Here is a 72,089-nt window from a genome sequence, read left to right as displayed (position 1 = left end):
TTTTTAGGGGAAAAGAGGGAGGTGGTTGCCACCCAGCTCACCCAGGCGAGCTGGGTTGCTTCCACCAGAGGGCACCGCCTTTTGTTGGAACCCCCTGGAAGGCCCAAGTGGGCCTGGTTTCTATTTGCACACCCTTTTTACTAATTACACCCCCCTTTTGCTTTTTTTGCTGATTCCTTTTCCGTAATGTTACGAAACTTTACGGATTACGTAGCGACACTTATTTTCTTTCCGGAATGTCGCGAAACTTTACGGATTACGCAACAATGCCCTTTTTGACTTCTGGAATGTTGTGGAACTTTACGGATTGCCTAACGATGGGTGTTAAGTACCTCGAAGTGGTCAGGAGAAGGTTGCATGCCATCAAACAATGGTTCCCGGACGAAATTAGGGTATGACAGTTGCCCCTCTTTACTTATCTTTTATTGGAGATAAAAGCGAAGTAAAGATAAGACACTAATTTTGTTCGAGCAGAACATCATTCGGCTGGTCAATATCCCCACCAGTGGAACCTGTCATTCAGAAAGAAAAGAAAAGGCATCAGAAGCGTCAACAAACTTCTGTGTCTTGAAAACAACAAAGTTGGACAACCATGACACTTCCCTACGCCATTGCACTCAATCATCCCTACCCAGGAGAGAAGAATCTCGTGCGTCGTTGGGCTTGAATGTTTTCGGACGACGAGAGTAAAACCTGCGAAAATTTTGAAAATAATCAGAACCGAATGACCAACATCATCCTGACACCGTCGAATTCGTTCCCCTCGGTTGACAAAAGGTACAGATGACCATAAGGTATCTTCGACTGCCACCTGACTCGCTGTCCCAGGATGGCAAAAGGTGCAGAAGATGATGTTACTCTCCGTGCGTCAATGGGCTCGTTTTCCCTTGGTTGACGAAAGGTGCGGGTAACCATAAGGTAACCCCGCATGTCACCTGACTTCACGGGTCAGGACGACAAAAGGTGCAGAAGACGATGTTAGTCTCTGCGTGCTATCGTGCTTTGAGTCTGATGCATAGCGAAAGAATGTTTATACGGATAACCAATTGGGTATTTCCGCCTGCCCCCTAACTTCACGGGTTAGTATTGACAGAAATTGACTGTGCGGAGGAATTACTTGAGTATCTCCGCACATCACCTGACTTCAGGGTTAGTATGACAAACAGCGCGGAACACGATGTAAATCTTCGAGTGTCAACGGGCTCGTTGGCCGTGATTGACAAAGGGTGCAGAAGACGACGTTAGTCTTTGCATGCTATTGTGCTTTGAGTCTGATGGATAGCGAAAGAATGTTTATACGAATAACCACATGGGTATTTCCACCTGCCCCCTAACTTCACGGGTTGGTATTGACAGAAATTGACTATGCAGGGAAATTACTTGTGTATCTCCGCATGTCACCTGACTTCAGGATCAGTGTGACAGAAATTGTCTGTGCGGAGAAATTACTTGTGTATCTCTGCACATCACCTGACTTCAAAGTTTGTATGACAGACAGGGCAGAAGACGACATAAATCTCCGCGTGTCAACGGGCTCGTTGGTCGCGATTGACAAAGGGTGCAGAACACGACGTTAGTCTCTGCATGCTATCGTGATTTGAGTCTGATAGATAGCGAAAGAATGTTTATACGGATAACCACTTGGGTATTTCCGCCTGCCCCCTAACTTCACGGGTTAGTATTGACAGAAATTGACTGTGTGGAGAAATTACTTGTGTATCTCCGCACGTCACCTGACTTTAGGGTCAGTGTGACAGAACTTGTCTGTGCGTACTTGTGTATCTCCGAACGTCACCTGACTTCAGGGTTAGTATGACAGACAAAGCATAAGACGATGTAAATCTCCACGTGTCAACGGGCTCGTTGGCCGCGATTGACAAAGGGTGGAGAAGACGACGCTAGTCTCTTCATGCTATCGTGCTTTGAGTCTGATGGATAGCGAAAGAATGTTTATACGAATAACCACTTGGGTATTTCCGCCTGCCCCCTAACTTCATGGGTTAGTATTGACAGAAATTGACTATGCGAAGAAATTACTTGTGTATCTCCGCACGTCACCCGACTTCAGGGTTAGTATGACAGACAGGGCAGAAGATGACGTAAATCTCCACGTGTCAACGGGCTCGTTGGCCGCGATTGACAAAGGGTGCAGAAGACGACGTTAGTCTCTTCATGCTATCGTGCTTTGAGTCTGATGGATAGCGAAAGAATGTTTATACGAATAACCACTTGGGTATTTCCGCCTGCCCCCTAACTTCACGGGTTAGTATTGACAGAAATTGACTATGCGGAGAAATTACTTGTGTATCTCCGCACGTCACCCGACTTCAGGGTCAGTGTGACAGAACTTGTCTGTGCGGAGAAATTACTTGTGTATCTCCGCACGTCACCTGACTTCAGGGTTAGTATGGTAGACAACGTGGAAGATGACGTAAATCTCCGCATGTCAACAGTCTCATTGGCCGCGATTGACAAAGGGTGCAGAAGACGACGTTTGTCTCTGCATGCTATCGTGCTTTGAGTCGGATGGATAGCGAAAAAATATTTATATGGATAGCCACTTGGGTATTTCCACCTGCCCCCTTACTTCACGGGTTAGTATTGACAGAAATTGACTGTGCGGAGAAATTACTTGTGTATCTCTGCACGTCACCTGACGTCAGGGTCAGTGTGACAGAACTTGTCTGTGCGGAAAAATTACTCGTGTATCTCCGTACGTCACTTGAGTTCAGGGTCAATATGACAGACAGCGCGGAAGACGACGTAAATCTCCGCGTCTCAACGGGCTCGTTGGCTGCGATTAACAAAAAGTGTTGTCATATCCTAATTTCGTCCGGGGACCATCTGTTTGTTGGGATGCGACCTTCGCTTGACCGCTACGAGGAACTTGACACCCATCATTAGGCAATACATTAAGTTTTGCGACATGTCGGGAGTCGAAAGGAAACATTATTGCGCAATCCGTAAAGTTTCGTAACATTCCAGAAGCCGAAGAGGGGATGGTTGCGTAATCCGTAAAGTTTCATGACATTACGGAAAGAAAAAAAGTACTGTTATGTAATTCGTGAAGTTCCGTAATGTTACGGAAAAAGAATCAGCAAAAAAGGGCAAAGGGGGTGTATTTAATAAAATGGGGGTGCAAATAGAAATTATCAAATCTGGTCCCTTCTAGAGGATTCTAGGCATTTCCTTGCTTAAGGTGGAAGCAACCCAACTCGCCTGGGCGAGCTAGGCGGCAACCACCTCCCCCGTTTTGTTAAAAAATGGCTTCTGGGGCTTTCAGGACTTCCGTAATGCTTCTGTAAAATTCCCATATCCCTAAATAAGCATATTTCACTTAATATGGGTGAGAAGGAAGAGAAAAAAGAATAAAGTTAAGTCCTATAGGCTTCCGTAACTTTTCTGTAAATTACGAAATAAAGGGTGAACTTATCAAAATGGGGGGTGCAAATAGAAATTTTTGAAATTTTGAATTTGGGCTTTCCAGAGTATTTTCGAAGCAGGATTGCTTCTGGAAGAAGCAACCCAGGGCGAGCTGGGCGGCAACCTCCTCCCCCTTTTTCCTATAAATAGGCGAAAGAGGGTTGTTCTATGGGTCCCTGATCACTCTGGCTATGCATTTAAGCTGTTTTGGGTGAAAAAAATGGTTTCCATGAAGAAAATCCAAGCCGAGATGCTTCCGTAACGCTTCATAGACGTTTCCGTGAGCAAATCCGTTCTTTGTTCTTCAACGGGTAAGTTTTCGAATTTGAGACTTTCAATTCATTTCTTGTTTTTTAGCTTTCATCTTCATTTCGTTCATTTCCGGTTTTCTTTTCTTCCGTTTTTAACGAGCTTTAACCGATCATTTAAGCCGTTTTCTCACCTAATAAATGCTAAATTGAATTTCAACCGGTCATTTGTGTTGTAATCTCGTTTAATCACTGTTAAAACAAAATCCAACCGATCGTTCACACTGTAACCTCGGTTAAACCAAAAAAAGCAAAATAATAATAAAATAATCAAAATATCTTTAAATAAAATAATAAAAAAATCGATCGAACGTTTTTCTTTGGAAGTTTCCTTGAATGAATTGACTAATAACCAAAGTGAAACTAAGGCTAAAATCAACTCACAAATCAAGCTTGTCCACAAAAAATCACTAAAAATTGTTTTAAGGTCCAACGCCTTAAACGGTCCTCTTTGCTTTTATCGGTTAACATGGACCGTTCAAAAGCATAAAATCAACACATCACTTTACTACCTTTCGCGAGAACTACGTAGGTCTGATTTCCTCTTCGATGGAGGATACATAGGAGCAAAAGTCCCGCTTTTGTCGACCTTGTGAGATGGTTAGAGGTCCAATGCCTTAGCTTTTTTCACCAAGTAAAATGGATCATTTTAAGGTCCAATGCCTTAAATGACCACCTTCCAAGTAAAAAGAATCACTTGATTCGCCCCTTTTGCAAGAACTACGTAGGTCTGATTTCCTCATCGCAATTGAGGATACGTAGGAGCAAAAGCCCCGCTTTTGTCGACCACCCCAAGAGATCGTTAATGGTCCAACGCCTTAACGTTTCTCTCCTTTCAAAAACAAAGAGATCGTTAATGGTCCAACGCCTTAACGTTCTCTCCTTTCAAAAACAAGAGATCGTTAATGGTCCAACGCCTTAACGTTTCTCTCCTTTCAAAATCAAAAGATCGTTTAATGGTCTAACGCCTTAAATGACCTTTGTTCAATTAAAATCTATCATGCGAAAAAGATAAAAAAACAACTTAACCAACATTTAGTTCTTAAAGAACTACGTAGGTCTGATTTCCTTATCACAATTAAGGAATACCTAGGAGCAAGGGAAACACCCCTTGTCGACCACAAAAAGATAAAAAATACAAAAGGTATAAAAAGACATAAAAAATGTAAAAGGAAAAATAAAACAAATTGAAGTCATGTTTGCACGTTTGATTAAAGGCTGTCGTCCCTTGTGACGGACGCGTGGGGTGCTAATACCTTCCCCATGTGTAAATACAACTCCCGTTGTATTCCACATCTTTCCAATTTTTCTGACGTTTTCCTCAAATAAACGTTGGTGGCGACTCCACACATTTTCCTCCCATGCAAGACGCACCCGTGAGTCCCACGTCGTCCTCCCGCCGAAGGGTAGGTTGCGACAGGTGCAGAAGACGATGTTAGTCTCTGCATGCTATTGTGCTTTGAGTCTGATGGATAGCGAAAGAATGTTTATATGGATAACCACTTGGGTATTTTTGCTTGCCCCCTAACTTCACGGGTTAGCATTGACAGAAATTGACTGTGCGGAGAAATTACTTGTGTATCTCCGCACGTCACCTGACTTCAGGCGCAGTGTGACAGAAATTATCTGTGCGGAGAAATTACTTGTGTATCTCCGCACTTCACCTGACTTTAGGGTCAGTATGAAAGACAGCGCGGAAGACGACGTAAATCTCCGCGTGTCAATGGGCTCGTTGGCCGCGATTGACAAAGGGTGCAGAAGACGACGTTAGTCTCTACATGCTATCATGCTTTGAGTCGGATGGATAGCGAAAGAATGTTTATATGGATAACCACTTGGGTATTTCTGCCTGTCCGCTAACTTCACGGGTTAGTATTGATAGAAATTGACTGTGCGGAGAAATTACTTGTGTATCTCCGCACGTCACCTAACTTCAGGGTCAGTGTGACAGAAATTGTGGGGCGGCCGACAAAAGTGAGGATCTTGCTCCTACGTATCCTCAATTTGTGATGAGGAACTGAGACCTACGTAGTTCTTGATAACTGTGAGACTAAAATAGTCTTGGTGTTTTTTTCACTAAAATGCGAACATGCTTTAGTAATGAGACAAAACTTCTAACTGATCAGAGCAACATATAATTTTTTGATGAAAAACAATGTGTCTATTGGGGAAGGAGAGTTTGCTGATGAAATTTTCTCATAACCATAAATGAGATTTTGGATGTTAGCATTTCGTTTCTAAATGACCATTTAGAGGAAACACTGGGTCCAACAAAAATAGAAGAAAATCACTCAAAGTGTATCAATCTCACACAGGTAAGTGTTTCATCCTAATTCCGAACCATAGATATGTCATGACTTGATTTTGCAAATCATTTCCTATCAAATCAAAGATTACATGCGTGATCATGGATCAATAGGACTTCTTCTTGGGAATGGGTTTTTTTGGTGGGAAATTTGGCTGAGTGTTTTTGGCCTTTTCCTTTTCTGTTTTTGTTTAGTGTGAGGCGAACAAGTCACCGACGCACAGGATTTTGGTTGGCAATCAAAGGGAAAGGACCACTTTAGGTCATGGTTTCCTTTCTTTTCTTGTTTACTTGGTGACAATTCTGTATAGTTCTGATATTGTCTGGTCCAAAGACCTTTCAGCATATTTCTTCTGTTTTCTTCCGATCCTTGATCGGGAATTTTCTTTCTTTTTTGCTTTCTCCCACTCTTTGATTGAGAATTTTCTCCTTTTGCTTTCTTCCGATTTTTTGATCGGGAATTTTCTTTCTTTTTTGCTTTCTCTCAGTCTTTGATTGAGAATTTTCTCCTTTTGCTTTCTTCCGATTTTTTGATCGGGAATTTTCTCCTTTTGATTTGTTTTCTTTTGAGGGAAAGGTTTATGGTGAGTTGGGACCTTGGCTCAAGGCTTGTAGAACGGGTGGACATGATACATGTTAGAGTGTTGGTTTGGCTAGCGGTTCAGGTATAAAGGGGATGTCCCACATTATTTCCACGACACACATGCAACAATGATGATTAGGAAATTTTATGCAAAACGGGTCATGCATGCACCCATGTGGACACTCAAGCATCAAGTTTTTATGGTCATGTGACACTAGGGCTCAGGATTCATTTTCCCTATTTAAGTCAACCCAGTGTTTCCAAAATATGTTCTTTTATCCATTCATGCATTCATCCGAGTCCATTTTGGGCGTTCGGGAAAATTTTCACTACATTCAGCCTTCAGGTGTATAAACTTTGTTTTGATCGGTGAATCTTATTTTTTCATAGAAAAGATGGAAGTTATTTCTTTTCAAAAGCGTGCTGGCTTTTCAGCCGAAAGATATATTTTTTGTTCTTGTTTGTTTTCGTTTTTTTTAGGTATTTTGCTACCTAAACATATGTATATTTTTGTGAGGTATTTTTGCTACATACATGCATATTTAAGGTATTTTCACTACCTAAAAACACATACATATATTTTGTGAGGTATGACTACCTTCCGAGCTTGTGCTTGTTTTATTTAAATTCCTAGGATCATGAGCAACTACGTGTGTCCTACTATGACTTGAGAAACAAAAATGATCAAATAACAAGCAGAGATTTAAAAGGTACTAGGTTGCCTCCTAGTAGCGCTTCTTTAACGTCTTGAGCTGGACGCATGATGACTTGTCGGTCATGGACCTAGTACTTTTGCTTACCTTTGGCTTTGGACTTGGTCGCCTGCTGGTCGGCCATGTGTCATAGGCAACGCTCTAACCTTTTTTGTGGATGAGCTGAGGTGAACTACCATGATGCCTTGCCCTGCACTTGCCTGGGGTGCAGTACTTCTCGATGAAAGTCTGGTTAATAGGGGGCCTGATGACCTTGTTAGGGGCGACAGGCACTCCGTAGAACTGACAAAGGCCCGTAATCAGAACTGGAAACCCCAGGACCCTGTTGGACATCTCCGGGTCCAATGGGTGTCTTGCGGGTACGATCCCTGCAAACAATAGATGACATCAGAAATCAGTTGAGAGAAGTGCATACTTATCTATGTCATGATGGCATGACCTTGTTGGGGGGGACGAGCACCCTGTAGGATTGACAGAGGCCCATAACCAAAGCTGGAAACCCCAGGGCCATGTTGGGCTCCTCTGGGTCCACTGGGTGTCTTGTAGGCGTGATCCCTACAAATAGTATATGACATTAGAAATCAGTTGAACCATATGCATACTTACCTATGTCGGGACAGCACAGACCAACTGATACTTCCGCAGGGGGAGATCGGCATTGCGGTCGTTGGGCAGAATGTTGCTAAGTAGCAACGTCATCCATATCTGTGTAAGAGTGGTCATGTTGGTGCGCATGATCCGCACTCGTCTCTTTGCAGTGGCACGGGTGAAATCTTGCCCCAGTATGCATAGTTGTTGCACGATAGCCTCTTCCTCTGGTTGTGCCCGCACAGTTGGCACTCCTCTAGATCAGAGGGTGGCCCAGGAATTGATAAAAGGAAACAACTGGCCCCTTAACCGGGAGCGCAAGTCTTGGTTAAGCATTAAGGGCAGAGGACCTTAAATTCTCTTAAGGTGCAAATGTGGAGCCCACTGAAAGTGAGGACACGTAGCCCTCTAAAGGCGAGGGCGTGCAGCCCTCTAATGTCGAGGACGTGTCGCCCTTTGATGGCGAGGGCGTGTAGTCCTCTAAAGGCGAAGGCGTGTAGCCCTCCAAAGGAGAGGACGTGCAGCCCTCTGAAGGTGAGGACATGTAGCCCTCCAAAGGGGAGGACGTGCAGCCCTCTGAAGGTGAGGACGTGTAATCCTCTGAAGGTGAGGGCGTGTAGCCCTCTGAAGGTAAGGACGTGTAGTCCTCTAAAGGCGAGGGCGTGCCGCCTTCTGATGGCGAGGATGTGTAGTTCTCTGAAGGTGAGGGCGTGTAGCCCTCTGAAGGTAAGGACGTGTAGTCCTCTAAAGGTGAGGGCGTGCCGCCTTCTGATGGCGAGGACGTGTAGTTCTCTAAAGGTTAGGGCGTGCAACCCTCTGATGGCGAGGACGTGTAGTCCTCTGAAGGTGAGGGCGTGCAGCCCTCTGATGGCAAGGACGTGTAGTCCTCTGAAGGTAAGGGCGTGCAGCCCTCTGATGGCAAGGACGTGTAGTCCTCTGAAGGTGAGGGCGTGCAGCCCTCTGATGGCCAGGACGTGTAGTCCTCTGAAGGTGAGGGCGTGTAGCCTTCTGATGGCGAGGACGAGTAGTCCTCTGAAGGTGAGGGCATGCATCCCTTTGATGGCGAGGACGTGTAGTCCTCTAAAGGCGAGGATGTCTAGTCCTCTGATGGCAAGGACGTGTAGTCCTTTGAAGGTGAGGGTGTGCAGCCCTCCGAAGGTGAGGGCGTGTAGCCCTCTGAAGGTGAGGACGTGTAGTCCTCTGAAGTCGAAGGTGTGCAGCCCTCTGAAGGTGAGGGTACTAGTACGCAAGCCGAGGGCGTGTAGCCCTCTGAAGGCAAGGGCGTGCAGCCCTCTGAAGGTGAGGGTTCTAGTACCCAAGGCGAGGGCGTGTAGCCCTCTCAAGGCGAGGACGTGTAGTCCTCTAAAGGCAAAGGCATACAGCCCTTTGATGGCGAGGACGTGTAGTCCTCTAAAGGCGAGGGTGTGCAGCCCTCTAAAGGCGAGGATGTGTAGTCCTCTGAAGGTGCGGGCGTGCAGCCCTCCAATGGCGAGGACGTGTAGTCCTCTGAAGGTGAAGGTACTAGTACCCAAGGGTCCACCCTTATGAGAAAGCAAGAGATTGACTCATTGAGAGGGCCGGTCATCCCAAATTCAAACAGATGGGACATTAGATGTTGGAAATCTATGCAGTTAACATGATTTTTAGGGATGCAGATGTATGCAACCTTTATCATGAAATGCGATAAATGCGGACTTTGTATGCAACAATGCAATGTAATGGAAAGTTATACAATGTTCATGACATTCTTTCCCTATTTTGTGATTTTGATTTTGATTTGAGTTTTTTTGGAAAACACAGATTGACTGTCCTTTTGAAAGAGGTGATAATTCATGCAACCTCATCCTATCTTTTGCAAATCTCTCCGAGAAACCCCTCAGAGTGTATGTTCTGTTTGATTTAAACACTTGATAATTTTGGAGTGACGGTGATGGAGCCGTTTAATCAATCCACTAAAATCCTAGGGTTTGTCCCCCCCTTTTTTTTGTTTAAAAACATCGAAGGGTGAGAGCTTTTGATCTGCCCCTAGGTTCGCTTGAGGCTCATGTACGGTGCCCCTCATTGCCCCAGTGTAAGGCTTTGAGGTACCAATCGTTGTCTTTCATCATGACCTTGTAGCAGGGAACCTATTGGGTGAGAACATCTAATCTGCCCCTAGGTTCGCTTGAGGTTTATGCATGGTGCCTTTCATTGCCCCAGTGTAAGGCTCTAAGGTATCCATCGTTGCTTTGTTTTCACAACCTTGTAGAAAGGAAGAATGAAAAAAGCGGTTGATTCTCGCAAAAAGAATTTTTCAAGGATGAGAAATAGTTGAAGGATTTTTTCAGTTGACGGGTTAAGTCAAATGACTCCTATTATTGATAACTCACTTCTCTCTAGAAAAGACAAACTTTCCGGAATGATAAAATGAGGTCACATGAACGTCTATATTTTTACTTGAAAACACAGTCAATCAAATGTTTTTTTCCTTTTTCTTTTTGAACTTTTCTGCTTTACTCGTTGTTTTACGGCATCCTCACCAAATGTGTAGCATGAGTAATTTTTGACTGAACGGTCTTGGAAGTCCAAACTCAAGAGTGCATGTCGCTTGAGCAAACAAACCAATGGCTTGCACCCACATTCCAGTGGAAGCAAAGATGTAATTACGAGAGGATGAGGGACAAAGATGTCAAATTTATCCATTTTATTTAGCATTGTAACTGTGGTTTACAATAATGGCATAAACTTGAAAATCCTGATGAGTCATTAGAGACATCTAACAAGAGCTTCCAAAATTGCCCTATGTGTGGTGTTGCTTGTCAATGTTAGGATTCTCAAGCGATTCTCCTCAAATTTCAGCCATCCTGCATTAATTAGACTTTGCACCTTACGCTTTGAGGTCATACAGTGCTCAATGGAATGTCCCGGAACTCCTCCATGATATGCACATGTTGCGTTCAAGTCGTATCCTCAGCAAAATGGAGGTTGAGGAAACCTAGCAGGGGTTATGGCTACCATTGTATTATCAAGTAGATATGGGCGCAAGTTAGCATAGGACACCAGAATTGGGGTGAATTCTACAGGCTTTTTTGCTGCAAAATTCCTTCCTTGGTTGGTGTTTGGGTTCGTGCTAAAGGTGGTGTTTAGCATTGGTTGTGTGGTAGGTGGGTTTTGTGGTTGATTTAGGGATGGCCTTTGCGGATAATTGGGTGGTGGGTAATGAGAAGGGTTGTTATTGGTTGAGTAATGACATTGTTGGGTTGGTGGGAAACTTGGCCGTATAGGAATGGCAGTCACAACATGGGTTTCTCCCTCATTCTCACCCTTTTCATTTGCCCCAGTTTTTGCATTTATCAAAGCATGATGATCAGATTTTCCTCTTTTAGACCCACTTCTATCATTTCGCCAGCGAAGACCAAATACGCAAAGCTTGAAGGTGTGTAACCCACCATTTTTCATAGTAAAACACTGGTAATGTGGCTACTATTATTGTGATCATCTCTTTCTCTGTCATTGGAGGTGCCCTTGAGCTGCCAGGTCTCTCCATTTTTGGGCGTATTCTTTGAAAGATTCATGCCCCTTTTTGCACATGTTCTATAGTTGCATCCTATCCGGAGCCATATCAGAATTGTACTGATACTGCCCAACGAAGGCAACCATTAGGTATTTCCAAGAATGGACTCGTGAAGGTTCCAAGTTAGTGTACCAGGTAATAGCTACCCCAGTAAGACTTTCTTGGAAGAAATGTATCAGCAGTTTCTCATCTTTTGCATATGCCCCCATCTTCCGACAATACATCTTTAGATGGTTCTTGGGGCAAGTAGTCCCCTTGTACTTGTCAAAGTCCGGTACCTTGAACTTGGGAATGACCATGTTTGGGTACAAGGAACAACTCTTCTAGGTTAACAAAGGCATAATCTTTGCCTCCTTCAATGGCCCTGAGCCTTTCCTCTAGATGATCCAACTCTCCCATTTTTGCCATAGCATGAGGGTTTTTAACCGCTGTGGAATGTGAGGGGTGTGGTTGTGGGTGATACTGAGGGCCCTCCAGAGTGTTTTGTAGGGGTATACCACCAACTGCTTGCCCTTCAATGGCATATCTGAGGCAAGGCTCAAAGTCTGCTAGATTGTGGTGGGGCATTTCATGTGTCTCCCCCATGGGTTGAGAGACATGCGCATGATCAGATTGAGGTTGTTGGCTCTCAATGAGTATAAAAGTGGAGTTATTGACATTCTCATTGGGAGTGAATGCCACATTGGGTGGTGTAAGTTGGGAGGCAAGCCATATGGCGGGAAGGCGTGCTCGTTTTGAATTTGCACATCATGGGGCCATCTGTACTTCCCAAATCTTTGCCCACCATATCTGAGGTTGGATGATTCATTTGGTTGAGATCAGATAGGGGCATCGGGTTCACCTTAGCAACAGCGCTGGTAGCGGCAACAGCAACGGCATTGGCTTCATTATCTTCTTCATACTCATCATGGCCTCCATCATTGTGGCCATTTGCTCTTTCATGGCCTCCGTGTCGGCCTTCACATTCTCTTGCACCACCTCTGCTTCACCCATTACTCTAGCTCTAGCACGAGTGATGTGCCATCATTTTCTTCTATTTTCTAAACCCTTTTTACACCATTTTAATTACTGATTGGTCTTAATTGTCAATTAATTAGACAGTTTTATTATTTGGGCTCATTTATCTAATTTGATGTTTTTAATCTAATTTTAGGAATTAATGAAACATTGGGCTTAATCCGAATTTTGGTTGTGGACTTTAAGAGGGCAAATAAAGCAGCGCTTACCTTAGTTAATTTCTAATTAGGAAATTTCGCAATTTTATTTTATGTGGTTCAGTGTTTATTTCATTTTGGGCCAGAGTATTGTAATAGGGCCCAGTGACTTTGAGTGACTCTTTTTAAATAGTAGCCTTGGGATTCGTGCAGGGCATTCTGTTAGACTATTATTCAGAGCTTAGGGTTTATGGTTTTGAAGTTTTTCTGTTCTAATGCTACTGTTTCGTTCTTAATGCAATTTTCGATTTCCTGCTTCTAATTACAATTTCGTTCTTGTTTCTTCTTCTACTTTCATTTACGTTTCTGTTTTCATTTTCGTTTTTGTCTCATTTACGTTTCTGTTTATTTACGTTTCTGCTTCATGTTTCATTTACATTTTCTGTTTGAATCTATGGAAGGCTAATTATTCTGGTGTTGTTTCCTTCTGAGGAAGAAGCCCAACTCTCTTTGAGGTTTCGTTTATAATGTGGTTCCCTGGCAGTTTTCCCTTCACCAGTTAACCCAAATTCGTGAACATTAATCAATGCACGCTTCGTGTTCGATTAATTTCCTCTGAGCCTAACTTGCGTTCATGCTTAATGGACGAAGGGCTAACTGGTGTATGTGGTGCCTAATCACGTATTGACAACCCTAGGTTGATTTTCGCTTAGTAAATTGAAATAGGGTTGGATAAGTGGTTAATTGTTAGGGACGAATTCTCCATAACCCAGGATAAGAGAATGACTTCTGAATTAGAGGAAACAACCCATTTTTAATATTGTTAGTTTCGTATTCCAGTTTACTTGTTCTGCTCCTTAAATCACAAAACAAACAACCCCCCCCCCCAATCGTTACTGTTACTGTAAGTATATTATGAACAATTGGTTTATCATTGCTCGTTGGGAAACAACCTAGGATCACTTCCTAGTTACTGCATTTTCATGTTTATTTGATTCGGGTACGGCCTCGATCAACGAGTTCGGTAAGAGCATCGTAAGGTGTGTTCTTTTCTTTTTTATAACAATGATTAAGTTCATTTTTTTTCAAGGAAAGAATGCAATGAGCAATGCAACCAATGAAAAGCATGGATGTATGCGAATGATGCATAGTTGAAGTATTGTGAATTTTTACGCATGATATGGGGTTGAATCAATTTAGATTGTCATGGTGAAACAGGAAGTAACAACGACATCAACAGTTCTAAATGTGTTTGGCAATAGACGAAGCAGCGATGTAACTCAATCCATCTTTCGCCCCAATTTTTTGAAAGATGGTTACTTCCATACTTCAACTTGACTTGATGAACCTTTTCGTAAAAGCATGAACTTGGTTCAACCCGGTAATCCAAGGAATGGCAATTCTGATCGCCAATACTTCAACAACATTTCATAGAGATGAATGACTCAAGCATACTTAAGCTATGCATGGCAAATGTAATTATGAGATTGAGATGCCTGAAGAAACATCTTTTCTTAGTTAACCATGCATTAGGTACCCTGTTCAATCATTTTGTTTTTAAGTGAAATGGGTTTATGATCCCAACATGGTTGGCTCATGTGATGGAAGCTTGCTTGTGGGGCTTCTATGGAGGCTGGATCTTTGAGCTTCAATGGGGTCCTTTAATGGTGATTTTCCACCATGGAGATGCAGCGGAAGAAAATGGAAAAGAGGTGAGAGGAGGCGCCATCCATTATGGAATAAGCCATGGAAGAAGGAGCTTCACCACCAAGATGAGCCTTGGATAAGAAGCTTAGAGAGGATGCTTCAATGGAGGAAAAGAAAAAGGGAGAGAAAGAGAGAGGGGGGAGCACGAAATTGAAGGAAGAAAAAGGGAGAGAAGTTGAACTTTGAGTTGTGTCTCACAAGACTCTCATTCATCAAAGTTACAAGTGTTACACATGCTTCTATTTATAGACTAGGTAGCTTCCTTGAGAAGCTTTCTTGAGAAAACTTCCTTGAGAAGCTTCTTTGAGAAAACTTCCTTGAGAAGATAGAGCTTAGCTACACACACCCCTCTCATAACTAAGCTCACCTCCTTGAGAAGCTTCCTTAAGAAGATTCCTAAAGAAGCTAGAGCTTAGCTACACATACCTCTCTAATAGCTAAGCTCACCTCCTTGAGATGACAAGCTAGAACTTAGCTACACACCCCCTATAATAGCTAAGCTCACCCCCATGACAAAAATCATGAAAATACAAAAAAAAAGTCCTTACTACAAAGACTACTCAAAATGCCCCGAAATACAAGGCTAAAACCCTATACTACTAGAATGGCCAAAATACAAGGCCCAAACGAAGGAAAAACCTATTCTAATATTTACAAAGATAAGCGGGCTCATACTTAGCCCATGGGCTCAAAATCTACCCTAAAGCTCATGAGAACCCTAGGGTCTTCCCTTGGATCTCTGGCCCAATCTACTTGGAGTCTTCTATCCAATGCCCTTTTGGGGTAGGATTGCATCATTCCCTCCACCTTGGAAAGGATTTGACCTCAAATCCCGAGGTTCTTCATACTCTGGGCTCCTTCCCTCAACACCTGTAAAAAGAACAAAAACATATGTATTAGTGGTGTTTGGTATGTTGAAGTAAGGTAAGGTCTAAAAACCCATTTCCTGGGCATCTTCCCATGAAGGAACATGGTTTCTCACCAACTCAATGAGTGGTGCTACAAGTATAGAAAAATATGGGACAAACCTTTTGTAAAAGTTTGTTAAGTCATGGAAGCCCCAAATTTTTCTTATACTTGGTGGTGTGGGCCACTCAGGAATGACCTTTATTCTCTTAACGCAATAAAACATACCTTTTTCTGTATTTTCATATTGATTATTCCTACCAAAAAGTATGACAAACCTAAGGTGTCCCATATGAGTACCTAAGTTTGCATTGAAACTAAAAATAAGAACAAACCTACCTAATGGATCCCTATGTACACACACCATGAAGATGTTAGGTGTACAAGTGATTTTATAAAAGAGGGTTGCACCACTCAAAACATTCATCATACCACCCATTTTAGGGACTTGGTGCCTAATAATACCTATTTTGGGCACCAACAAAGCACAAGGATTTAAGCTCTTGCGAACCAAACCCTCATCCAACAACTTCTTTACCTGAGGAATAAACTCAAGCCCAAGAGGTGTGACAATGCTAGCAAGTGTCTTTTTACAAAAGAGAAAATGTGGAGGTTGTCTAAGAGGGAAAGTTTCTTTAATGTTTGTCTTTATTGTAAAATGAGTTTCCTTCTTAGCTAACCTCTTGGAGGAGACACTTACCTCCTTACACTTCTCTTTAACCACTAATGGTTGTCCATCTTCTTGGGGGTAGATTTCTTCACTACATTCTTCCCCCTTTTGCTTCTTCACTTTCACTAGAGGAAGGTGAAGTAGTAGCCTCATCTTGGCTACTATAAATGTCTTAGCCCCTCATAATCATGGTTTTTGTGGTGGGGCATTGAGAAGTAATGTGTCCTCTTCCAAGACATTTAAAGCACTTTATAGAGCTAGTTTTCTCTTGCATACTAGCCTTAGGGGCTTGCTTTTCTATTGTCTTCCCCTTATCATCTTTGGGCTTAGAAGGTGTCACCCGTAAGATGCCTTGACCTTGGTCTTTCTTTGGATAAGAGTGAGAGCCATAAGATTTTGAAGTAGACTTCTTTTTAAGTTGTTGCTCTACCCTTATTTCCCAATCTAAGTTAGCCTCTTCATTGTCCTTCCCATGGAAGTATGAGAGGTTAATGTTAGACTCTTGAGGCTTTCTTTCCTTTTCTCTTCTATGGGAGTGAGGTCTAAGATGTGACCTATGCCTTCCTTCGTAATAGTCACGAAGTTCTTTACTAAGGCTCTTGCAAGAGTTATGACTACTATAGGAGGCATGCTTTTCTCTTTTCATTTCTTTCATTATTTTTCTTCTTTCTTCCTCTCTTATTTTCTTTCTTTCACCTTGACTTATTTCTTCAACTCTTTTTTTTCCTTTTTCTTTTCTCTCTTGTTTTTCTTTCCATAACTTGAGGGAACTTAACTCATCTAAGATTCTAGATAAAGGGTCTTTATGACTAGTACCCTCGCCATTAACACTAGATGAATGATGACTCATGTTGGTTCCTAAGTTATGGTTCTTTCTTGTTGGAGGTTTGAAAACAAAAGGTAAAAGAAACTATGGTTGAAACTAGCCAAAATAAACACTAAAAGAGGTGTGAAAGATAAGGTAAACAACTAATTGGTAAAAGGAAAGCTATCTAGACGGTTTGGCAAGAAATGAAAACTAGGCGAATCCTAAGAGTGTTTGGATGACCACATTCAAGGTTCCCAACAAAACACTCACTATCCTAAGGAAAAATTGCCTAAAATTATTACACACAAATGGAAGTTTGGTAACCTATTGGAGGCTCCCAACACACTTTCAATGAAAGACCTTTTTGTTACAAAACTTGAAAGCAATGAAGGTAAGTAAATTACAAATTACAAAATTACAAAACGGTCCTCAATTTTGGTGGGTGTTCTATCTTTGGTGATTCACTCAATTTGGAATTCTTCTTAGTCCAATACTTCTTAAGGTGGTTGGCCCTTTTTTCTTGACTCAAATTCTTCAAGGGATGGCACCAATCCTCCTTCGAATTCCCTATATGGCAACCCTCAAACAAGGAAACAAAGAAAAAAGCAATAACCAAAGACCAAAACAAAATTGAAATGAAAGCTAAACCAATGGAGTTTTAACAAGACAATTTTTCATGGATTATTTAACAATTAAAGCAATGAAAAGGACATAGAAGCAAGCTAGGACTCAAAGAGAAACTTAGAATGGCTCTAGAGTAGAGTAAAAAACTGAAAAAAAAAAAAAGACTAAAAAAAAACCTCTAGCTTTGGCACTTGTCTTCACACTAATTTTCAACTGAAATTTCGGAACTAAGATTGGTATAACATAGGCACCAATTATAGAATAAATTTTGAGCCAAAACAATAAGCACACTTCCCTTTCATTTTTTTTCCTGGATACTAATTTTCCTGCCAACTTGTGTGATTTTTCGTATTTTTTCCTTTTATCCAAATCACTTGTTTCTTTTTTTCTAACTTTTTTCCAGTTTGTATGTCCAAGCTGCCAGCACCAGCGATTTTTTTTAAGCATGGTATATTGATTGCCTTCGGCTTACTTTCAACCTTCCTATGCATGTTGAACTCACTAGTATTGTTTACCACAGTTTTAGGAGTTCAATATTCACTTAGGATCAACATTTCAGCCAGCAATTCAATCACCAAAACTCAAATTCACAATACACACAATCATAAGGAAACCTAAAAGTTCAAGAAAAGGTTCACAATCAAAGACTCTCTAAGAATTTTGCATGAACATGTTAAGGACTAATTAACATGAAAGATTTGACTCAAATCAAATAATAGGCTAAAAGAATTTCATACACTCATGAGCAAATGAGTTAGACAAAGAAACAAGAAAATAAAATTCAGCACAACATAAGAAATCTTATGTGACAAGTTTCATGACTAGACATGACTTCTATGACAAAACTACAATAGGTGAACAAGTCACTCTAGATTTTTGAGGTTTTCTTCTACTTTAATATTTTTGTAAGAATTTTATGATTTAGGTTTCAGCCACAAAAAATAACAAGACAAAACTCAAAGGAACCTAAACTCAACACAATTCATGGTTCAAGAACAAGAACATGAAATTTGAACCATAGAAAATCAAATCTAGCTTCTATAGCAAGTTTAATCGGTGGAAACTCTAAAGAATCATGTTAACAACATTTAGCACAATACATGTGAGGAGATACATGGAGAAAAAAATGATGAAATAACAATGGAAGAGAAGGTAAAGCAAAAAAAATTAATGGAGGTTTAAGGAGCACCTACTTGAAGCTCTTGTGCTCTGATTACCACTTGATGGAAGCTGGCTTGTGGGGCTTCTATGGAGGCTGGATCTTTGAGCTTCAATGGGGTCCTTTAATGGTGATTTTCCACCATGGAGATGCAGTGGAAGAGAAAGGAAAAGAGGTGAGAGGAGGCGTCATCCATTAAGGAATAAGCCATGGAAGAAGGAGCTTCACCACCAAGATCAGCCTTGGATAAGAAGCTTAGAGAGGATGCTTCAATGGAGGAAAAGAAAGGGGGAGAGAAAGAGAGAGGGGGGAGCACGAAAATGAAGGAATAAAAAGGGAGAGAAGTTGAACTTTGAGTTGTGTCTCACAAGACTCTCATTCATCAAAGTTACAACAAGTGTTACACATGCTTCTATTTATAGACTAGGTAGCTTCCTTGAGAAGCTTTCTTGAGAAAACTTCCTTGAGAAGCTTCTTTGAGAAAACTTCCTTGAGAAGATAGAGCTTAGCTACACACACCCCTCTCATAACTAAGCTCACCTCCTTGAGAAGCTTCCTTAAGAAGATTCCTAAAGAAGCTAGAGCTTAGCTACAGATACCTCTCTAATAGCTAAGCTCACCTCCTTGAGATGAGAAACTAGAACTTAGCTACACACCCCCTATAATAGCTAAGCTCACTCCCATGATAAAAACATGAAAATACAAAAAAAAGTCCTTACTACAAAGACTACTCAAAATGCCCCGAAATACAAGGCTAAAACCCTATACTACTAGAATGGCCAAAATACAAGGCCCAAACGAAGGAAAAACCTATTCTAATATTTACAAAGATAAGCGGGCTCATACTTTGCCCATGGGCTCAAAATCTACCCTAAGGCTCAAGAGAACCCTAGGGTCTTCCCTTGGATCTCTGGCCCAATCTACTTGGAGTCTTCTATCCAATGCCCTTGCAGGGTAGGATTACATCATCATGGTACCGAACATATGCAACTAAGATTGCAGTGTGAATTTTCACGCTTCCTTTTTTGTTTTTGTTTTGCAGAGGAAAACGCAAGGATCATGCATGAGTAAACATGAAAATGAAAGGTATGCAGTTTGTAGAACAAAAAGTATGTTGAACGCATATGCATGATGATGCAATGACTCATGCAAAATGTGATGCTGGAATATGATAACGGACAAATGCAGGAACAATATGTTCATTATGATGCCATGAAGAGATGCTTATGCGATGCATGATATGAATGTATTTACGGACACGAGAGCCCGAAAAATCATCTCTTCTTGCTTGCACATTTCGGGGTGCAGTGCCCCATGTGTGCAGTTAAGAAGGTGATATGGACCTTCGGACTTCCCATGACAAAAGATGAGACCAATATACAACGCATGCATGGCCACATGATGCAGATGCGAAAAAGTGCAATAGGGGGATGTACACAACATGGCAATATCATAATCATACAGCAAAGGCGTACATGACATTTAGGTTATATGCATGGCAGTGTTTAAAAGGCACGTAGTGTGTTCACTTCCTGCCCCTATTTTAGGAACCTAAACGGGAGGAACTAAAAGGCTTTTAGTGATAATTCCCAAGGCGGTCGTATATCTCTTGATGGTTTCTAGAGGTATCATCCCCTTCGAAAAACATATTGCGGCAGCAGGGACTACCAGCAACAATATGTAATCAAAGAGAAAAACTCTAGATGAGGGTTCACTGTTATCAAGCAAGTCGGAGACCCAGCATGACCACAGATTCACCTCCACTCCTTATGTTCCCATGGACCCGGGTATAGGGCCCCTTTTCAACTCACCGTGTGTACAACTAGTGTTGGTGTTTGTGTGCATCAAATGAATAAACATCTATCTCATGCATACATTTTTAAAAAAACATACTAAAAGCATCAAAGGGTTATATACAAGAATGTAATGGAAATAAAAGGAAACCGACAAAAGAGGAAGTCATGATATTGCACGAGATTAGAAGGCCTAACTCTCTAAAATAGTCTCCAGTGGAGTCGCCAACTGTCGCAACCTACCCTTTGGCGAGAGGGCGACGCGAGACTCATGGGTGCGTCTTCCAAGAAAGGAAAATGCGCGGAGTCGCCACCAACGTTTATTCGAGGAAAATGTCGGAAAAACCAGAAAGTTGTGGTCTACGAATTTTAAGTGTGAAAGGTTTGGGAGTTGTATTTACGCACGGGGAAGGTATTATCACCCCACGCGTCCGTCACAAGGGACGGCAGCCTTTAATCAAGTGTGCAAATATGACTTCAATTTGTTTTATTTTCCCTTTTACGTTTTTTATGTCTTTTTATGCCTTTTATATTTTTTATCTTTTTGTGATTGACAAAGGTGTTTCCCTTGCTCCTACGTATTCCTCGATTGTGATAAGGAAATCAGACCTACGTAATTCTTCGAGAACTGAACGTTGGTTAAGTTGTTTTAATCCTTTTTTTGCAAGATATATTTTGACCAAACAAAAGTTGTTTAAGGCGTTGGACCATTTGAACGACCTTTTGATTCTTTTGAAGGGAGAGAAACATTAAGGCATTGGACCATTAATGATCTCTTGGTTTTTGAAAGTAGTGACAAAGTTACATGTTGACTCTAGGCTTTCAAAAGTCCACGTTAACCAATAAAAGCAAAGAGGACCGTTTAAGGCGTTGGACCTTAAAATGGCTTTTAGGTGATTTTTATGGACAAAGCTTGATTTGTGAGTTGATTTTAGCCTTAGTTTCACTTGGGTTATTAGTCAATTCAATTAAGAAAAATCCCAAAGAAAAGCGTCCGATTGATTTTTTTTATCATTTTATTCAAAGATATTTTGATTATTTTACTATTATTTTGCCTCTTTTGGTTTTAAACGTGGTTACGGCGTGAAAGATTGGTTGGATTTTATTTTAACAGATATTAAACGATATTACAACTCAAATGATCAGTGGAAATTCATTTTATTATTTGATTAGGTGAGAAAACGGCTTAAATAATGGTTAAAGCACGTCAAAAGGGGGTACAAAAAACAAATGAAATGAAAATAAAAGCACGTGAAACAAGTGGGGACCACTAAGGGCACATAGAATGAATTGAAAGGTTCGATTTCGGGAACTTACCGGTTGAAGACCAAAGAACGATGAAGAATGAACGAAGAACGATGAAGAACGGTGAAGAATCTTCACGATATCGCTCACATAAACATCTCGGAAGCGTTACGGAAGCGCCTCGGCGTAGATTTTCTTCACGGAAACAATTTTTCTCACTAATTTCAAGAGAATCCTAAATATCAGAAGGGCTGAACGAAATTACTTTGCCCTCTTTCCCCTATTTATAGGGGAAAAGAGGGAGGTGGTTGCCACCCAGCTTGCCCAGGCGAGCTGGGTTGCTTCCACCAGAAGGCACCGCCTTTTGTTGGAACCCCCTGGAAGGCCCAAGTGGGTCTGGTTGCTATTTGCACACCCTTTTTACTAAATACACCCCCGTTTGCTTTTTTTGCTGATTCCTTTTCCGTAATGTTACGGAACTTTACAGATTATGTAACGACACTTATTTTCTTTCCAGAATGTCGCAAAACTTTATGGATTACGCAACAATGCCCTTTTTGACTTTTGAAATGTTGCGGAACTTTACGGATTGCGCAACAATGCTTGCTTTCGACTTCCGGCATGTCGCGGAACTTCACGGATTGCCTAATGATGGTTGTTAAGTACCTCGAAGCGGTCAAGCGACGGTTGCATGCCATCAAACAATGGTCCCCGAACAAAATTAGGGTATGACAGTATGTTAAGAAAAAGAGAAAGAAAAGAATAAATTGTGCTATTAAAATAAGGTCAAAAGCAACTTAAGAGGAAAAGATAGTGAGAAAGCTACTTGTATAATACAAGACCACTGGGATAAGTCAAGGATTTTTTCTCTCTTAGAATCTAAGCCTTTGAATCCTAGAAAAACCAATGAATTTTGTAGCCAAGCCTCACTAAAAACCTAAGAAAGTCCTTTTGATTCTATTTATACATTTCTGACTTTATGGCATGAGATGAAATTCAAAGATTGAACCTCTTGCTAGTTGTTATTAATGAATAGCTTAAACATTTGAGTTTGAGTGAAACAGTAGCCGTGAGACTGTGGTTTAAGCTACTTTCCTTGATATCTGTCTTATGCCTAACTTCATCTATCTGTTTAGGTTACATTTTATTCTTCTCTTTGGATAACTGCATACCTTGTGAAAGACATGTGATGAGGACATTTTACTCCATTCTCATATCATGCAATCAGTCACTTTGTAGCATACACCTTTGTACATAGTCACTGCATGTCATTGTCACTTGAGGACAAGTGAGCTATTCTCTTTTTGCTTGAGGATAAGCGAAACTGTAAATTTGGGGGAGTTGTTAGTCAGTGAAAACAACTAACTTTTGTGTATAAAATTTGTATAAATTGTATTGAACTCTCCCAATTTATGGCTATTTTGTAATGTTATAAGTATTTTCTGTTAAGTATAGGTAATAAATACTTAGTATTTTCATTTTGTGTGTTTAATAATCATTTTCTCTCAATTTCAGGTTAATTAAGCAAGCTTTGGAAAAGGCTGTTTTCACCTTCTCGCTAAGCCAATCTGCTGGCTTAGCGAGCATCCGCTAAGTGCAACACTCCTGGGCTAAGCACGAGGAAGAATCCAGAAGAAGATGAGTTGTACAGGTTTGCTGAGCACACAGCTTCATCTCTCTAAGCGCACCGCTTCAGTTCATCCACTAAGCGAGAAAGGCGCGCCAAGCCAAAAATCACTAACGTGCAATAAGTTGTCCATACGTGCGCTTAGCGCACGAGCACGAACAAGGCCACCTATTTAAGCCTGAAATCAGATTTTGTGAAGAGAGTTTGGACTGGGATTTAGAGCTTTGAATGTCTAGGGTTTCTAGAGAGAGAAAGGTCCAAGTTCCGGAGAGTTTTGAGAGATTTTGTTGTGTGAAGATCTACAGAGACCAGAGCTTGAAGCAGGAGCCAGTTTGAGAGCTTGAGATGAGTTTGTGAGTGATTGTGAGATCCTAGAGGTGAAGGAGACATCCTCACCACTTGTATTTTTGCAATCTTTCATCTTGTTATTGTCTTTGTTGTTAAGAAGGCTTCCTAGTATGGAAAGCTAAATCCTCTGTTGGATCTTCCCTGTAGGCACCTGATGTAAATATGTTTCTATCTATTTAATGATGTTTTGTGTGTTCTCTGTGCTATCTGTTTTTCATTCTAGTAAGCCTTTACCTTGATCACGTAGATGCATGCTTTGTTAGGGTCATTCAACAGTGGAAACTGGTCTAACTCTAAAGTCCTTGATAGTGCAGGGTTGAGTTGTCGTGCTTTCACGAGGAATCAGGGTGCGATAAGTTAGTTGAGTATGTGTGTTTTAATGCGGTCCTGGTTGAGTTTAGTCTTACAAGAGGAATCTACGGACGATGCTTGATCAGGATTAGGCTAAACTATCATGAGGAATTGAGGTTTAGTATCTCAGGAAACACCATAAGAACACATGAGCATTGTTAGATAGAGAATATCTTTTTAGCATCAGGCACCTATTAGGAAGACCAACGTGTTCTCTACTTGTTTTTACACTTCATTTCTCTCGCGTGATTTTCTTTCTTTTTGCACAGATAGTTTATACACTTGTTCATATTCACACTTACTTTTACACACTAGATGCCTATTTGCTGAAATAGCTTACCAAATAACACAAGTTCCTCAAGTGTTCGATACTCGGTTCTTACCGTTTTATACTACTTGTGCGATCCGGTGCACTTGCCGGAAGCCAAACAGCTATGCATAATATCGCTTGATGATATCGGAGTTCACAGGCGAAGGCAACTCTTCGTCATCCATGTTTGTAAGCAACAATGCTCCTCCCGAAAAAGCCTTCTTCACAACAAATGGTCCTTCATAATTCGTGGCCCATTTCCCTCTGTGGTCCTTTTCAGCTTGTGATACTTTCTTTAGGACAAGATCTCCCTCGCTAAACTTGTGCGGGCGCACCCTCTTGTCAAAAGCATTCTTCACTCTACTTTGATACAATCGCCCATGACTCATGGAGGCCAATCTCTTATCCTCGATAAGATTCAACTGGTCAAAGCGAGCTTGGACCTATTTGGATTCTTCCAACCCCGACTCGGCTAGGATTCTCAAAGAAGGAACCTCCACCTCAAATGGAAGCACAACCTCCATCTCATACACCAAAGAGAAAGGGGTTGCCCCAGTAGACGTGCACACCGAAGTTTGATAACCATGCAATGCAAAGGGGAGCATCTCGTGCCAATCCTTATATGACACGGTCATCTTCTGAACTATCTTCTTCATATTTTTCTTAGCGGCCTCAACTGCCCCATTCATCTTAGGCCTGTAAGGCGTGGAATTATGGTGTTGGATCTTGAAATCCTCACACATCTCCTTCATCATCTTGTTGTTCAGATTGGTGGCATTATCGGTGATAATTTTCCTGGGCAACCCATATCGGCAAATTATCTCCTTTTTGATGAATCTAATCACCACACTCCTAGTCACACTAGCGTATGAAGCTGCTTTGACCCATTTGGTGAAGTAGTCAATGGCGACTAAGATGAAGCGATGTCCGTTCGAAGCCTTAGGCTCAATGGCTCTGATCACATCTATGCCCCAAATAGAGAATGGCCAAGGTGCTGCCAAGACATTCAAAGGTATGGGTGGAGCATTAACATTATCGGTGAAGGCCTGACACTTATGGCATTTTCTCACATGGATGCAACAATCACTCTCTATAGTGAGCCAATAATACCTCGCTCTCAGAATTTTCCGGGACATGGCATGTGTTCCAAATGATCCTTCATGCACCTCTACCAGCATTTGCTTAGCCTCTTCGACGTCCATACATCGAAATAGCACCATGTCATGGTTCCTCTTGTATAGGATATTCCCACTTAGGAAGAAGCCAACCGCCAACCGCCAACCTTCGCAATGTTCTCTTGTCATTGCCAGAGGCCTCCCGCGGGTATTCCTTGTTTTTGCTATATCATTTGATATCGAAGTACCAAGGCTTACCATCCTTCTCTTCTTTTATTAAGCAGCAATGCATAAGCTTGCCACGACATTTGAATTCGATGTATGGAAAATCTTCGTGTGGGCTTAGCTGGAACATGGATGCTAGTGTGGCAAGAGCGTCAACCATTTGATTTTCTTCTCTAGGAATGTGATGAAAAGATATGTCATCAAAGAATTCTATCAACTTCCTGATGTAAGCCCGGTAAGGCACCAATTTATGGTCTCTGGTCTCCTATTCACCCTTCAGCTGGTGAATTACCAAGGCCGAGTCCCCGTATACCTTGAGCAACTTGAACTTCAAGTCGATTGCCGCTTGGATCCCAAGGGCACACGCCTCATACTCCATGGCCCAGTGCATTAGATGCACCGTCAAACCACATGATTCATTTGTCCCTGTCTTGATCCTCTACTTCCTCCTCAAACAAGGTCATGATGTCCTCATCAGGGAATTCTGGATGCATAGGCTGATAGTCATTGATGGGATGTTAAGCCAAGTAATCTGCCAAGGCATTCCCCTTTATCGCCTTCTGAGTGACATAAACAACATCAAACTCGGACAACAGAACCTGCCATCGAGCGATCCGTCTAGTGAAAGCAGGCTTTTCAAATATGTACTTGACTGGATCCATTTTGGATACCAACCAAGTGGTGTAATTCAGCATGTATTGCCTCGGACGATGAGTTGCCCGCAATAAGGCACAACACGTCCTTTCTAGCAAAGAGTAGTTCATTTCGCACGCAGTGAACTTCTTGCTCAAGTAATAGACATCTCGTTCCCTTTTTCCAAACTCATCATGTTATCCCAGTACACACCTCATTGACTTGTCTAACATAGTCATATACAGGATAAGGGGTCTTCTGGGCACCAGTGGCACGAACACAGGAGGATTCATGAGGCACCGTTTAATCCTTTCGAATGCCACTTGACAATCATCATCCCATTGGAAGGACTGGTTCTTACGCAATAACATGAAAAGAGGCTCACAAGTGGCGATCAATTGTGATATGAACCTCGCTATGTAGTTCAATCGTCCCAGGAAACCTCAGACCTACTTCTCAGTGCGTGGCTAGGGCATTTTCGAGGATGGCCTTTACCTTGTCTGGGTCTACCTCTATTCCTTTATGACTCACAATAAAACCGAGCAACTTTTCGGATTTGACCCTGAAAGTACACTTTGCAGGATTCAACCTCAATCGATATTTACGCAACCGCTTGAACAATTTTCGCAAATTGACAAGGTGTTCCTCCTCGGTCTTTGATTTAGTGATCATGTCATCCATGTAGACTTCGATCTCTTTATGCATCATGTCGTGGAATGATGCTACCATAGCCCGTTGGTAAGTTGCCCCAGCGTATGGTGATGGGTGATAAAGGTTGTCTTTTTCATATCCTCTGGTGCCATCCTTATTTGATTATAGCCCGAGAACCCATCCGTGAAAGAAAATAGGGACAAATTGGTTGTGTTATCTACAAGGATATCGATGTGCGGCAAAGGAAAGTTATCCTTTGGACTGGCTCAGTTTAGACCCCGATAGTCCACACATATTCGCACCTTTCCATCCTTTTTAGGGATTAGCATGACGTTGGCAACCCATTTCGGGTACCGAGCAACGACCAAGAAGCCATCGTCAAATTGCTTCTTTACTTCTTTTATTTTCAAGGACATCTCGGGCTTCATCTTCCTCAGCTTTTGCTTTACTGGGGAACACTCAGGATTTAGGGGTAATCTGTGTTGTATGATGTCGGAACTCAAACCAGGCATATCTTGGTACGACCAAGCAAAGATGTCTTAGTAGTCTCGCAACAGAGCTACCACTTCATCTCGGATATTTGCAGACATACCAATGCCAACCTTGACTTCCTTTCTTTCTTCACCAACACCTAAGTTTACAACTTTTGTTTCCTCTTGGTGTGGCTTCACTTCCCTTTCTTCTTGCTCGACCATTCTTTTCAACTCTGGAGGAAGCCCCCAATCCTCATCTTCCCTATTCTCGGCTTGATTTATTAGTTTCTCAATATCAACATTCGGGTCCTCGGTATCACTACTTTCACAGGACTCATTGTTGGATCTGTATCAAATCATTTTAATCGCAACAAAAATAAATATGCAGAAGAATGAAAATAGACAAAAGTGCAAGATTGAACTCATTAAATGAAAAAGGGGTGTGTATTTATAATTTGTGGGAACAAAAAGATATGCCCAAACAGGAAGCAAACCCTAAAGCCTAGGCCTAACAATAGGGTTGGGACTAATGAGTTACATTCAATTTGCCATGGAAATCCTGGGTCGTTTGACGACTTGCCAATTCCCCAATTCAAACCTTGGAAGACACGGTCGCACCCAAATTGGTTGGTCTTGAGGGGTTTCTTTGTTTATCACGACAACCCATCCCTCGCACATCCATCCCGAACTAACGAAACTTTCATCGATGTGACAAAAGGGAACTTTTTCCAACGGTGGCCCTTGCGGCTAACCCACGCTTCTCTCCCTTCTTTCTAGGGCAATTCTCCTCATGTCGGCGCGTGTAGGCTCGTATCCCAACCCGAACCTTCCGTAATTCTCCATGAATTCCACCAGACTTGCTATGCCATTCCCGTTTCGGCCCAAACCCATTCTAGGCTCATATCCGTGCCCCAACATCATTCAAGCTACCATCAATGTGGCACGAGATGAGCGCGGCTGCACCGGGGGAGACTCCACATAAGCATTGCTCACAACTTCCGATGCCTGGAAGGATGTTTCTAATGACTCCTTTGCAGCCTCAACATAAGGTGTAGAAGATGGATGGCTTACAAGTATGTCTTCTTCCTCTGAAACTATAATCAGTTGTCCCTCCACCACGAATTTTAACTTCTGGTGCAGTGTTGACGGGACCACCCCAACTGAATGAATCCAAGGCCGGCCTAATAAGTAGTTGTAGGTAGGATTTATGTCCATTACTTGGAAGGTAATTTGGCACACGTGGGGTCCTATTTCAATCGGGAGATCGATCTGCCCCCCTACATCCCGGCGACTGCCGTCAAAAGCCTGCACTACCATGGAGCTTAGTCTTAGGTGCGATGCATTAAAAGGAAGCTTGTCCAAAGTAGCCTTGGGCATGACGTTGAGTGATGTGCCATTATTTTCTCCTATTTCTTAAACCTTTTTTCACCATTTTAATTACTGAATAGCCTTAATTGTCAAATTAATTAGTCAGTTTTATTATTTGGGCTCATTCAACTAATTTGATGTTTTTAATCTAATTTCAGGAATTAATGAAGCATTGGGCTTGAATCCAGAATTGGGCTTGGACTTGAAGAGAGCGGACTATTTTATTCTACCAAATTTTATCTTATCTAGACTTTATCTTATATAGATATTATTTAGATTTGATCTCATCTAGATATTATTTCATCTAGATCTTATCTTATCTTATCTAGATTTTATTTTATTTATGGGCTTGGATTTAAAATAGATTTGTAAGCTTTGGGGCTGAAAACTATATAACAGCACCAAGGTTCTAGTTTAGCCTCTTCTCTTCTCTTTTCTCTCTCTCATCTCCTCTCTCTCTTTTTTGTTTTAGTTTTAGAGTGCTACTCTCTTTTTCGTTTTAGTCACTTTTCGTTTTAGCAATAAAATTTCATTCTCTATTGATTAATGGAAGGCTAAGTCTCCAGCGTTGTTTTCTCTTGAGGATCAAGCACAGTTCTCTTTGAGGTTCTATTATTACTATTAAATTCTGATCAGTTTTTCCTGTTCACCAATTACTCTGTATTTGTTGCTATTAATCCATGCATGCTTAGTGCTTGATTAATTGTCTTTATGCTTAATTTACGTTCATGCTTAATGATCCTTCATGATTAATTGGTGTATGTGTTGCTTAATCACATAATGAATTCCTTATGTTAAATTTCGCTTAGTAATTTAATTTAGGGTTGGATTAAGTGGTTGAACTGATAAAGGATAAACTCTCGTAACCTAGGATAAGAGACTTGCTTGTGAATCAAGGGGAAGCAACGTGTTTTAATTCTAATATTTTCTAATTCACATTTATTCGCTGTTTAATTTACAAAAGCAAACAACCCCCCCCCCCAATTCGTTACTATTTTCCTACTATCTGTTATGAACGTTTGGTTGACCATTGCTCGTTGAGAGACGACCTAGGATCACTTCCTAGTTACTGCATTTTAATGTTTATTTGATTCGGGTACGGCCTCGATCAAATTTGGCGCCATTGCCGGGGAGCAGTGTCCAAAGGTTCATAATAGCTAGTGATTTGTGTTTTATGTTTAGTTGTTTTATGCTTGCGTGTTGTGTTAGTGTTGTATTAGTATTGTTTAGTGTCTTGTTATTTTGTTTAGTATGGTGTTTTGTTTTAGTTTTTCTATTCAGCGCTACCCCTATTTCAGTTTTTGGGTTTTGTTGTGAATAGTGTTTTACGACGGATTTAGCGACCACTTTTGCTGATCTGGGAAACAGAGTAGTAGTGCAAATCCATTAGTGACTGTTGCTGACAATTTAATTGGCGATTTTTGTTTTGATAGTTAGGGTTGTTATTTTTGGCTGAATTTTGGTGTGGTAGGTTCTTTTGACTCATATTTTGTGTGAAAAATACCAGGAACACTTGTTGTGGCCAGATTTGAGAGATTCAAAAAAATTTGAGAACTTGTGTTTAGCAAAACTTCAAACGGCCATAACTTTTGCTCTGGGTATCAGAATGACTATTATTATGTATGTATTTGGGGTAGAAAAAAATTTCCCATATTGTGGCAGCCCACCAAAGGACGTCTAAGGTCTCTAGCTAGCCAAAATCGTCTGTTTACTAGTTTTTTTTTTTATTTTTCAAGTTTTATTGTTTTATTTTTCTAAACTTTCTTTAGGTAGTTTCCATAGTTAGACTTTGAATTTTTGCCTGAAAATTTTTGTGCCATCTTTTCATGATTTTAGGGTGTTTCTCACAAAATTTCAAGTCATTTGGATATCATTTGAGGGTATCTGTAGTTGAAACCTACATTGTTACTTGCATAAGAAGGCAACTAGTTGTGCATGCTGAATGTAGTGTATGACTCGAGGAAATCCATCTGACTTACAAACCTTTGATCCTGAGATAGATAGGACATTTCATAGATTAGTTAGGCATCATTTTGTACCCTTTGAGCATTTTGAGCATTCTGTGGTTGGTAGTTTTGAACATTCTGATTTTGAACATTCTGAGAACATGGCACAACCTCCACCCCGTGAGAGGACTCTAAGGGAAATGGCTGCACCTGATTTCACCTACGAAAGCCTTTGCATCCAATACCCTGATAAGGATGTCCCATATGTTCTTAAAACTGGACTGATCCATTTGCTTCCAAAGTTTCATGGCCTTGCAGGTGAAGACCTGCACAAACATCTGAAAGAATTCCATATTGTCTGCTCCACCATGAAACCCCCAGATGTCCAGGAGGATCACATATTTCTGAAGGCTTTTCCTCATTCTTTAGAGGGAGTGGCAAAGGACTGGCTATATTACCTTGCTCCAAGGTCCATCACGAGCTGGGATGACCTCAAGAGAGTATTCTTAGAAAAAATTTCCCTGCTTCCAGGACCACAACCATTAGAATGGATATCTCAGGCATTAGGCAACTCAGTGGAGAGAGCCTATATGAATACTGGGAGAGATTTAAAAAACTATGTGCCAGTTGCCCTCACCACCAAATTTCTGAGTAGCTTATTCTCCAATATTTTTATGAAGGACTCAGTAACATGGAGAGAAGTATGATTGATGCTGCCAGTGGTGGAGCCCTTGGAGACATGACCCCTGTTGAAGCTAGAAATTTAATTAAGAAGATGGCTTCAAACTCCCAGCAATTTAGTGCCAGAAATGATGCTATTGTCATTAGAGGAGTGCATGAAGTAGCCACGAATTCATCTTCATCAGCTGAGACTAAGAAGCTTGAAGGTAAACTAGATGCCTTGGTTAACCTGGTAACCCAACTGACCATGAATCAAAAATCTACACCTGTCGCCATACTCTGTGGTTTATGCTCATCTGTCGACCACCACACAGACCTTTGCCCTTCTGTGCAACAATCTGAAGCAATTGAACAACCTGAAGCTTATGCTGCAAACATCTACAATAGACCTCCTCGACCTCAGCAGCAAAATCAGCCACAACAGAACAATTATGACCTCTCCAGCAACAGGTACAATCCTAGGTAGAGGAATCATCCCAACCTTAGATGGTCGAATCCTTCACAACAGGAGCAACAACAACAACAGCCTTATTTTCAGAATGTTGCTGGCCCAAGCAAACCATACGTTCCTCCACCAATCCAGCAGCAACAACAGCAACAGCCCCAGAAACAACAAACAGTACAGGCTCCTCCACAACCTTCCCTTGAAGAACTTGTGAGGCAAATGACTATGCAAAACATGCAGTTTCAACAAGAGACCAGAGCCTCCATTCAGAGCTTAACTAATCAGATGGGACAATTAGCTACATAGTTAAATCAACAACAATCCCAGAATTCTGACAGATTACCTTCTCAATCTGTCTAGAATCCCAAAAATGTGAGTGCCATTACATTGAGGTCAGGAAAGCAGTGTCAAGGACCTCAACCAGCAACATCTTCCTCATCTGCAAATGAACCTGCCCAACTTCACTCTACTCCAAAAAAAGATGATGACAAAAATTTAAAGAGTAAGTTACCTAACAATTTCTATGCAGGTGAATCTTCCACTGGTAATTCTGATTTACAGAAGCAGCATATCCCTCTTCCATTCCCTCCAAGAGAAATTTCAAACAAAAAATTGGAAGAGATAGAGAAGGAGATCTTGGAAACATTTAGAAAAGTAGAGGTAAACATATCTCTGTTGGATGCAATAAAGCAAATTCCAAGATATGCTAAATTCTTGAAAGAGCTGTGCACTAATAAGCGAAAGCTTAAAGGAAGTGAAAAAAATTAGCATGGGCATGAATGTCTCCGCATTGATTGGTAAATATGTTACCCAAATCCCTGAAAAGTGTAAAGATCTAGGTACATTTAGCATACCTTGTATTATAGGGAACAGTAAGTTTGACAATGCCATGCTAGATTTAGGAGCTTCTGTTAGTGTTATGCCTCTGTCTATTTTTAATTCTCTATCTCTTGGTCCTTTGCAGTCAACTGATGTGGTAAATCATTTAGCTAATAGAAGTGTTGCCTATCCTGCTGGTTTCATAGAGGATGTCTTAGTTAGAGTTGGTGAACTGATTTCCCTGTTGATTTTTATATTTTGAATATGGAGGAGGGATTTTCTCAAGGATCAGTTCCCATCATTCTAGGCAAATCTTTTATGAAAACTGCTAGAACTAAGATAGATATATATGCAGGCACACTATCTATGGAGTTTGGTGATATGACTATTCATTTTAATATTCTTGATGCTATGAAACACCCATATGAAGATCTTTTTGTATTTCGTGCTGAAATAATTGACCATATTGTTGATGAATACATAACTGATCTTCATTCTAATTTGCATGCCTGTCACTGTTCATGCATTGATCTGAATTTGTACTTGATCATACGTCTGAATTTGATGCTGAGACTGAATCTGAAATTGATATTGATTATATGTCTGGTGATGTTTTACCTCTTGAGATTCATTTTCTAGAGTCAGATAGAACTAACCATGTTTCAGGAAGTACACATACCTTTGACTTTCTTTATGAGGTACAAGCTGAGAAACCATCTCTTTCTACCATTATCCAGCCGCCCACACCAGAATTGAAGCCTCTGCCATCAAATTTAAAATATGCTTACTTGGATGATAGCAAAAGTTTTCCAGTAATTATATCTGCCTCCCTTGCTGATGAGCAAGAGGAGAAGCTGTTATTAGTTCTCAAGAAGCATAAGAAGGCTATAGGCTGGACCCTGGCAGACATTCCTGGTATTAGCCCATCCACATGTATGCATCAGATAAATTTAGATGATGGGGCTAAACCAGTAAGACAGCCACAGAGAAGACTCAACCCAGTTATTCTTGATGTAGTGAAGAAGGAGGTAACCAAGCTTCTGCAAGCTGGAATCATTTATCCTATCTCCGACAGCCAATGGGTGAGTCCCGTCTAGGTAGTCCTGAAGAAAATCGGCCTCACTGTCATAAAAAATGAGAAGAAGGAGCTGATTCCTACTCGGGTGCAGAACAGTTGGAGAGTCTGCATCGACTATAGGAGGCTGAACCAGGTTACCATAAAGGACCACTTTCCCCTGCCCTTCATTGACCAGATGCTTGAACGCCTGGCAGGTAAATCTCACTACTGTTTCCTTGATGGTTTTTCTGGTTATATGCAATTCACTATTGCTCTTGAGGATCAGGAAAAAAACCACATTCACCTGCCCCTTCGGCACTTTTGCCTATAGGAGGATGCCTTTTGGCCTGTGCAATGCACCTGGTACCTTCCAGCGGTGCATGATCAGTATTTTCAGTGATTTTTTAGAAAATTCCATAGATGTGTTTATGGATGATTTCACAGTATATGGATCCTCTTTTGATGTTTGTTTGGATAGTCTGGAAAAGGTTTTGAATAGATGCATTGAAACTAACCTTGTTCTAAATTTTGAAAAATGTCATTTTATGGTTGAGCAAGGTATAGTTTTAGGCCACATTATTTCCAATAAGGGCATTGAAGTAGATCATGCAAAAATTTCTGTTATTTCACAATTGCCTTACCCCTCTTGCGTGTGAGAGGTGCGATCTTTTCTTGGTCATGCAGGATTCTACAGGCGCTTTATAAGAGATTTTAGCAAAGTAGCCCTTCCACTATCCAACTTGTTGCAAAAGGAGGTGGAGTTTGACTTTAATGATAAATGCAAAGAGGCTTTTGATTGCCTCAAAAGAGCACTGACCACCACCCCCATCATCCAGGCACTCGACTGGATAGTCCCTTTTGAGCTTATGTGTGATGTATCAAATTATGCATTGGGGGCTGTCCTTGCTCAGAAAATTGATAAATTGCCTAGGGTGATATATTATGCTTCTAGGACTTTAGATGCTGCCCAAGCGAATTATACTACTACTGAGAAAGAGCTACTAGCCATAGTTTTTGCTCTTGAAAAATTTTGTTCTTATTTGCTTGGTACTCGCATTATTGTTTATACTGACCATGCAGCTCTAAAATACTCATTGAAAAAGGCTGATTCAAAGCCTAGGTTGATCTGATGGATGCTCTGGCTCTAAGAGTTTGACTTAGAGATCCGTGATAGGAGCGGAACATAAAATTTAGTTGCTGATCATTTGAGTCGGATCGAACGTGTGTCTGATGAGGATTCACCCATTCGAGATGATTTCTCAGATGATCATTTGTATATATTGTATAGTATTTCTGATTCTCTTTCTACTCCATGGTTAGATAACATTGTCAATTATTTAGTTGCTTCTGTTTTTCCTCCCTTAGCATCTAAAGCTCAAAAAGATAAAATTAAAAGTGATGGTAAGCATTTTATTTGGGATGACCCCTACTTGTGGAAATTGTGCAGTGATTAGGAGACTGACTCAGTCCTGTGGTTCTGTCATTCTTCCGCACCGAGAGGTCATCTGGGTGTTCAAAGGACAACTCGCAAAGTACTTGACTGTGGCTTTTATTGGCCCACCATCTTTAAAGATGCGTGGAAGATTTGTAGCACTTGTGAGCAGTGTCAGAGAGCAGGAAGTGCACTTACATGGCGACAACAAATGCCTCAGCAACCTATGCTATTCTATGAGGTGTTTGATGTCTGGGGTATAGATTTCATGGGCCCTTTTCCTGTCTCTTTTGGTTATGTTTACATTCTCCTTGCAGTTGATTATGTTTCAAAATGGGTGGAAGCCAAGCCCACTAGAACTAATGATGCTAAGGTTGTTGCAAATTTTGTCAGATCTAATCTGTTTTGCATGTTTGAAGTACCTAAAGCAATCATTAGTGATCAAGGAACCCATTTTTGCAACAAATCAATGCATGCCTTGCTTAAAAAGTACAGGGTTGTACACAGGGTATCCACACCATACCACCCCCAAACCAATGGACAGGCAGAAATTTCTAATAGGGAGATCAAGAGAATTTTAGAGAAGATTGTGCAACCAAGCAGGAAAGATTGGAGTACCAGGCTTGATGATGCTCTTTGGCCACATCAGACTGCCTACAAAGCACCCATAGGAATGTCTCCTTATCGTGTTGTCTTTGGAAAGACATGTCATCTTCCAGTGGAGATTGAGCACAAAGCATACTAGGCAGTGAAGACCTGCAACTTTTCTATGGATCAAGCTGGTGAGGAAAGAAAGTTGAAACTGAGTGAGTTAGATGAGATCCGCCTAGAAGCGTATGAGAATGCCAAGTTCTACAAAGAAAAGACCAAGAAGTTCCATGATAGCATGATAATTAAGAAGGCCTTCATGGTTGGGCAAAAAGTGTTATTGTATAATTCTAGGCTTGGACTCATGAGTGGTAAATTGAGGTCTAAGTAGATTGGTCCTTGTGTTGTTACTAGTGTTTTTCCTTATGGTACAGTTGAGATCAAAAGCGACTCCACAAACAAGAGCTTTAAGGTCAATGGACACCGACGTAAGCCATTCCTCACAAACCCTTCTTTAGTGGACATAGTGGTGGAAGAGACTTCCTTGCTCCATCCTACTCTTCCTCCACCATGACTTAGGGAGTTTTTCCTTTCCTATCTCCTTCTTTACTTTTATTACATTTGTCCGATTCTATTTGATAGTTTACTTGCTTTTAATCTTTTAATTGTGCTACATTGAGGACAATGTGTTGTTTAAGTATGGGGGGAGTGTTCTTTGGTTTTGCTAGTTTTGTTGGTTTTGTTAATTTTGTTAGTTGTGTTAATTTGTTAATTTTGTTGGGTTCCTAGTTTAATATTTTAGGTCAATTCTGTTTGCATGTACAACTTTGCATGTTTTTCTTTGAATTATAGGATATGTTCAAGAAATGGGTAATTGTTTTGAAAATAAAAGTCTCTTGACATTTTGTGATTTGAAGTCCTTCTTTTTCCTCTACATGTCATGATAGTTTTGAAAGCTCAATTTGGAAGTGATAAGTTTACCTTTGTGAGAATTTGAGCCATCCATCATCATAATCATTTGGTGTGTTTTGCCCCATTGATTGCTTGCACAATAGCCTTGGCTTGATTCTTGTTGATGCTTCCTAATTCACATGCATATTTGGAAATGATTGAGGCAATTTTGTTCTTATAAGCTTCTAGCCAAATGGACTTACCTTGAATTAATTCCTTTGATAGCCCCTTTGAGCCTATGTTCCCTTTTCTTTGTTTTGAAGCTCATTACAAGCCTTAAGTGAAAAACCATGATCTCACCTTAACCTTAAGGAATTTTGGAGCTTTGGAATTGTTTTGGGAATAAGTGTGGGGGGGGGGGGGGGGGGGGGGTTTGTTGGATAACATGTTTTGTTGGCTATGCTTCATGATGTATTTTTGGGCCATACTGATGTACATTGTATATGGGTTAAATGTTGGACATGCTGCTGAATGATATGCTAGTTCTCAAATGCTACTGTGCAAAAAAAAAAAAAAAATTCGAGTTGAATCAAACAGAAAAAGAAAAAGAAAAACAATAAAGTTAAGTGAATAAGTTCTTAAATAAATAAAAAAAAAGAATGATGAGACTCTTGGTTCTACTCTTTATGTTTAAATTTTATCTTTAGGTTTTCTTATTTTTTCTTAATATGCACTTATTCCCCATTGTTCCTCTATTCCTTTAGGATTTAGCTACTTATTCCATATTTTTCCCTACCTTGTCCTTGGCCCCATTACAACCTTAAAAGACCTTTTGATCCTCATGTGCTTGTGTTTATGGGTTGATTGTCAATTTTAGAATCTTGCCAAGTTTATGTGGTGTTGGTTTTTGATTGATGTCGTACCTGAATCAAATAAATATTAAAATGTAGTAACTAGGAAGTGATCCTAGGTCGTTTCCCAACGAGCAATGATAAACCAAATGTTCATAATAGATAGTAGGAAATAGTAACAAATTGGGGGGGGGGGGGTTGTTTGCTTTTGTAAATTAAACAACGACTAGAATTTAATTAGAAAATATCAAAATTAAAATACGTTACTTCCCCTTGATTCACAAGCAAGTCTCTTATCCTAGGTTGCGAGAATTTATCCTTATTCAGTTCAACCACTTAATCCAACCCTAAATTAAATTACTAAGCGAAATTCAACATAAGGCATTCATTATGTGATTAAGCATCACATACACCAATTACTCATAAACGATCATTAAGCATGAACGTAAATTAAGCGTAGAGACAATTAATCAAGCACTAAGCATGCATGAATTAATAGCAACAAATTCAGAGTAATTAGTGAAGAGGAAAAAGAACTGAACAGAATTAAACAATAATAATATAACCTCAAAGAGAACTGCGCTTGATCCTTAAGAGAAATCAATGCTGGGAACTTAGCCTTCCATTAATCAAATAGAGAATGAAATTTTATTGATAAGACTAAAAGTCTGAAGTGGAATTGTAAAAAACGAAAATAAAAGAGAAAGAGAAGAGAGACCAAAACTAAAAACGAAAAATAGAAGAGAGAGAGAAGAGAGAGAGAGAGTCGCCAAACTAGAGCCTTGGTGCTGTTATATCGTTTTTCAGCCCCAAAGCTTACAAATATGTTTTAAATCCAAGCCCATAAGTAAAATCAAATCAAATCTAGATAAGATCTAGATGAAATAATATCTAGATGAGATGAAATCTAAATAATATCTAGATAAGATAAGATAAGATAAGATCTAGATGAAATAATATCTAGATGAGATCAAATCTAAATAATATCTAGATAAGATAAGATAAGATAAGATCTAATTTTGTAGAATAAATTAGTCTGCCCTCTTCAAGTCCAAGCCCAATTCTGGATTCAAGCCCAATGCTTCATTAATTCCTGAAATTAGATTAAAAACATCAAATTAGCTGAATGGGCCCCAATAATAAATTTGACAATTAAGACTAATCAGTATTTAAAATGGTGCAAAAAGGGTTAAGAAATAGGAGAAAATAATGACACATCAGTTTTCATGGGTGCTTTGAGGGTAAATAGTAGTCTAGACACTTGAGAGATAGAGTGCATATCTTGTGAGGCTTTATCACTTTTCATTCTTGAGCTGATTAACTATTTTGCCATGATTGGGTTGCTTGGATGATTTTCACGAATGTCTTGACTCTATGGATCTCATCATGTTAGATGTTACCCATTCCTTTCATTCCTTGATGTTCATTGAGAAATATGTGAATGTTTTTGTTTGTCTCTCTTTGATATCCTTGGATTTTGTTCTTTGTTTCATTTTGTCCAGGAGTGCAAAAGGCTAAGTATGGGGGATTTTGATGTGCCATTATTTTCTCCTATTTCTTAAACCTTTTTGCACCATTTTAATTACTAATTAGTCTTAATTGTCAAATTAATTAGGCAGTTTTATTATTTGGGCTCATTCAGCTAATTTGATGTTTTTAATCTAATTTCAGGAATTAATGAAGCATTGGGCTTGAATCCAGAATTGGGGTTGGACTTGAAGAGAGCAGACTATTTTATTCTACCAAATTTTATCTTATCTAGACTTTATCTTATCTAGATATTATTTAGATTTGATCTCATCTAGATATTATTTCATCTAAATCTTATCTTATCTTATCTTATCTAGATTTTATTTTATTTATGGGCTTGGATTTAAAATAGATTTGTAAGCTTTGAGGCTGAAAACTATATAACAGCACCAAGGTTCTAGTTTAGCCTCTTCTCTTCTCTCTTCTCTCTCTCCTCTCCTCTCTCTCTTTTTCGTTTTAGTTTTAGAGTGCTACTCTGTTTTTCGTTTTAGTTATTTTTCGTTTTAGCAATAAAATTCCGTTCTTGCTTCAATCTACAATTTCGTTCTCTATTGATTAATGGAAGGCTAAGTCTCCAGCGTTGTTTTCTCTTGAGGATCAAGCACACTTCTCTTTGAGGTTCTATTATTACTATTAAATTCTGATCAGTTTTTCCTCTTCACCAATTACTCTGTATTTGTTGTTATTAATCCATGCATGCTTAGTACTTGATTAATTGTCTCTGCGCTTAATTTACGTTCATGCTTAATTATCATTCATGATTAATTGGTGTATGTGTTGATTAATCACATAATGAATGCCTTATGTTAAATTTCGCTTAGTAATTTAATTTAGGGTTGGATTAAGTGGTTGAACTGATAAAGGATAAACTCTCGTAACCTAGGATAAGAGACTTGCTTGTGAATCAAGGGGAAGCAACGTGTTTTAATTCTGATATTTTCTAATTCACATTTATTCGTTGTTTAATTTACAAAAGCAAACAACCCCCCCCCCCCAATTCGTTACTATTTTCCTACTATCAGTTATGAACGTTTGGTTGATCATTGCTCGTTGGGAGACGACCTAGGATCACTTCCTAGATACTGCATTTTAATGTTTATTTGATTCGGGTACGACCTCGATCATTGAAGGAAGAACCATTGTCGATAAGCACTTTGGCCACTATGTTGTCCAAACATTTGATAGATACGTGCAAGGCTCTATTGTGTCCCCTGCCCTCGACGGGTATCCCTTTGTCGGTGAAAGTGAGGTAGTTGTTGGCCGTGATGTTATTGATTATACCCCCAAAACCCTCCATGGTTATGTCTTGTGCTACGTGGACCTCGTTCAAAATATTGACCAACAACACCCGATGAGGCTCAGAGTTCACAAGCAGCCCTAACAGAGAAATCCTAGCTGGGGTTTTGTTTAGTCATTCGATCACATTGAACTCACTCTGTTGGGTGATTCTCAGGAACTCGGTTGCTTCCTCAGTGGATATTCCCTTCTTGTTGAAGTCGTCATTCTTAGGAACTCAGTCACTTCCTCAACCGGGACCTCGTCATTCGGGGTCAGGCCCGCCTTATCGCTCTCGCCCACATCCACCTTTGCTTTCCCTCTTGGGTCTTTGGACCACACCAGTAGTTCGGGTGCTGTGAAGATTTGTCCACTACGAGTCATGTCACTCGTACCGAATATGTTTGTGACTTTTGAGGAGGATAGATCATCTTTAACATGTACGAAGGACACATCTTTCCTTCCGTCAGGTCCTTATGCGGCGTACTTCCATGGCACCGCCTTATCACTTTTGTAAGGGAAGGGTGCATGCTTCTTAACTTAACAAGATGGAAACCTCGGGGCTTCTGAGTGGCGACCTCCCTAGTGAAGTGGATCACCAGAGGCTTGGGCTTACTTGGACTTTTATCATCTGACTGCATGCACACATCCCCCTCCCCTTTTCTCGCATTGCAGACTTCAATTTGGCCCTTATCCATCATCCCCTACAGCAACTCTTCCGCCATTGAGCACGTCTCTACATCGTGTGATGCCCCCGAATGCATTAAACAAGAATCTCCCTTGTTCCCATCAAGGCGAATCATACCAGCTTTGTGCAATGCATCCAAAATTAACCTTCTAGAGGTTAACACGTCTCCCATTTGCTTTCGCCCCCGAGGCTTCCACTCTTCTACTGCATTAATCGCCGAGCCTCCATGACTGACGAGTGGATTAGTCCTCACATTTGGACTGTCCTCTTGGAATGTTAACCATCCTGCGTTAATCAAGCTCTGTACCTTGTGCTTGAAGGCCACGCACTGCTCTATAGAATGCCCCAGAACACCACCGTGATAGGCACAAGTTGCGTTGGGATTGTACCATCGGGGGAAGGGAGATTGATAAATCTTCCCGGGGTTCACCATAGCCATCTGGTTGCTGATCAAAAATGGTAGTAGGTCAGCATATGGTATTGGTATCAGAGTGAACTCCGAGGGCTTTCCTTCCGGGAAATTCCTCCTCGAGTTTGTGTTCATGTTGGGATTGGTGTTTTCGGTGGGTCAAGACTGTGAGGGAAACAAATTTTGTAGGGGAGGCCTTTGTGGTTGAGCAGGCAATCTTTGTTGGGCGGGCGCCAAATTAGTAGGGGTTCCAACGTTGGCTGAATAATTTGGTTGATGTGGGGAATATTGGTAGGTGGGGTTGTGAGGATTTTGTTGCGATTTTGGCCATATTGGAACCGAAGTTAAAGCATGGGTGTCTCCCTCCTTCTTCTTGGCTCCACCCTTCCCAGACCTCCTATTGCTTGTACTTGCTAAAGCAGCATAATCGAACTTCCCTCTTCTTAAGCCCACTTCAATTCTCTCACCCGTAAACACCAAATTTGCAAAGCTAGAGGGCATATAACCTACCATTTTCTCATAGTAGAACACTGGTAGCGTGTCTACTATCATGGATATCATCTCCCTCTCCATCATGGAAGGTGCTACTTGGGCTGCCAAATCCCTCCACCTTTGGGCATACTCCTTGAAAGACTCGTGCACCTTCTTGTCGGTAGCCATGTAAGTGTTGTATTGATACTGCCTGATGAAAGCAGCCATCAAGTCCTTCCAAGAACTGATCCGAGAAGCTTCCAAGTTAGTATACCAAGTGATTGCCGCCCCGGCCAAACTCTCTTGGAAAAAGTGCATCAAGAGTTTCTCATCCCTTGAGTAAGCCTCCATCTTCTGGAAATACATCTTTAAGTGGTTCTTGGTGCAAGTGGTCCCTTTGTACTTGTCGAAGTCCGACACCTTCAATTTGGGAGGGATGATAACGTCAGGCACTAAGCATAGCTCCACCATGCCAGCAAATGGATAATCACTGATCCCCTCAATGCCTTCAGTCTTTCCTCTGTGAGATCAAATTTCTCTCTCTCTTCCATAGCCGGAGGTAGTCTCCCTACCAAGAAATGCAAAGGTTGCAACGGGCGGTGTTGGGGGGTTCCCGCTTCATTGGGCTGAGGTATGCCACCAAACGCTGGTCCCTCAGTGGCATATGTAGGGTATGACTCGAAATCACCCAGAGTGTGATCCTGGGGCTCTTCACAGGCTTCTCCCCTAGGTTGAGCAAAGGGTGCACGCCCCAACTAGGGTTGTTGGCCCTCAAGGAGAACAACAATGGAGTGGTTGGCGTTCTCGTTGGGCACATGCATTGCATCGGGTGGTGTATAGTTAGGTGGCAAGACATATGGTGGGAACGAATTCTAACTTTGCACCATATAGGGACCGCCTGTATTGCCCAACACTTATGCTCCCTGACCTACCATGTCTAGGGCTAGACGACTGGTTTGGTTTATGCCGGATGGGTGAGTTGGATTCGCCTCAGTGGTGGCAACTACGACTGTGTTGTCCTCCTTCATCCTTCCCATACTCATCATGCCCTCCATCATGGAGGTCATTTGGTCCTTCATGGCCTCCATGTCGGCCTTCATCTACTCTTGCACTTCCTTTATTTCACTCATGATTTTGGTTTTGGCACGTGTCTGGTAGAGGTGCCGAAAAGTGCATTCGTTCTTTTTGGTTATTGATTTTACTTTTTGCCTACGACTGCTAAAAAAACTAAATGCAATGAGTAATGCGACAATGAAATAAACATGAATGCATGATAATGATAAGTTGCCAAAGTATTGAACCCGCGCAGAAATTTCAGCAAAGACATAAGGTCGAATCAAATCTCATTTTCAGAAACAACATTGTTTATCATGCCAAATCCAAAGCATAAAAACAAACGCCTCAGCAGTTCCTAATTATGTGGGACATGAACTCGATCATGTGTTGGCAATAATCGAAAAACCCATGAACTTCATCAACAGTCGGGTATACATCCGCCATTGCCTTGGCCTTGGCTAACAGCCTTGGAAGCTCTTGACTCCCATTCAGAGTGAGAGCGAATCTATCCATCCATTTCACAGGCTCCTTGTGCAATGATTCTATCACTCTCTCTCTTGCTTCCCTTTCCATTTGTAGAGCTGATACCTTTGCATGCTCGTCCTCTAGTCTCTGCCCAAGACTAGGAGCTAGGTTTACCTTCTCCTTATACTGGTCAATGATTGTCAACATATTTTCTTCTGTTCTACTCAACTGTTCGGTCAAACTTCTCTTTGATCTTTGACAAGCCTTTAATTTATCCTCTGAAACCATGCTTTCCACCCTTGACTCGTTCCTTTCGGCCCTTCAAAGCTTGAGCTCATTGTTGCTACCCCACAGAGCCGCTTGAAACTTGTTCCTACTCCATTCTTCCTTCTAGGCCCTCTTAGTTTCCCGCTCTAACGCTTCAGCCATAGTCACATTGACATCCCTTAGCTTGTCACACTCTTTTTTGACCCTAGTGACTGCTGTCTTGAGCTTTTCCTTGACCACTCTCGTTCTTTCAAGCTCTACATTCAAGGCTTGCACTTCTTCGCTTTCTTCGACGACTTCAACTTCCTTCCCACTTGGATCTTTTAGCTTTGGGAGCCAAGTTATCCCTTGCATCATAGCCTTCAACCACTTATGATAGTCGCCGATGACACTGTTGCTGCTTCCCCTAAGCTCCTTGTCTTTTCTTTCCATTGTATTCCATGCTTTTTTGGATTCTCTAAAGCCTTTTTGCATTGCCTTCACTGAAACCCTGTGCAACGAAAGGCGCGATGATCTCTTTCGACGGCACCCCTCTCATAGGGTAACCTAGTTGTCTTATGGCCAATATGGGATTATAATTAATACATCCCCTTGTTCCCATCAAGGGGATGTTTGGAAATCCTCCACACGAGTACAAAACTTCGGCCCCTCCTTCCTTCCATCGGGGGAACCAACTAATGGACTCTCCTATCATACCTGCCAAGAGTTCCTCCCAATTTGCCTTTCCCTTTTTGGCACACATGCGATGACCTTGTAGGGGACAAACAGGTCTACCTTCATGACGAAAAATATAGGAGACCAACCATACATAAAGAATGGGTGTAAACAGACAATTCTCGCACTAGTCTTTTCGCATCTCAGGTCGAATATGTCATAGGCATTGGCCAAAACAGCAATGACCGGGCTTTCCTTGTTGTGGTGATAAGCAAGAAAAACGTCGATCATTGCTAAATCCACTAGCCCGTCTACATTTGGAAAGAGTACAATCCCAAACACCAACAACACTAATATATCAATAAATGAAATCCATTTTCCTTGATCTGCCAAAGCTTCAACCCTTTCCTCCAAGCGCTGCCTTGGTATACCTACCACCCCATTCCTGTTTTGCTTCACTCGGTCTAACTCTTATGCCAAGATCTTGACCACTTTTTCTACACTTGCAATGGAGGGGTAGAATCCAGAAAACAGATACGGCTTCTTTCCTCCCAGCGGGCATCCTATCGCAACCTACCCTTCAGCGGGAGGGCGACGTGAGGGCGACGCGAGGGCTCACGGGTGCCTCTTCCATGGGAGGAAAATGTGCGGAGTCACCACCAACGTTAATTCAAGGAAAACGTCGAAAAAAACGGAAAGGTGTGGTCTACGAACTTTAAGTGTGAAAGGTTCGGGAGTTGTATTTACGCATGGGGAAGGTATTAGCACCCCACACGCCCGTCACAAGGGACGATAGCCTTTAATCAAGTGTGCAAATATGACTTCAAATTATTTTATTTTCCCTTTCTTACGTTTTTATGTCTTTTTACGCTTTTTGTATTTTTTTTTATCTTTTTGTGGTCGACAAGGGTGTTTCCCTTGCTCCTACGTATTCCTCAATTGTGATAAGGAAATCAGACCTACATAGTTCTTTCAAAAGGGGTGAATCAAGTGATTCTTTTTACTTGGAAGGGGGTCATTTAAGGCGTTGGACCTTAAAATGATCCATTTTACTTGGTGAGAAAGCTAAGGCGTTGGACCTCTAACCATCTCACGAGGTCAACAAAAGCGGGGCTTTTGCTCCTACGTATCCTCCATCGAAGAGGAAATTAGACCTACGTAGTTCTCGCGAAAGGCAGTAAAGTGATGTGTTGATTTTATGCTTTTGAACGGTCCATATTAACCGATAAAAGCAAAGAGGACCGTTTAAGGCGTTGGACCTTAAAACAGTTTTCAGTCATTTTTGCAGACAAAGCTTGATTTGTGAGTTGATTTTAGCCTTAGTTTCACTTTGGTTATTAGTCAATTCATTCAAGAAAACTTCCAAAGAAAAAACGTCCGACCGATTTTTTTTATTATTTTATTTAAAGATATTTTGATTATTTTATTATTATTTTGCCTTTTTTTTGTTTAACCGAGGTTACAGCGTGAACGATCGGTTAGATTTTGTTTTAACAGTGATTAAACGAGATTACAACACAAATGATCGGTCGAAATTCATTTTATCATTTATTAGGCGAGAAAACGGCTTAAACGATCGGTCAAAGCTCGTTAAAAAATGAAAGAAAAGAAACTGAAATTGAACGAAATAAAGATGAAAGCCAAAAAAACAAGAAATGAATTAAAAGTCTCGGATTTGGAAACTTACCCGTTGAAGAACGAAGAACGGATGAAGAACGGTGAAGAACGGAGGAAAACCTTCACGGATTTGCTTACGGAAACATCTCGGAAGTGTTACGGAAGCACCTCGGCTTGGATTTTCTTCATGAAAACAATTTTTTTCACCCAAAACAGCTGAAATGCATAGCCAGGGGGATCAGGGACCCTTAGAACAACCCCCTTTTGCCTTTTTATAAGAAAAAGAGGGAGGAGGTTGCCGCCCAGCTCACCCAGGCGAGTTGGGTTGCTTCCTCCAGAAGCCCTCCAGAAGCAATCCAGCTTCGAAAAACAGTCTGGAAGGGCCAATTCAAAATTTCAAAATTGTTGTTTGCACCCCCTCCCCATTTTGATAAGTTCACCCCTCTTCTTTCGTAATTTACGAAAAAGTTACGGAAGCCTATAGGACTTGATTTTATTCTTTTTTCTCTACCTTCTCACCCATATTAAATGAAATATGCTTATTTAGGGTTATGGTAATTTTACGGAAGTATTACGGGTGTTCTGGAAGCCCCGGAAGCCTATTTTTTAACAAAACGGGGGAGGTGGTTGCCACCTAGCTCGCCCAGGCGAGCTAGGTTGCTTCCACCTTAAGCAAGAAAATGCCCAGAAACCTCTAGAAGGGCCCAGATTTGAAAATTACTATTTTGCACCCCCTATTTTACTAAATACACCCCTCTTTGCCCTTTTTTTTGCTGATTCTTTTTCCGTAACGTTACGGAACCTCACGAATTACGTAACGATACTTGTTTTCTTTCCGTAATGTCACAAAACTTTACGGATTACGCAACCATCCCCTCTTTGGCTTCTGGAATGTTACGGAACTTTACGGATTGCGCAATAATGTTTCCTTTCGACTCCCGACATGTCGCGAAACTTCACGAATTGCTTAACGATGGGTATCAAGTTCCTCGAATCGGTCAAGCGAAGGTTGCATGCCATCAAACAATGGTTCTCGGACGAAATTAGGGTATGACACATCCCAAGATCCCTTCAAACTCTTCTATGGTTGGTACCAACTGAAAGTCCCCAAATGTGAAGCATCTGAGCGACTGGTCGTAGTACTGAGCGAGGGATGTGATGGCTTCAACAAAAACTTTTATCATGACCAAATCCCAGATTTTCCTATATGCCTTGCGGAAGGCTTGATGTTGAACTTAATCCATCCGCTGCCCTAGCTTTCGCAAGCTAGCTAGTTCTAGGCTTTTGACTTTGACATGATAGAACCTTTTTTTAAAAGAGGGCACTTGGTTTGACCCTGTGTTTGCTAGAATGAAAATTGTGATGATCAATATTTCAACATCCTATCATAGAGGAGGTATGATGAATGCAGCAAGGAATGTTTATGCTATGCATGACAAAACATGCTTATCTACGGACACAAGAGTCTGGAAGACCATCCCTTTTTACCCGCGATGCATTGGGTATCATGGTTCGTTCACAATCATCACTATGGTGCCCAATGCATGCAATTAAGAAAGCGATGCGGACCTTCTGACTTCCCATGACAAAGATGACGGGACAAATGCGATGCATGAGTGATGACACGGCATGGGTATGCATGCATGAGAGATGTGGTTGGTAGCACAAAGAGAAACATACTAGAGGAACGAGCATGATAACGCAATAAATTAAATGCCAAAATGACATAACAACATGGAAAACACAGGAATGACAATCACGATGTTATAAAGATATGCATGGCTATATCAAGGAAACAAAACATAGTGTGTTTGTTCCATGCCCCTAATTTAGGAACCTAATGGGAGGGGCTAAAGGTTTGCTATTTAGTGACAACTCCCAAAGGTGGTCGCACACAACTTCCAAAGGTTTCTAAAGATATCATCTTCTTTGATATCAAACATTGCGGCAGTTGGGACTACCAGCAATAACATATCATCAAAGAGAAAAACTCTAGATAAGGTTTCACTATCATCAAGCGAACCGGAGACCCAACATGACCACAGATCAACCTCCACTTCCTGTCTCTCCACGGACCCGAGTATAGGGCCCAATAACTCACTGTGTATGTGCAAAGGTGTAGGTGCCATGTGTGCATAAAATAAACAAATATTTCTAAATATGCATGTGATAGGCAAACAGCCACACCAAATACCAAAGCACAGAAAAAGAGCTATATAAACATAAGCACACAAAAGAAAGAAAGGGAACAAAAAATGAAGAAAAGGTCACGATAAATATTGCACACAGATTAAATGGCTTAACTATCTAATAAAAGGGTGCGTCTTCCAAAAAGAAAAACGCGCGGGAGTCGCCACCAATGTTTATTCGAGGAAAACGTTAGAAAAACCAAAAAGGGGTCTGTGAATTTTAAAGAAAAGGGTTCGGGAGTTGTTACGTGCGGGGAAGGTGTTAGCACCCCACGCATCCGTCACAAGGGACGACAGCTTTTAATCGAGTGTGCAAAAACGTGACTTCAACTATCGCATAGCTTCTATGGCTTCTCCTCTATTTTAGTTTCCCATAGCTTGGGCTAAGGATTGGAGAGCAACAACTATCGCATGATCATTCCGTCCAGCCATTACTCCCTATGCACACCAGGAAGTGAGAACATTGAAAAAAAAAAGAGTTGATACCTCAAGAAAATACTCCTCTAAAATAGTCTTCCCTTGAAACATTAGCACTCATTTTCCATCCTTTGTATTCCTGACCGCTTGCCATGTCTTCCCATTGCACTTCACAAATTATACAGATGGTCAGTCTAATAACTCATGACAAAGCATTGAAACTCATGGTAAAACATACATCAGGGATACAAACATGTTATGACTACAACATTCAAATCTCTATCACTCATGGAAATACAACAAAGTGACGAAGTTCCAAATCCAAACAACAAAAACCAAGCATTCAACAAGGTAACCAGAGAATGCACAAAGAAACATAGCAGAATCACAACTCACTAGCTGAAAGGTTCGATCGGCTCTGATACCATTAATGTAACGACCTGCCTCGTCACTACGATATCACTTACTATAAAATGTGACATTTCAATTTTTAAATGAAACCTCCATTAATTTGATTGTGAAAATGATGGTAAATTTTTCACGATGTACATTCATCAAACAACTCAAACACGTGAACAAATACACACACACACACACACACACACACACACACACACACACACACACACACACACACACACACATATATATATATAATACCACAACACATCTTTCAAATGTCAGAATATAATTCAGATTTTTTTACATATATCTAAACTTGGGACTTACATGCCCAATCAAAAAGATTCAAGGAACCAACTAAGGAAGAGTTCATAACAAAACACAACTCTCCCCCAAAATAAATTCCAAAATTATCACGTCGGCTTGGTGGCTCTAACAAAATACTTCCCTCCAAGTCACCTACTGTTGCTCATCTGCTCCCATGAATGAAAGTTCGAGATCATCATAGGCACCAATCACACGATACAAAAATTGTAAAGATGAGTTTATTATAAAAGATCAAAAAACACCCAAAGACAATGATTAACAAGAAAACAATAACAATGACCACAATCACTCTTAATAACCCATTGGTTCAACCTACACTTAATAAACTAGTCATCAACTGTTCCAAAATTCAAATCATATATGCCCAAAATGATGCATGTACCTGACTCAACTCTAAAATGCAATGCAATACCATTTATCAGGAAATAGTCTAAGCGTGTCCATATGACACTCTCACTTAGGAAAACTAGGCAGAAAGTGTCGAGGTCTTCCTGTCATGCACAGGCAACTCCCCCCCATGGTGATCAACCTAAGTCTCAAGGAACTTCCAAACCAAGTGACATGTGCCCAAGTACAAGTATTTTTCCTCATGAAAAACTACGAGTACTTATTGACAAAGTTTGTACTATTTCCATGCAATATGAAGTATGAAACATGAGCATCATCAATGCACTGACCATGGATAGTTAATGATTTTAAGCCATCCCCTTCTCTCTCCAAGAATGCTTAAAACTCTTTAAAACACTCTATTTCCCCTTGTAGGGATATCCAACATGGTCACCACACACCCCATGTACATAAACAATATACATCATCACAATAACATCGTCAACATCAACATCATCTCATCTCAACATCATTATCAACATCACAAGCAATCACATTCCACATACATACATATAAATTCATGCCCGGGATTCACATTCCCCAGGTCTTCAGGCAATATAAACCCCATGCAACAACGATCTATAATATCAAGAGACTTATATTTTAAGGAAAATTCTAAATTAAAGAGGAAAAGTATGGTATTCAAAACAAACTCTTATGCCCATTTAAAATTTAATAAAGAAGTAAATAGAAGAACAAATATATAATTTTGGGCAAAGTCTCCTCTATAATTAAGACTTTTCCTAAAAATTCCAATCAATACAACAACAACATCATTGACAATTTCAATCATCCATAACAAACATATCACATCCCATTAGTTAAAAACACAATTTTTCTTGAAAACCAACATGCACATCAATAACAAATATATCATATCCCATTAGTTAAAAATATAGTTTTTCTTAAAAACCAGCATGCACAGGAACAGACATACATTCCCATAATTGGGTTCCCTAACCCCAACTATGCTATCAAAAGTTGTAAACAAACAATAAACTCCCCTCACCTATCTATATCTCTCTGTTAGTTCCTTGCGGCGTTGTTCTAAGATCTCTTAGGTCCACGTTTGTTCATCCAAACGCAGAGCTCTATATATACCAAATCAAAGATAATTCAGTATAGATTTCAAAGACAAAGTTAATATTAACTTTTGGGGTCAAATACCCATTCAATTTAAAAAGGGGCTAAAGGGGTGTTTTGAGATTCATATCAAAGAGAGGTCATTTTGAAATTCTGATCACGCCACTGTGATTAGGGTTCAACAAATGTTACAAAAACAAAGTCTATTTTACAAAAAGGAAACTTTTACAATGTCTCTTTTTCAAGGGTTTTTCAAAGTAAGTGTAAAAACATCGAATAATGGTACCTAAGTCAGAAGAGATACAAAGATATACTCAAACTAACAAGGAGAAGGCTTAGAAATCACGGTTACCTCAAAGAAACTATGAAGGAAGGATTGGAGGCTTCATTATCTACTGAATCCTCGAGTTGAGTTTTGATGATTCTGCTCTGATTAAACTGTTCTTCTCCGTGTAGTGGTTTGACAGCAAGCAAAGGCGACTCGTGGCGATCATCGGTGGTCAATGGTGGTGGAGGAGGAGGTTGGGGTGTTGGGGGAGGATTTAGGGGAAGAGAAGGAGGAATAAATGGCTCTTTTACGCTACTAGACGTATTTGTAGCCTACAACACTCGCCCAGGCAAAATTTGGCTCGCCTGGGCGAGCTGATCCAGCTCAAATTTTACTTCTTCGGTTAAAATATAATATCTAATACTCAAGATGTTATATTGCAAATCCAACGGTCGTATTTTGCAAATTTGGGTTGCAAGCCTACAGTCCAAATGTGAAAGCGATCCAACGGTTAACATATCCAGGATTGTGGTTTTAGTGGAATAGGTTTAAGTAAAACTTGTAATCTCATAATTTCAATCTAAGTCAATAAAAGTCCACATAACTCGACATCCACATCAAGCAGATCACACATGGCTAATTCACACAATACCTTAACTCATCCAAATTAATCAAGTAATCAAATAACACAAGAGAAACATCAAACATCTATTTTCAATTATCGAAATTTCAGGGTGTTACAATAACATTGGACTTTATTTTGGGGGAGAGTTTTATTTTGTTATGAACTCTTCCTTAGTTGGTTCCTTGAATCTTTTTCATTGGGCATGTAAGTCCCAAGTTTAGATATATGTAAAAAATCTGAATTATGTTCTGACATTTGAAAGTTGTGTAGTGGTATATAATATATATATATATATATATATATATATATATGTATGTATGTATTTGTTCACGTGTTTGTGAGTTGTTTGATGAATGTACATCACGAAAAATTTACCATCATTTTCACAATCAAATTAATGGAGCTTTCACTTAAAAATTGAAATGTCACATTTTATAGTAAGTGATATCATAGCGATGAGGCAGGTTGTTACATCACTTTTGGACACAATAATAAGGGAAGAATTATGAGAGAATGAAATATTGGAAATCAACATAAGACACAAATAAAAAATGTTTTGTATGTTGATGGTCTTAATCACAATCTCTTGAGCATAAGTCAAATATGTGACAGGCTTCAAAATTGAATTTAACAAGAATTATTGTCTCATTTGTGAAGCAAAAACTGGTGAGGTTGTTCATATAAGTAAAAGAATAGGTAATATCTACATGCTTAACATTGAACATGCATCATTTCATGAACTTAGTAGTTTGGTAAGCAAGATTGATGATTTTTGGCTATGGCATCGTAGGGCTACGCATGTAAACATGCATCATCTCAATCATCTAGTTAAAAAGAGATTCCTTTCTATTGTTTAAAACAAAGCATCTATACATCCAAATACCCTTAAATGAGAAATATTTTGTTTTCTTCCTTTGTAAAGCTCATAAGGAGTTTTCTTTAAAATATGTCTTATAAGAGTTGAAAGTATAGCATATAGTACTCACAACATCAACTTAAAAGTACTTTGGTAGCTTTGTTTCATTTAGAAGAGTTTTAGCTTCTTCTTCAAGAGATCTATTTTTCCTCTCCACAACATGATTTTGTTGAGGTGTTCAAGTTTGAGAAAAATAAATTGTGTGAAGCTTGTCAAAAGGGGAAACAAGTTAAAAACTCTTTTCAAAGTAAAATCTGGTTTCTACTTCAAAACCCCTTGAACTACTTCATATGAATTTATTTGGACCTTCAAGAACCATGAGTTTAGGAGGCAACTTCTATGGCTTTGTAATTGTTGAGAACCAAAAATAATGCTTTTGATGCTTTTCACAAACTTGCCAAAGTTATTCAAATTGAGAAAGGTCATAATATTGTTTCAATTAGAAGTGATCATGGAGGTGAATTTCAAAATGAGTTTTTTGAAAAGGTTTGTGAAGAAAATGGAATTCACCACAATTTACCCGCCCCAAGAACACCTCAACAAAATCATGTTGTGGAGAGGAAAAATAGATCTCTTGAAGAAGAAGCTAAAACTCTTCTAAATGAAACAAAGCTACCAAAGTACTTTTAAGCCGATGTTGTGAGTACTATATGCTATACTTTCAACTCTTATAAGACATATTTTAAAGAAAACTCCTTATGAGCTTTACAAAGGAAGAAAACAAAATATTTCTCATTTAAGGGTTTTTGGATGTAGATGCTTTGTTTTAAACAATAGAAAGGAATCTCTTAGCAAATTTGATGCAAAAGCCGATGAGGCAATTTTTCTTGGTTATTCATTACAAAGCAAGGCATATAGAGTGTTTAATAGGAGAACATTGTCTATGGAAGAATCTGTACATGTTGTGTGTGATGAAACTAACTTTTTTGTTTAAGAATATACATTGGAAGATGAATATGCAGGTTTTCAGGATATGGACACTGCACTTAGAGATGAAACCAAAGTTAATGATCTTGAACAAAGCAAGGAAATCACTGCCACACCTCCTAAGGACCTCCCAAGGGAATGGAGAACTCAAAGAGACCTTTCCTTGGACAACATAATTGGTGAAATATCAAAGGGAGTATCCACTCTCTCTAGACTTAGGATTTTATGCAATAACATAGCTTTTGTTTCTCGGATTGAACCAAGAAACATAAATGAAGCTTTATATGATGAGCATTGGTTGTTGTCTATGCATGAAGAATTAAATCAGTTTAAAAGGAATGAAGTGAGGGATTTGTTAGACAAGCGGCCTTAGTATCTTAAGAGGGGGGTTGAATTAAGATACAAAACTTTGCCTAATTAAAATTTAATTCTCTTTTTGGATTAACAATGCACCCTTAATATGAATTACTCAAAGAACAATTCAAAAATAAACTTCTTTAAAGTAAAAGATAAACTGCAATAATTAAAAGAAGTTTAAGGGAAGAGAGAATGCAAACTTAGTTTTTATACTGGTTCGGCCACACCCTATGCCTACGTCCAGTCCCCAAGCAACTTGCTTGAGATTTCCACTATCTTGTAAAATGCCTTTTACAAAGTCTGAACCATATAGGGACAACCCTTCCCTTGTGTTCAGAAATCCTTACATCTTAAGAGACTCTCGGTCCCTTAATCAATCTCTTTGAATAAGAAGAAGAAGAAGTTTCTCTCTTTAAGAGAAGGATATTACAATTGAAGATCAATTAAGATTCCTTATTGAATATGCAAGTGTTTGACCAAGGAATCTTTTTGAGAGGATAAGACATTTTAGTTCAGAAAAACTGTCTCTTAGGAATTTCGTGTCCCAAGTCACCTATTTATAGGCCTTTGATGGCCATTCAAAAATCTCTTGAACAGATGTAACTCTTGGGAGTTATTTTTGAAAATTCCTTCTGGTAATCGATTACAAGCCTTATGTAATCGATTACAAGCTTTAAAATTTGAATTCAAAATTCTAATAGTTGTTATAAACAGTTTCAACTGCTGGTAATCGATTACAAGCCTTGTGTAATCGATTACATGCTTTCAAAAATATTTAAAAACATTTCAAAAAGCATTTTGGCCACTGGTAATCGATTACATCCTCGGGTAATCGATTAGCAGAGAGTAAATACCATATTTTAAAATTTCAAACAAGCATCCTTTGGCCAAACCTTTGCATCATCAATTAGTGAATGCTTTCTAAGACTCTTAAGAACTAACATCAACATTTATCTTGGATTTCTTGGAGTCTTGTCTTGGATCAAACACGAGAAGCGTGTTTCTTTGGCATCATCAAAACTTCATGATATATTTGCTTCTACAGGATTTAGTCCCTAAACCTGCTCTCACAAGCCAATCGAAACCAAATGAGCATTTCAAAACAAGCTTGATGAATCAGGCATCATAGTTAGGAACAAGGACATATTGGTTGCTAAAGGATACAACCAAGAGGAAGGCATTGACTATGATAAGACCTATGCCCCTGTTGCAAGGTTGGAAGCTATTAAGTTATTGCTTGCTTTTTGTATGTATTATGGATTTCAGGTTATATGAAATGGATGTTAAGATTCCTTTTCTCAATGGAACTGCTTGTGTGTGAATGTTTGAGACATGCATCATAAATGTTCATATGTTTTAAGATGAGGGATGTGGTTGAGCTCAACTAGGAAGGGGATGAATGAGTTGAAACGACTCCGTCCTTTAGGATATTATTTGATTTGGAATCTCTACGTGATTCATGCTAATCTCATGGGTTGGAATATCCTTGCAAAACTAGGTAACGTTGATGCATCTCCGATAGTCTTGTCTCAGTGAAAGTGTAGTAATGAAATCACATGAGTTTGTTACTACAAGTCCTCCTAACCTTCTTTCGCAAATGATTTTTTTGGTATCATATGCATATGAGAAAAAAGAAACGAAACATCGCATTGCATAAGTGCATTATTATGAGTTTGTCTGGCTTGTGTGTTTTTTGTGATATAAGTGTCATGTATGCAGTGTGTTATACTTGTGTGATGTGTGAATGATTTTATCCATAGTTGTGATATGCTAAAAATATGTATCATTATCGCTGTGACTATAAGGTGATTGAATGTTGTTACAAGGTTAAGGACATGGAGAGAGATATACCTAGAATGATACTATATGAGTATAACTGTTAGAATGTATTTTGATTTCGAGGAGGAACTAATGCAAGGTAATTGTTAGAGAGTAAATCTCAAGAAAGAAAATTGAAGTCAAACAAAAGAGAGATGTTGAAGTAACTTACTAGTCAAAGAATAAATCCTTAGATATTAATGAGGGTGAACCAATGCACTAGAGTGGGTGTAAGAGATGGGTGAGAGGAAAATGTTTATGATCAATGGATATAGTCCCAACCCTAGAAATGAAGGTAAAGTCATGAGAGGCAGATGATTGGGTTGTTCTTGTAGAAGAGTCAAACCCAACCTGTCGCAACCTACCCTTCGGTATAGGGCGACGCGCGACTCGCGGGATGCGTGTTCCACGAAAGGAATACGCGCGGAGTCGCCACCAACGTTTATTTGAGGAAAACGTCGGAAAAACCGGAAAAGACGCGATCTACAAACTTTTAGTGAATGGTTCGGGAGTTGTATTTACGCACGGGGAAGGTATTAGCACCCCACACGTCCGTCCCAAGGGACGACAGCCTTTAATCGAATGTGCGAACGTGACTTTGATTTTTATGTTCCCTTTTTATGTCTTTATATCTTTTATACCCTTTTTATATTTTTCTCTTTTTGTTGTCGACAAGGGTGTTTCCCTTTGCTCCTACGTATTCCTCAATTGCGATGAGGAAATCAGACCTACGTAGTTCTTTCTTATCAAGTAATTCTTTTTTACTTAAGAGGTGACCATTTTAAGGCGTTGGACCTTAAAAATGATCCATTTTACTTAGTAAGAAATTGAAATGACAAACTTTAAAAACCTATTTTTATGGACGAGCTTGACTAGGCGAGTTGATTTTAGCCTTAGTTTCACTTTAGTTATTAGTCAATTCGGTTAAGAATGAGAAATCCCAATGAGAAAACGTCCGATTGATTTTCCGCTTTATTTTACTAAAAAGATGTTTTTTTTTATTATTATATTATTTTTTACCTCTTTTTGATTTCCAACGTGGTTACGGCACGACCGAACGGTCGGAATTTATTTTAACCGATGTTAACGGATAATACAATTCAAACAATCGGTGGAAATTTATCTTATTTTTAAGTTAAGCGAGAAATGACTTAAGTAAAATGGCTTAAGCACGTCAAAAGGGGTATAAAAAGTAAATGAAATGAGAATAAAAATACACGAAACACAATGTGGACCACCATGGGTACATAGAATGAATCGAAAAGCTTGGTTCGAGGTACTTACCCGTTGAAGATCGAAGAACGATGAAGAACGAATGAAGAACGTCGAAGAACGGTTGAAACCTTTGCGAAATTCTTCATGGAAAACGTTACGGAAATGTTTCGGAAGCGCCTCGGCTCAGATTTTCTTCACGGAAACAATTTTTCCAAGCAAATTCGAAAGAGAGAGAAGTGCCTAAGGGGCTGAACCCTTTTCTTCTTCACTTCCTCCCCTATTTATAGCAAAATAGGGGAGATGGTTGCCGCCCAGCTCGCCCAGGCGAGCCAGGTTGCTTCCTCCAGAAGCAACAGCCTTCTGGAGGAATCTTCTGGAGGGCCCAAGTGGGCCTGCTTGCTATTTGCAGCCCCATTTTTACTAAGTACACTCCCTCTGCTTTTTTTTGGTGATTCTTTTTTCGTAAAGTTACGGAAACTTACGAATTTCGTAACGATACTTGTTTTCTTTCCGTAATGTTACGGAACCTTGTGGATTACATAATCATCCCCTTTTTGACTTACGGAATGTTACAGAACCTCACTAACTGTGCAACGATGCTTCCATTTGATTTCCAGTGTGTCACGGAACCTTACAGATTGTGCATCAATATTTTTTTTGGTTTTTCGGCATGTCCCGGAATTTCACAAATTGCCTAATGATGGGTGCCAAGCACCTCACAAGGACCAAAGAAAAGTCGCATGTCATCAAGCAAAGGTCCCTGGACGAAATTAGGGTATGACAGTTGCCCCTCTTTACTTGTCTTTTATTGGAAATAAAAGGAAAGTAAAGATAAGACACTAATTTCGTTCCTCTCGGTTGACGAGAGTCGCGGGTGACCATAAAATTTCCGCATGCAAATGACTTGTTGTTCCCGAGGGAACAAAAGGTGCAGAAGACGATGTCAGTCTCTGCATGCTATCACGCGTTCTGTCTTACAGATAGCAAAAGAATGTTTATAAGGATAACCACTCGGGTATTTCCGCCCGTCAGCGTGACTCAAAAGTCAGTATGACAAATCTTGTGAGTGCGGAAGATGATGTAAATCTCCGCGTGTCAACGGGCTTGTCGGCCGCGATTGACGAAGGGTGCAGAATGACCAAATTTTGTCTATGCGCGCCATCGGACACGACTGTGTCTGAATGGCAAAGGGGTGCGGAATGACTAAATTTTGTCTCCGCATGTCATCGGGCCCGCCGCCTCTGGATGACAAAGGGTGCAGAATGACCAATTTTTGTCTCTGCGCGCCATCGGACACAGCTGTGTCTGAATGGCAAAGGGGTGCGGAATGACCAAATTTTGTCTCCGCATGTCATCGGGCCCGCCGCCTCTAGATGACAAAGGGTGCAGAATGACCAATTTTTGTCTCTGCGCGCCATCGGACACTGCTGTGTCTGAATGGCAAAGGGGTGCGGAATGACCAAATTTTGTCTCTGCATGTCATCGGGCCCGCCGCCTCTGGATGACAAAGGGTGCAGAATGACCAATTTTTGTCTCTGCGCGCCATCGGACACGGCTGTGTCTAAATGGCAAAGGGGTGCGGAATGACCAAATTTTATCTCCGCATGTCATCGGGCCCGCCGCCTCTGGATGACAAAGGGTGCAGAATGACCAATTTTTGTCTCTGCGCGCCATTGGGCACGGCTGTGTCTAAATGGCAAAGGGGTGCGGAATGACCAAATTTTGTCTCCGCATGTCATCGGGCCCGCCGCCTCTGGATGACAAAAGGGTGCATGTCACATGACCTCAGGGTCAGTATGACAAAGATTATGGGGCGGCCGACAAAAGCAAGGCTCTTGCTCCTAAGTATCCTCCAATGAGGAACTCAGACCTACGTAGTTCTAGATAACTTGTGAGACTTAAAAAAGTCTCCACCGGAAGATGCTGACATCTCCGGAAAGGGCGCAGATGACCACACTGGCCTTTGCTCATCAATCACACTTGGGGTCACTGAATGACGAGGTGCGGATAACCGTAAGGTGTCTCCGCGGGCTACCAGCTCTTGGGTCATGGTAACAAAAAGCGATGCGGTCGACAAAAGCGAGGCTCTTGCTCCTACGTATCCTCCAATGAGGAACTCAGACCCACGTAGTTCTGGATAACTTGTGAGACTTGAAAAAGTCTCGGTGTTTTCTTCACTAAAAATGCAAACATGCTTTAGTAAAGAGACAAATATTCCAACTGATTAGAGCAGCATATGCTTTTTTTGAGTGAAAAAAAACAATGCGTTTACCGGGGAAGGAGAGTATGTTGATGAAATCCCCCATAACCATAAATGAGATTTTGGATGTTAGCATTTCGTTTCTAAATGACCATTTAGAGGAAACACTGGGTTCGACAAAAATAGAAGAAATCCACTCAAAGTTTATCAATCTCGCACAGGTAAGTGTTTTATCCTAATTTCGAACCATAGATATGTCATGACTTAACTTTGCAATTTATTTCCTATCAAATCAAAAATTACATGTGTGATCAAGGATCAATAGGACTTCCCTTGGGAATGGGTTCTTTTGATGGGTTTTTCGGCTTTTGTGTGTTTTTGGCTTTTGATTTTTTTGTTGACTTTTTTCCTTTTCTGTTTTTGTTTAGTGCGGGGCGAAAAAGTCGCTAGCGCACAAGATTTTGGTTGGCAATTAAAGGGGGAAGACCATTTTAGGTCGTGGTTTCCTTTCCTTCTTTTTGTTCATTTGGTGACAATTCTGTATTGTTCAGATATTGTCCGGTCCAAAGACCTTTCTGCATATTTCTTCTGTTTTCTTTGATCGGGGACTTTCTTCCCTTTCTTCTTCTTTTTTTCTTTCTCCCATTCTTTGATTGGGAATTTTCTCTCTTTTCTTTTTGCTTTTCTCCCACTCTTTGATTGGGAATTTTCTTTCGTTTCTTTTTGCTTTCTCCCACTCTTTGATTGGAAATTTTCCTTCTTTCCCTTTTCTTGCTTCCGAGGGTAAGGATTATGGTGAGTCAAGATTTCGGCTCAAGACTTGTAGAATGGCTAGACATGATACATGTCAGGGTTTGGTTTGGTTCAAGGATAAAAGGTATGCCCCACATTATTTCCATGACACAAATGCAAAAATGATGATTTGGAAATTTTATGCAAAACTGGTCATGCATGCACCTATGTGGACGCTCAAGTGTCAAATGTTTATGGTCATGTGATGCTAGGGCTCAGGATTCATTTCCTCTATTTTAAATCAACCCAATGTTTCCAAAATATGTTCTTTTATCAATTTGTGCATTCATCCGAGTCCATTTCGGGCGTCCGGGGAAATTTCACAGCATTCACCCTTCAGGTGTAGACACATTTTCCAAAAATTGGTTATGATCAATGAATTTTTTTCAAAGAAAAGTTGGAAATCATCTCTTTTCAAAAGCATGTTGGTTTTTCAGCTAGACAACTTATTTTTCTCTTTTTCCCATTTTTTTCTTACTTGCTTTATTTTTCCTTATTTGCTCTCTTTTTCTTTACTTGCTCTCTTCTTTTCTCATTTGCTCTCTTTTCCCTTTCATTTTTTTTTCTTTTCTATTTTTATTTTTATCATGATTTTTGTTTGTTTTACATATATATTTTTGGACGATGTTCCTAAACGAAGAACTCTACACGGTTCCAGAATTTCAAACATCATCGATAGTAATGATATATAAACACTAACGCAACAATCCAAACAAAAATGTATGCGTTGTACAAATGACAATCGAAACAACAAAAACAAACATTAGTCTCTCAAGTCAAAACAATAACATAACATAAAAATGATAAAAGAAATATGAAAGAAAACATGAATCTTGGGGATCTCCCAGTCATGTATCTCCACTCCCTCCCAAGAAGTCAAGCAAATCGACCATCTCCTCGTCCTCGTGGGCCTCTTCTCCATCGCCGGGAGCTTCTGGGGGTGCCTCTCCTACTTGGGCCTCGGGCCAATCTCCGGGCCATGCAACCTCTGCCCTGAACTAGTCTGGAGTAGGGCATGAAAAAGAAGCGAAGCCCTGGCCTTGCATGCTGAGGCTCATCTGGTACAGACAATCATGGGTCTGTACATGTGCTCGGTGGTTGGCCGCCTGCTGGCGAACCAAATGCCGTAAATACTGCTCCATGTCAAATGCCCCAGCCTGGCCAGCCTGATGAGGTGGTGGTGACGCGCCCGCGGCCTGTGGAGCATCACCCTGAGCCTGTCTCTGGGTACAGTACTTCTTAATAAAAGCCCGGGTGATGGGCGGCCGAATTACCTTGGTAGGTGCAACGGGGACTCCAAATGACTGGCAGAGTCCTGTGATCAGTGCGGGAAATCCCAGGGCCCTGTTGGACTTATCTGGGTCCAAAGGGTGCCTAGTAGGCGCCGTACCTGCAAAAATATAAATGGCATCAGCGATTAACTGAGCCACATGGACGCTCATCCGCGTCAGGATGGCGTACACCAGCTGACACTTCGGCAGGGGGAGGTCGGAATTATGATCGCTGGGCAGGATGTTGCTGAGGAGCAACGTCATCCATATCTGGGTCAGGGTGGTCATGTTGGTGCGCATGATTCGCACTCGCCTCCCTGCAGCAGTCCGGGCAAAATCCTGCCCCGGTGTACATAACAGCTGGGCGATGGCCTCCTTATCGAACCCGTCAGACCGGTTCCTCCTCTGGCCATACTCGCATTCCTGGCCCTCTTCCAACACCAACGGATATCCCAGGAGCTGACCGATAGCATCTGCATCGAACGGGATCCACTGACCCCTTTACCCAGGATCTCATGTCACGCACGCCCTCCTCTGTTGGCCAAGCATTGGCATAAAACTCAAGGACTATTTCTGGATCGAACTTTGCCATGGGAGTAACCAGTGATGTCCACCGCCGGCGCCCTATTTCCTCCTGGAAATCAGTATACTCGTCGTCCCTGAGCTGGACGCGTCGCTCCCGGAGAAACGACCATCCCTTGATGGCCTCGAAGCGCTGCTGGTGTACAGCGCTCCTAAAGCGGTGACTGTGATACTCAGGAGCGGAACTAGTCCCTTCGGCCGCCTTATCCTTCCTGGACCTCTTTGAGGCAAGCTTCCTCGGGGCCATTTCCTGCGAAGGCAAACATTTGGAAAGTTAGTTTTACCAAGGGATGCTACTCTTAAAACAAAAATGGCATACAACCTCCTCCAATAAATACAAACATCAATGTAAATTTAGAACAAGCTTATGCGCATATTTCCTTACGAACATTCACTCGCACAAGATATTCTTCTAACTAAGAAAAATGCACCCATGCACAATCAAGGCACTTTCGTTACCTACATTATTTGTATGTACTTCCAAGGTGTACTACCTACACCACATGCATTTCCTTGGCTAAATTTACATACATGCATGCTCAAAGCCTCTTGGCTACCAAAAGTTGCACACATGCAAACTTTATGATGAATCTTGGCTATCTACACAATAAGGTGCTACATTTCATGCTTTATTCAAGTGTTTTTACTACCTAAAGCCGCATGCAAATTCAAGTATATTTTCTTTTGCCGACTAAAATTGTATTCAAATTAAAAGGTGATTTTGTAAGGTATTTTCTTTACATAACATGCAACATATTTATATATTTTTGTGAGACATTTTGACTACCAAAAATTATATGTACATACATCCAAGTATTTAGCTACCACATCCAAAGTGTAAATTGCCAAAGGTATTTTGCTACCTATTCTAAACCTAAACATTTATGATGAGCAAAATTCCTAAACATCTAGGCGTAGGGAAATTATTGTAGCGTGGCTCATAGCTGATTGCTGGCCAAAAAGAGTAACTTTACCCAACATGCACCTCCTCTTGTGTTCTTTTGCATAAAGACTTTGGTTCCTAGGCCTAGGATATATGTGGGGCAATTACTCTAGCCTTTTTCGGCAATGAATGCATGTCCCAGAAAATAGAAAATATGTGCAAACCAAAATGCCCCATGGGTTGTTTCCTTACAAAAGTCACGCGCTAACGCCATTGAGGCATTTCACCGAACACTTGGTGGGCGCGCGTTTAGGTATCAATAGCAAGAGAACGGGGACAATGTGGCATGTCCCATTGTTTCAAAATGCATTATAGGCCTAGGGCCATCCCATACAAACCCCCAATCCAACCCAATCAAGCAAGAAAACAAACCAAAATTGCCCCACATATTTGAGCACATTCCCACATTTTAGAGTACCAAAAGGAGATCAAAATACACCAATGAAAAGCTAGAAAGCTTAGGGATAGAATACTTACTTGTTGGTAATGAACAAAAGCGCGAAACGGAATCAAAAAATGCGAAAAATGATGACCCTAGGGCTGCAAACTCGTAAATCCCGTGGGTATGGCTTTTGAAAGGGGGGAAAAGAGGTTTTTGAATGCAAAAACGCCCCCCCTTTCGTCATTCTTATAATTTGATGCAGGGATGGCTCGCCCAGGCGAGCTAACCTGCATTTTTTTTTTTTGAGAGGAACATTAACCATGTCCCCTCCTTCCTTATGGTTTAGCGTCATGCTTAACTTGAACTTACTTAAGTTAGAGTTAGGCGTTGATTACTTATTTTTAAAACAAACAAATAGTAAGACAACTGCGAATACAAAGGATACGGGGCTGCCTTGCAGCGACGTTCTCTGCTTGTCTAGCGCAGAGAAAGGGCAACGATCAGTCAGTCGTGACCCCATCCCCACTTGCATCCGTTCCTAAGTACCTGCAAGTAATAAACAAACAGGTTCGGCCAATCTTGACCGCGTCATTGTCTTACCTTGATTGGTTTCTGCTGTCCACATTTGGTCCTCACCCCGGAAGGTAGCTCAAGATGATCCTGCCCCTGTCTTACCACAACAATATGCATGCGTATGCGTATGCATGAATGTTTTCAAACGCAGCGAATCTTAGCAAAAGTTGGTTTAGGTTCAATTTTAATTAAGCGCTTGGGGAATCCCACGAACTGAGCGGAAGGGCTCAGGTGATCACAAATCAAATGCAAGGTTTGAAACCAACGTGAGGACTAAAGCCTCGAATCCACGTTCATTTCTTTGAAAGATTGTAACGAGAGATACAGCAGACGGGAAATCCCTGGGGGAAATCCAGAAAACGCATAAAGATAATGAACATGCAGCGACATCCTTAATTGCCCCAGCTTCTAAGCATAATATTGCTTGACGACATCAGAATTCACGGGTGAAGGTAACTCTTCACCATCCATGTTGGTAAGCACCAGGGCTCCTCCGGAGAAAGCCCTCTTCACAACAAAAGGCCCTTCGTAGTTCGGGGCCCATTTCCCTCGATTGTCCTTGACAGCATGGGACATTTTCTTTAGCACAAGGTCTCCTTCATGGAACTTGCGCAAACGTACTTTCTTGTCGAATGCATTCTTCATTCTTTGCTGGTATAAGCGCCCATGACTCATGGCCGTTAAGCGCTTACCCTCAATGAGGTTGAGCTGGTCATAGCGCGTTTGAGCCCACTCGGATTCCTTTAATCCGGATTCTGCCAAGATCCTTAATGACGGGACTTCTACCTCAAACGGTAACACAGCCTCCATCCCATATACCAATGAGAACGGCGTTGCCCCAGTTGACGTTCGCACTGAAGTTCGGTAACCGTGTAATGCGAATGGGAGCATTTCGTGCCAATCCTTGTATGACACGGTCATCTTTTGGATAATCTTTTTGATATTCTTATTGGCCGCTTCCACGGCTCCATTCATCTTTGGCCGGTAGGGTGTGGAATTGTGATGCTGGATTTTAAACTCCTCGCACATTTCCCCCATCATCTTGTTATTCAGGTTGGTTCCAATGTCTGTGATAATCTTCCTTGGCAAACCATATCGGTAGATGATCTCTTTCTTAATGAACCTGACCACCACACTCCTCGTGACATTGGTATATGAAGCCGCCTCGACCCACTTGGTGAAATAATCTATCGCTACGAGGATGAAGCGATGACCATTTGAGGCTTTGGGCTCAATGGCCCTGATGACATCTATTCCCCACATGGAGAACGGCCAAGGGGCGGACATGACATTCAGAGGATGTGGTGGGGCATTGACATTATCTGCGAACGCTTGACATTTGTGGCATTTCCTCACATGGACACAACAATCACTTTCCATGGTAAGTCAGTAATAACCTGCTCTTAGGATCTTCTTGGCCATAGCATGCCCGTTGGCGTGCGTTCCAAACGAGCCCTCATGGACTTCCTCGATCATGTGATTTGCCTCCCTGGCATCCACACACCGCAGGAGTGTCATGTCGTGAAATCTCTTATATAGTATGCTTCCGCTCATGAAGAAATCGGCTGCCAACCTTCTCAATGTCCTCTTATCATTGTCGGCAATCTCGGGCGGGTATTCTTTGCTTACGACATATCGCTTGATGTCGAAATACCAAGGCTTTCCGTCCCGTTCCTCTTCTACTTGGCAACAATGCGCAGGTTTGCCACGACACCAAAATTCAATGTAGGGTAGATCCCCATGCGGTGTTAGCTGGAACATAGACGCCAAAGTAGCAAGTGCATCCGCCATTTGATTTTCCTCGCGGGGAACATGATGGAAGGAGATCTCATCAAAGGTCTTAGCCAATTCCTTGATATAGGCTTTGTAGGGTATCAGCTTGGGATCTCTAGTTTCCCATTCCCCTCTCAGCTGATGGATTACCAATGCCGAGTCGCCGTACACCTTGAGTAGTTTGACATTGGAGTCAATCCCTGCCTGGACGGCTAGGGCACATGCTTCATATTCGGCCATGTTGTTGGTGCAGTCGAATCCTAGCCTGGCTGTGAAGGGTACACATTGATTGTCCAGAGAGACCAATACTGCCCCAACGCCATGGCCTAGAATGATTGACGCTCCGTCAAACCATACGGTCCATTTGTCCCGATCTTCGTCCAATTTTTCCTCAAACAAGGCCATGATGTCCTCATCCAGGAATTCAGGATGCATGGGCTGATAGTCGTTAAGAGGCTGTTGAGCCAAATAATCTGCTAAGGCGCTTCCTTTTATCGCCTTTTGGGTGACGTAGACTATATCAAACTCGGATAGCAGGACTTGCCACCGGGCGATTCGTCCCGTGAGAGCTGGCTTTTCAAAGATGTACTTAACCGGGTCCATCTTGGATATCAACCAGGTAGTATGGCTCAGCATGTACTGCCTTAGGCGATGGGATGCCCATACTAAAGCACAACATGTTATTTCGAGCAAGGAGTAATTCATTTCATAGGTCGTGAACTTCTTACTTAGGTAGTAAACAGCGCGCTCTTTCTTTCCGGATTCGTCATGTTGACCGAGCATACACCCCATTGACTCGTCTAAGATTGTCATGTACAAGATGAGAGGCCTTCCAGGTACTGGTGACATAAGCACGGGAGGATTCATAAGGCACTTCTTGATCCTTCCAAAAGCCTCTTGGCAATCCTCATTCCAGCGATCAGTTTGGTTTTTGCGTAAGAGCTTGAACAACGGCTCACAAATGGCGGTGAGCTGCGATATGAATCTGACAATATAATTCAAGCGTCCCAGGAAACCTCGGACTTGCCTCTCTGTACGGGGTTCTGGCATCTCAAGGATAGCCTTCACCTTTTCGGGGTCTACCTCTATCCCTTTCTGGCTTACAATGAAACCAAGCAATTTCCCTGATTTGACCCCAAAGGTACACTTAGCGAGGTTCAACCTTAATTGATATTTCTTAAGCCTTTCGAACAACTTCCGCAGGTTGACAAGGTGTTCTTCCTCGGATTTAGATTTAGCAATTATGTCGTCCACGTAGACCTCGATCTCTTGATGCATCATGTAACACCCTGGAAATTTCTACCCGGAATTTTTGGAAACGATGTATTTTGAATGATTATATATATAAGTATTATTCAGTGTCTATGCCTATATGTTCTTGGTAAGGGTAGGAATACTAGGGGCAAGATACGCGGGTTAGACTAATTAAGGAAGAGAAATCCATAACTGGGAGGTTATGGGTTAATTCCTAATTAATTAGTTTAAAAATCATCGTTTTGCGTGCGACTTAAAAGTTAACGAAACCAACCTCTAAACCACGCTCGGGGTTTTATTCTGTGCGTTTTGATATATATATTGCTTGCTTTCGAAAACTGGCCCCGGCGGACGCAGAGAAACGCGAGAAACTGGAACCAGAGAAACGGCACGCAAACCGAGGCAGGATTTTAGCGTTTCAAAGGTCAGATTTTTTTCTCACTTTTGTGACTGAGTATGGGTCACAGTCAAAAAGAGAAAGTGGGCCCTTTTGCTCCAATCAAATAGGGACATGTGGCAGAGCTTGAATAAAATAATAGAAAAAGAGGAAAACCTTTTATTTAAAACCAAAAAGCTTTTCTCTCTCTTCACTCAGCCCTCATTTTTTCAGACAGCTTTCTCTCTCCCTCACGTTGCTTTTCTTCCTCCCTCATTCTCCATTGAAGCTCCACACAAAGCTTCAACCTTTGGCCATCATTTTTGCCCCAAATCGTGAAAGGAGAGCATTTTCGGGGTCGTGAAGTGCGTGGCTACGAGTGGGACTTCGAAAATCCAGGTTTGGGTGGACTTCTTTCTCTCTTAAATTTCGTGGGTATGGGGTTTTGGGAGATATGATGGGTGGTTTTGTTAGTTTTCTGCTGTGTGATGATTATTTGTGAAGGCATTTGCTGAAAACTTGTTGAAATCGCCATGTTTGGATGAATTAGACATACCCATTCTGTTTTAGGGTTTTTGTGATGAATGTTGTGATGTTTATATGCTGAAATTGCTGATGGAAATCTGTTAGAGACAAAGGGTAGAACTAACCCAAGGTTAGAAAGTGAGAATGTGATGTTATGAGTGGAAAAAGAGTGAGACTTTGAGAGTTGGAAGGCTAAGTCTGAATTCTGTGATAAATGGAGGTCAAAGTGAGTTAATAATAGCTTGAAATGTCATTTAGGACATGTGAGAAAGGTTAGGCTGAGCTAGAGAGAAAAACAAATGACCAAAGTGAACCAAGAGCCATTTCTAGGGCAAAATTGGGTGTTGAGGAGTCAAATTTTGATTCGGTGGAAATTTAGGTGTAAATCCAGTTTGAGCAAGTTTAGATTGATGTTATAGACTTGTGTGAGGTGAGAGTTTGCTCCAAATTTACCTCATTCTAAATTCCACCTTTCAAGCCTAGAAAAGCCATTGAATTGAGGGGTTTTGGACACCTAGATTTCGTGTTGCTGTGTTTTGAAGCTTGATTTTGGGTTAGACATGATTGATACATGAATTGGGACTTGTAGGAATTGATTTGGGCAAAATTGGATGAGGGGAAGTGTGGTTTTCGAAATATGCTCTTTGTGCAGATTTTGCTGTAAAATTGTGCAGCAGAATTCTGCACAAGTGCAGAAAAATCCATGTATTTGCTGGTTGTGGAAAGAGTAATGTAGAATGAGTTCTGGATGTTTGCTGGTAGATCCCAATGGTCAAAATGTAGGCTTATGCACTATAGACTTCCAGTAAAATTTTGGAGTCGATCCAACGGTTTACGAATTGGATCGAAGGAATTGTTACTGGGGTCTTTGAGTGGGAAAAGCTGTGATTTTTGGTTGGTGTTTTGGCAGAGTTTTCTGCCTTTGCTCTGTTTTGCTTGGCTGTGATAGCTTGTGCTGTTTGAATGTTGTTTTGCTTGGATGTTGTGGAAGCTTGGGAGGATTGATGGGGACCCGGTGTTGAGAGAAACGAGGATATGGGCTACGTGGGAGTACGTGAGCTCAGTTGGAGGTAGGCAACAGGGGATGGTGGGTTTATGCGCGCATTGTGGATGTGGAAAAACTTGTTGTGCACCATCGCCCGATCGCCACCTAGTACCACATGTGATGGGTACCCCATAATCCTACAAGTTTGAGATGAGGAAGTGTTGAAGGGTGAAACTTCCTGCTTTTATTGTTGACCACAGAGTGGTACCTGGAGATATGTCGCGGGGGTCAGGAGACCTTGGGGACGTCAGGTGGGGTGCTATTGCCCAAAACCAAGCTTGACCAATCCCGACCCAACCCGGGCATAGTCGGTCAGTGAGAACCTGTGATGTACCTAAGCAGGCGAGCTCCTGGCAGTCAACAGATAAAAGGAAAACAAGACCACAAAGCAAGGAGGCTTGTGGTGGCTGGCCAGCTGTGAATTTTGTGTAATATGTGGATTGTGGCCTCTGGTAATCGATTACCAAGGGTGGGTAATCGATTACAAGGCTTAAAATTGAGGACAGGAGGCTAAGATGGTCTCTGGTAATCGATTACCAAGGGGTGTAATCGATTACCAGGCTTAAAAACGAAGTCAGGAAACTTAGAGAGCCTCTGGTAATCGATTACCAGCCTGTGTAATCGATTACACAGAGGAATGGGTCACTGGTAATCGATTACCAGGCATGTGTAATCGATTACACAGTGTATTATTGCATATTTCATGTCCTGAGGCTGTGTAATTCAAGTTTAGCCTCTGGTAATCGATTACCAAGGTTGTGTAATCGATTACCAGAGATGAAAAGCCTTAAGATACTCCTTTTAACGTCATGTAGTGGTTATGAGATGCATTGTGTGCAGCGCAGTTAGATTCTTGTGAAAGAGTCTACCCCTTTCTCTTCTTTATTGTAGATCGTGATGGCGGCGCAGCTAATCCGTGATCGAGTAGAGATGGAGTGCCTAGAGGGAGCTTGGGAGACCCTCGAAGGCAACACGAGGTGCCGATTTCGGGGCACCATTCGATTCACGGCTACTTCTTTGGTGCATCCAGATGAACCTGCACGGACGCTTCAGCGCACTGTGGAGTGGATATTACCCACGCCTACACCATATCGTCTAGTGGAGCCCGTTCAAGTGATCGAGGTAACGTCATCCGAGGAAGACCCTGAGGAGGACCTGGAGGAGCTACCTCCTGAGCCTGCTGTGGATGCCCTTGACTTTCTAGAGGGTGGTGAGGATCCACTTCTCGAGGTGGATTCTCCCGAGGAAGTCATGTCGGCATCTGAGGCAGACTCTACGGAGGATAGCGGCCCGAGGGAGATGGCGATCAGCGGGGGCTCTTCATCCTAGTGGACAGCTTTTTTTGGATTAGTTTTGTATACTTTTGAGGGTGGGTGTATCTAGGACTAACTGTTAGGTTTACTCTTTTGTTTTTGTATGGGTAGACCTGATGTATAGGCATTTGATGATTGTATACATGTGGCTGAAGCCACCACTATGGACACCTTTGCTCTGGATGACACTATATATTTTGTAAAACTCCCATATTTTGGACAGCTTTAAATGATGATTGCATTTATGATCGATCTTGTTATTTGAAAAGAAAGCATTAGCAACTTTATTTGTAAAAGAATTTACCGACTGTACTTTATCCTTTTATTTTCACGTGACGACCTAAAGTAATGGCTGGTATATTCTTCTTTTTGAAACAGCAAAATAATTTAGAGAATTATGAGCGGTAAGAAAGAAATGACTCCGAGTAGAGTTGTGAACTGGCCATTCAGGACTTTATAGTGAGGATTTTCCTTCTAAACCTAGTTATGGTGAAAAGAGAAAGAAATGAAAAAGAAAACGAAGAAAAATAAATTATCATGGTTTTTTTGTTATTTAAATTATTACTATTAAACCAGTCATTAATTTAGGGACGCCACAATTGGTGGTATCAGAGCAAAAGTTGGATTCTAGTGAACCTGTTATGGTCTTGCTGTGTGAATGCTGTATTTCTCTAAAACTTGGGAGTAGGTTTCGGGGAGTGACGTTAAGTCACACATTGTGTGTATTTCTGCCTTATTGTCTTGAGCATGGATGTGTGACTGATTCGTAGGATTGTTGTGTGTATAAGTATGTATAAAGAGAAGGATGTTGTTATAACTGTCATAGCCTGTGTGGTACACTCTCTCCTTAGGATTTCTTGGGTGCTAATAGTTTTCCCTACAGGATAGGTATGGCAGGACGTGGTAGGGATCAGAACCGTGATGTCCTTGACCGCATCACCGCTGTGCTGGAAACTCTAGTGCAGGAACGTGATGTGGAGCCGGCGGAGTATCGGGGACTCATGGCTTTCCGTAAGAACCACCCGCCAAAGTTCAGTGGAGACTATGATCCGGAAGGTGCTAGGTTGTGGTTAGCTGAGACGGAAAAGATTTTCGAGGCGATGGGTTGCCTTGAGGAGCATAAGGTTCTTTATGCGACATTTATGCTCCAAGGGGAGGCTGAAAATTGGTGGAAGTTCGTGAAGCCTTCATTTGTTGCACCTGGAGGCGTGATTCCTTGGAATGCCTTCAAGGACAAGTTCCTGGAGAATTACTTCCCACGGGATCTCAGGAAGCGGAAGGCGAGGGAATTTCTGGATTTGAAGCAAGGAAACATGTCTGTTGGGGAGTACACGGCTAAGTTTAATGAGCTTCTGCAGTATTGGCCTCAATACCAAGATGCTCGGAATGAGGAAGATCTGTGTGCTCAGTTTGAGAATGGGCTTCGGTTGGAGATCCAACAGGCGGTTAGTTATATGCAGATTACGGATTTTAATCAGTTGGTGACAAAGTGCAGGATTTTTGAAGATAAGATGAAGGAGAGGCAAACTAGAGGCGTTGGAGGACCTCAGAGAAACCATCCTTTTAGGGGGAATGGTAACAAGAGGATGAAGCCGTATGCTAGCAACAAGGGGAAGCAACCTATGGCTGCCTCCAACATGAGCCAGTCAAGGGGGACTGGGGTACAATGCTTTCAGTGTGGAGGACCGCATCTTAAGAGGAATTGCCCACAGCTCCAGCAGACACAGGAGAACCGTTGTTATGTGTGTGGCAAGGTGGGCCATTATGCTCGAGAATGTAGGGTGACCGGGAGACCGACGGTAACTGCCAATTCCAACACCGTCAATCGTGGACCCACTAATTCCACAAGGAGCGGTAATGTTAGCAACAACAACATTAGTGGTGGAAGACCAAAAGTACCCTCTCGGGTATTTGCTATGAGTGGCTCAGAAGCGGCTGCCTCCGACGATTTGATACGGGGTAAGTGTTTGATTGCTGATAAACTACTAGATGTACTTTATGATTCAGGTGCCACACATTCTTTCATATCTCATGCATGTGTGGAGAGGTCGGGGTTATGTGCGACGGAGTTACCATATGATATGGTGGTGTCTACTCCGACGAGCGAGCCTGTAACCACCTCTCGGGTGTGTTTGAAGTGTCCTATAATTGTTGAGGGTCGATCTTTTATGGCGGACTTGATTTGCCTACCTTTAGCTCATCTAGATGTGATCTTGGGGATGGATTGGTTATCTACTAACCATATCTTTCTAGACTGTAAGGAGAAGATGCTAGTGTTTGGTGGAGATGTAGTTCCAAGTGAATCTTTGAAAGGGGATGCAGCCAACGAAGGAACGGGGGATGTTCG

Source organism: Glycine soja, chromosome 4 (genome assembly GCF_004193775.1).
Source record: "Glycine soja cultivar W05 chromosome 4, ASM419377v2, whole genome shotgun sequence".
NCBI lineage: Eukaryota > Viridiplantae > Streptophyta > Magnoliopsida > Fabales > Fabaceae > Glycine > Glycine soja.
Note: the sequence above shows the minus strand (reverse complement) of the source record.